The sequence below is a fragment of the Callospermophilus lateralis genome, unplaced genomic scaffold (genome assembly GCF_048772815.1).
Source record: "Callospermophilus lateralis isolate mCalLat2 unplaced genomic scaffold, mCalLat2.hap1 Scaffold_408, whole genome shotgun sequence".
Lineage (NCBI taxonomy): Eukaryota > Metazoa > Chordata > Mammalia > Rodentia > Sciuridae > Callospermophilus > Callospermophilus lateralis.
In genome coordinates this window covers 50,298-122,386 of record NW_027514360.1, presented here as the reverse complement: position 1 = coordinate 122,386, position 72,089 = coordinate 50,298, and the positions used below count along the sequence as shown (strand labels likewise).

The following is a 72,089-nucleotide window of genomic DNA, read 5'->3' as shown; positions in this document are numbered from 1 at the left end:
CACAAAAACAGCTATACAAGTGATTTCTCTTTCCCACAACCACACATAAATATATATAAACAGCCTCAATACCCAGCCAAATAGTTGTAGTAAAACTAATAAGAACTGGAGATAGAGGGCAAAACCAAGAACAGCCAAAACCAAGAACAGCCTCACTAAATGGTAAAGGAAAACTTTTGCCTTTCTCACAGATCAGCTTTTCCCCCAAGTTGACACCCCAGTATGATCAGGAGAAACTGCCCAATTCTCAGTTTTCCTTTTTTGGCATCAGAGAAAGGAGAACGTAGCTCCAATATTCTGGATTTTTAGGGAACTGTTTTCTGTCTATTGTGACACAGAACTGGTGGCATATTTTGATAATTAGTCACACTGAGAAAGGGGAAAAACATTGAACATCAAAGAACCTACAGTGCAGACACCAGGTGGAAGAAAAGTTTATATACTTTTGATAGAATTCCACAGCTTTCTTCCTGGAAAGCTAAGTGTCTGAAGAGAGTGTGTCCACAGAAAGGGTGACAAAGCCCTTAAATACTTAACTGGGCTTGCTGGTGAAGATCTTCCCCTGTGTGCAGCCACCAGGAGAGAGAAGTTTGAAACTAAAATTCTCAACCAAAGGCAAACTAGTTCAAGGAGCACCCCAAGAAAAGCCACAACACAGAGCCATGCTATCCTGTTAAATCTGTGGGGCCTAGAAAATGAGGTTTCTTAGTGTTTCTGTTAAGAAACAAGAATGTCAAAAATTTCAGTTATTAAAGTATTAAGAAATACTAAACAATGAAAAATAAATGACAATAAATTAAATATTAGGAATAAATCTATGAAATATATAATTGAAAATACAAATGATCATTAAATTTGTGGTTCTCAATCTCCCTGACCCCCAGTACTGGGGATGGAACCCGGGGTACTCCACCACTGAGCTGTACACACCATCCTTTTTAAATGACCACTTTTAATTTTGAGACACTAAGTGCCCAGGCTGGCTTCCAACTTAGGGTTCTCTGCTTCCTTCCACCTCTACCATGCTGGGATTAAGGGCATGAGGCACTGTGCCAAGCTTCTCAAACTTAAATAAAGGGAAAAAAATAAGGCAAGTGAAACTTTAATACTAGTGTTGAGAAAGAATAGTAACCACAGTCCAGTAAAGATAATTTAACAAACAGAAAGTTCAGGAGATTGACATGTACATTTTTCCAAATGATTTTACTTGGGAGGCTGAATCAGAGCACAAATTCAGGGCCAGTTGCAACAATTTAGCAAGGACCTAAGCAACATTGAGACTCTGTGTCAGATTAGTATATGAAAAAGTTTGGGATGGATCTTGGTGAAAGACTACCACTGAGTTCAATCTCCTATACCAATGAATAAATTAATCAAAATCACAAAAGAATATGGCAGGTAATTAATAGAAATTCTCTTGAGAACCAAGAAGGAGGACTATTTTTAAAATCAATTTCAAACAAAAATAACTCAGTAACAAATATGAATGGATAAATTATATCAGAAAGGGGACTATAAGCTACCATTAAGTAGGCAAGCACACAGTATAGGTTAATAATTGAGTTCTAGGTAAATTGAAGAATCAGATCATTATATTCTAAGGTGTTTCAATATGTTCTGGACTGCAGAATTTTATCATGGAAGTCTTGTTTTATTAATATAAAAAAACATGAATATAAACTTAATGGCATAAAAGTTGTACAAATGAATGGAAGTGGAAAAATTTAATTAGAACATCTGTAAAGAGAATCTATAAAACAAGAAAAATACATTCCAGATATAGAAATCCATAAGTTAAAGAGATTATTCTCATGTCTAATCAACAGTTTAATGAGGAGTACAGATAAAGGTGCATCTTTGTGAGTACTTCTAATTAAAACAGCACTGAAAGTGAAAAAGAAATGAGCACCACTTCTGCAAATCAGGAGACAGTACCATTTTTAGATGGCAAAACACTTAATTTTTTCAATTAAAATCTTGAACCTGAGGCATTCCAGCTAATTCTGTTTATATACTTAAATAGAAAATAGAAACATTTAAGGAAAGAAAGGAAATAAATGACATATACACAAGAAAGATTAAAAGTTCTTCATTATTAATCTTATAATGTTTCAATTAGAAAACCTGATATATTGTAAAAAAAATCCTCAATATCTTAAAATCACAATGAGATATGAATAAGAGATAAATTTGGAAAATAATAATTTTATTTATGTTAGGAATTGGGACACAATAAATTTCTGTTGCTATTGTCTGAAATCTGTAATAGACAATAAATGAATGGGAATGGACTCATTCCAAATCTGTTTATTACTGGAATAGTGGCAGGGTGATTGCCTACTATGAGTGTGCATGAAAGTCCCTGAGATTGATGCCTAGCAGCTATAAAATAACAGAAAATAATCGAGAAGATGCCTTTATTTACACATATGACCATGCTGTGGATTGTTCTACAGGCATGAATTTGTTGATCTTCATGCAATATCCAACTTTCTGCTAATGTAGCAAATCACTTTAAAGGTACTTTATGTAACTCTCTTGCTGCTTTGTAAGCATATCTCAACTTCTGTCGCACAATATTTTTTATGTGACTATGTAAAATTTTCAAAAATTCAGATTTCTAAATGACATTACTTAAAATTTTTCTCCTATTTTATTTCTGTTTTTGAATTCAATTAATCCATATGACCAATTTGTATATTTGAATAGTACAAAATATCCTGGAATAAGCTAATTTGTGTCTACAAAGAAATATTGTTTTTGAAATATTTATTCTTCTGGTTTTCCCCTTCATTGCTAAACCATGGTCGGTCAATGAAGCAAGCCATCAATTCAAGTTAGGGCAAGCTTTGACTTCCCCTGATGAACAAGCCATGACAAGGCTGGAAAGACAAGTCAAGGTCATGCAAGGCAAGGCCAAGCAAGTCTTAACTTCTCAGCAGTCATGCCACGAAGAAGCAAGGCAAGGCCAGATAAGGCAAGACCAGGCAAGAGTTAGCTTTCCCCTAATAATCAAATCATGGCAAGAAAGTCAAGACCAGACAATACAAGTGTCAAATTAAAAAAAAAAAACAAAAAAACATCAGACTGTGTCTCACAACTGATTCCTCAGCTGGGTCTATCAATGAGATCACCTAATATAACTCATTAATATGGTCTCAGCTACCTTCAGCATGTGGTATTTGGGTAGCCAGACTTTTTTATGATGGCTTGGGGTATCTCAGGATAGAAGGCAGAGGTGTGTCTATTGTCTCATTTGATTTATTCTTGGAAGTCACAAAGCTTCTTTAACACTGATGCAATTGGTCATGGTTCTGCCCATATTCAATACAGAAAACACACTACCTAATTCTTAGTGGGCAGGTAAGAAGTGGTCAAACAGACTGCTCACTCTGCTCAAAGTTGTTTTACCAGGACAAAAAGCCCTGTGACTCCACTCTTCATTACACTTTGATGTCTTCAACTATCACTATAATGTTTAAGTTTCCTGTGTATTCAAAAAGAATGAAGTTATGAATGATCCACTAATGGTCTTAAAATATCTTTGAATAAGATGCAAAATTTGTACTTTATGTATCTGCCAGAATACTTAGTTGCAGGAATTAAACATTTATTGAAGGGCATTAGGTAGCTTACAGATTTTCTAAAGGGGTCTGAGAATCTGGGTTGGAAATTATACGGTTGGGAGAAACCATAAAGTTATACTGCATATTGCTTAGGGAAGTTTCTGATGCCACTGATACTGAGCAGACATTGCCTCTCACCCAGCACAATGTTCCAGAACCTCTGGCCATTGCCATCTCTGAAATCTCATGTCCCATGCCTTTATTCTAGCCAAGGTGGATCTGTGCAGAACCGACTTCTGAATGTTATTTGCATCCCAAGAGGTGTCTTATGCATATGTACTCAAAAAGCTGATGTTAGCCCTTTTTCTTTGTGTGAGATGCAGCCATGGGAAGAGAAACTGTGTCCCATTGTCCCAGATGTGGAACACATATGAAAGCCTAAATATGGTATATGACATATAATTCTGTGATATGTAATGGTTATAAGACTATAAGTACATTAAAATAAATATAATATTGATTAATAGCAATGTGATAATATATAAGTTCTCAATGATAAGTTCAAACCTATTTTAATGCACCTGTATTGATTTCATTGAAATAGTCATAGAATTGAGTTCTTGGGAATTTAATGGGTTAAGCCTGAAAATCTACTCCAGGTCTACAAGGGATGCATAAGGTTTTACTAGACAGAACAGAGCAGTAGGGCATTCATTTAAAAGTCATTACAGAGAAGTAGGAGGCCAAGAGAGGTCAAGAGCAAGTATTGCAGCATATAGTAAAGGCCTTTGCACTGAAATTATGCAGAATATGTGTATAGTGAAGGTCAAGATAGGAGGTTAGTATAGTTTTTTCATTCACTAGAGTACTTTTCGCCCTTTACAAATTGTATTTTCCTTTTAACTATTTGAAGGTAGTGTATGCCATGGCAAATAAACATGCATTACTGATTTTGTTACAAGAAACAATTCCAGGTACTCAAGAGACACTAGCATAAAGGTTCAGATAAACAGGCCTTAGTTCTAAGGAAGTCTTTATAGATTTTTAGTTTCAGTTTTTGTTGCAGGGCCTTACCTTGGAACTACATGGAGGAATGCTTATCTTACTCATTGTTCAACAGGGAAGTCCTAACATAGAACACTATATTCGGGGACAAAGTTCTGTCAGAACACTGCCAAGTGCAATTTCCTTGCTCCTTTGACAAGGAGTTATTCCCCTGTTGGGGCAAGGTCAGCCTACATGTCAGTTTCTGGACTCTTGATGTCTGCATACCCATATGTTGTGAATCACCTCTGGCATATCATGACTGTTATATGTAAATTGGCACATACTCACTGTTAAAGCTATTTTTGCTGTGAAATAAAGCATATGCTCTTCTATGAAACAATCTCTGGAAAGGTTTCTCCATGCCCTCAAGCTCCCACAGTAGATGTTGGAAGGGCAGGCCCTTCAGCATTCTGGTGCTCAAACATTGGATTATCAGGTGATTTTGCTTGAGGGATTCCTGGCCATAAGGAAACTCAAAGCTCAAAACATAAGCAGTCAGGGCAATGAGTAATTTACCTGGTTCACATAAACATACTCATCTACTAATTACAAAACAGGTTTTAAACCTCCAGGGTATAAAAGTGAACTATGAGGAATTAGAGACTTTTTGGCAAAAATTTTTAGCTACAAATCTATGGTTTCCTTTTGAAAGAATATTCAATACCATGTCTGGCAACCAACTGGCTCTGAAAAATGCTCTTCAGCAGGAGTGGCAAATACGTAAACAAGCCTCAAACTTCTTTTATGCTATTTTTGCTAGCTCTTATTGGCTCACTCCTGGGTGGAGAAGAGATTGCCCACTGTTGTTTTGGAGAGACAGCTATCGCAAGAGAAGATCAGAAGGAAAACGGGGGAAGCTAACAAGAAGAAAAGATATTGAGCAAGAGGAGGGTAACACAGATATAGAAGAACATGGGTATATGATGTGAGTTGTTGAGATTTAAGTAGAAATGGAGAAAGAAGAGGAGAAAGAATGTAGAAAGAGCAAGGAGTCTCCTCTTTGGCTATAAGCTCCTATATCCTTCTTTTTCACAGATGTTGCAACAGTGCCATCTAGAAGAGTCAACTCCTTCTGCATACATTAAATCAAGCTGTACCATGTCAGAGATGGCAATGTTAGGCTTAACATAAGGCATGAAAACCAGTTCTATTATTTCTCAATATTATATATTCCAAGCCTTGGAGCCTTTCTTCAAGGTACCAGACCTCATGATTATACATTATATGGATGACATTATTTTAGCCCACCCCTCTGCCCAAGACCTTATTAACACTTAAAGAAATTGATTTAAATAGAGCTCCAGGAAATGTTCAAAAATTAGCCCATTTTCACCTTTTGTGAATCATTTATTAACTCTTGCAGAGATCTTAATACAGGCTCCCAACATTTACATAAAATCTCCCATTACATTAAATGAGTTACAAAAGATTTTAGGAAACAGAAATTGGCTTACATCATTTCAACAGGTTCTTTGAAGGGCTCTACCTCCCCTGTTCCAATGTTTGGAGAATGATCCATACCCTTTGTCTTTAAGAAGATTACCTCCTGAAGCTTATAAAGACTTATAAGAGGTTAATAATCAGCTTGCTGATTTGCATCATAGCCAATGGGATCCTGACAAGAACATTATTACTATAGTTTAGACACCTCACCTATTTCCACTGGTCTTCTTTTCCAGGAATAAAGTAGAATTTAGAATCAGTGCATCTTTCTGCTGCTTTTTCTTCCAAAATTACTCCCAAATTAGTATGTTTTGTCCAATGGTATTACAACTACAAACTAGGACTCTTCAATTATTTGGGCTAAAACCTGATAAATTTGTCTTGCCATTAATTAAACAGGAAGTAAACCTCAATTTAATAATAATATCCTGTTTCAGGATTCAATTATGACTTTTCCATTGGTTAATCATTTACCTCATTGTAAATCTATCCAAGATTTAATTGATAAAACAGTTTATTTTTAAAGATAATTTGTGATGAACAAATTCCTGGAGCTGACCTTATCTTTACTGATGCCAGGTATTCTGGTGGCCTATTAATTCTTGTTTATAATCTTACCAGGGATGAATATATAACCTGAACTTATAAGGAGCTACCTGCCTCACCCTAATTATTAGAGTTACAGGCCACCACTTGGGCCACTAAAGCTAAGCCACAATCTATATGTATCTTTACTGATAGTGTTTATTGTGCCCAACTTATAGCCAGGTTTCTCTGTTCCTTTATTAAAGGAAAAGCAAAATCAGCTTTAGATATACTCCTTTATTCTTCTCAAAGAGTGCTCCAAAAATGTACTAACTCACTGTTCATCACTCATATCAGAGCTTATATGTTGAACCCAGAATGCAAAGCAAAGACCACTGACTTCAATTTTAAACCAAATTAAAGCAAGCTTATATTGTGTTCACAAGAGAGATGATCAGTGAACTGCCTCACCTAAGGTAAGGATCAGAGTACAGTGCCTGGTCTAAGATCAGGGAAGTTTTTATAACATAAAAACTTACAAAGGTAAATGTATTGGCAGCTTACAGCTGACAGCGTCCTGGGAAGCATAATACAAAGGCAGATAGCAGGTTAATGATCTACATGTTTTAACATCTCAATGTAAGGTGTAAACTCAGATTCCACCATCATAATTAACGAGAAGCAGCTGAGATTTTTAGGAAGGGTTGTTATCTGGTCAGGGAGAGCCCAGGCATAAGTAAGTTTAAAGCTTTGGCAGGGGTTCCAAGCAAGTTTAAAACACCAAAGTGTGATCAGGCCAAATAGAAATATTAGTATTTTACTTTAAAACATTAATGAAATTTTCATGACCTTGTGACAAATGGCTGCCAATCTTAAGATGGAATTAGGCTGGATTCATCACATACTGTTTTTCCTGGATTTCTCTCAAAGTTTAATAATTTAACAGATCAAGCTATGTGAAATGCATATGGCACTGATTGGGAATCTGCAAGAGTTACATGCTCAATTCCATCATTCAGTTCACTCCCTCAAGCAGTTGTTTTCTACACTCAGTATTCTACAAACTAAACAGATAGTGAAAACTTGTAAAAGTTATGCTTCTTTTTTTTTGGGGGGGGACCCTTACAACTTCAAGGAGTCATTTTATGGGGTTTAAAGGCATACCCTTGTTTGATAAATTAAGCACAATTGACACATATTCTGGAATACTTACAGCTACTCCTGTTGCTGGAGAAAAAACTAACAATGTCATTCAACATATGCTCAAATGCATTGTGAAAAAATATTTTCCACATAATGTCACAACACAGAATGGTTCAGCTTATACTTTCAAAATGTTTGCTCTATTCTTTGTACAATGGAACAACAAATATTTTCCCGGAATTCCTTATAACTCCCAAGGACAAGCCATAGTTGAGACAGTGCATCAAAATTTTATGGCTCAAATCACAAAAATTAGAGATGGAATCCCTTGCTAACTGATGCAATTCCTCATATGTTAACCAAAATAGGTTTATTTACCTTATTTTTTTTGAAATTTAATGATATTATCCATAACCCAATACAGAAATATTAGCCATTAACAAGCCCCTCAAGTTTCCATAAGTGGTCTGGAAATATCCTCAGAAACAACAATGGCAACCATCAGCCCCTTTACTAACCCTAGTGAAAGCTTTTGCTTGTGTTTTTCCAGAATATGTGGACAAATCTGGATCCCAGCAAGACTTGTGCAACACTTGATGGCTGATTCCCTGGATGCAACAACTGACTCTCAAGATGAGAAAGCATCATCAATGACAATGAACCACAACTTTCAAAAACCTGTGGTCGTGTCAAAGTGTTGGTCAAACAATCTGAACAGATGGGAGAAATTCACATCAAAATGTCTCCCAGGCTTCTATATTCTTAATATGTTCTTTAACTACTTTAATCATTAATAGTACACAGACTATTTCTTTGTGGACCTTCATGGCTCATGCTCCTTTCCTTATAGGTATAGAAAGGGATGGACAATTTCCTCAAATTTTTAGCAATAGTTCTCAACTGTTTGAAGATATTGCTCATCCAATAGGTTTCTCCAAAGTACCCTTGAACTTCTCCATTCCCTTGCCATACAGAGCTCCTTTTGTTGCTGTTCTTGTTGTTGTTGTTTGTTTGTTTAAATTGATTTAAAATAAAAGATGACAGCAGAATGCATTACAATTCTTATTACACATACATACCACAATTTTTCATATCTCTGTTCTTACATATAGTATGGTGAAAACAAAATTGTGTCTTCATACATGTATTTTGGATAATGATGTCTATCACATTCCATCATCCTTGCTAATTCCCTGTCCTCTCCCCTTCCCTCTCACCCGTCAGCCCTATTTAGAATTCATCTGTTCCTCCCATGCTCCCCCTCCCTACCCCACTATGAGTCAGCCTCCTTATATCAGAGAAAACATTCACCATTTGTTTTTTGGGGATTGGCTAAATTCACTTAGCATTATCTTCTCCAATGCCATCCATTTACCTGCCAATGCCATGATTTCATTGACTTTTATTGCTGAGTAAAATTCCATTGTGTATATATGCCACGTTGTTTTTATCCATTCATCCACTGATGGACATCTAGGTTGGCTCCACAGTTTAGCTATTGTGAATTGTGCTGCTATAAACATCAATGTGGCTGTGTCCCTGTAGTATACTGATTTTAAGTCCTTTGGATATAGACCGAGGAGAGGGAGAGGAGGGTAAAATGGTGGTTTCATTCCCACCTTCCCAAGGAATCTCCATACTATTTGCCATATTGGCCGCACCAATTTGCAGTCCTACCAGGAATGGATGAGTGTACCTTTTCCACCCACATTCTCATCAACACTTATTGTTGTTTGTCTCCATAATAGTTGCCATCTGACTAAAGTGAGATGATATCTTAGAGTAGTTTTGATTTGCATTTCTTGAATTGCTAGAGATGATGAGCATTTTTTCATATATTTGTTGATTGATTGTATATCCTCTTCTTATATGTACCTGTTCCAGGCCTTAGCCCATGTGTTGATTGGGTTATTTGATTTTTGGTGCTCAGCATTTTGATTTCTTTATAAACCCTAGAGATTAGTGCTCTATCTGATGTGTGAGGGGTAAAAAGGTGTAGGCTTTCTGTTCACTTCACAGATTATTTCTTTTGCTGAGAAGAAATTTTTTAGTTTGATTTCATCCCATTTATTAATTCTTGGTTTAAATTCTTGAGCTATAAGAAAGTTGTGGACTAATCCCACATGAAGAAGATCAGAACCTACTTTTTCTTTTATTAGACACAGAGTCTCTGGTTTAATTCCTGGGTCCTTGTTACATTTTGAGTTAAGTTTGGCCCATGGTGAGAGATAGCTCTTTATTTTTATTTACTTTTTGCTGATAACAACATAACACAACAAATAAGAACTGCTTTTGAGATTCAAAAAGAATCAATAAAAAATTACATGCTGCTATCTTGGTTCTCCTGCAACAAAATAACCTTCAAGAAGAACAAATCAACACTGGCCTGGTGGTTCCAGGCTCACAGCAGTCCCATTCCACCCTACCCTGGTGGGGCATACACCCAGCAGAGCCTAGCTTCTGGTGCAGGACCACCCCTTCTGCCCAGCAGAGTACTGTGGAAGCCAAATTTCAGCCCAGACCACCCACAGCCACCTGACTGCAAAGAGAGGTCAAGCCCAGTGACCCAGATTCACCTGTCATGTTTCTCATGATAAACACACTAAGGGTAACTCCAGAACAACCAGGCTGCATGAAATAACCACACAAGAGACAGAGATACCTTTTTTTTTTGGGGGGGGGTGTTCCTGTGATGCCTCCTCTGACTTTAAGTGTCTTGAGAGAGAGAGAGAGAGAGAGAGAGAGAGAGAGAGAGAGAGAGAGAGAGTGAGTGCATACTGAACCTTTTTGTTGAGAAGAAGACATTCAAATGAGGCAAGAGATCTGGTTTCAGGGATTGAGACTATCTTTCTGAACTCTGCTGTCAGCAGGTTGGCTGACATCTAAGAAGGCCATACCCAAAACCAGGGCAAGAGAAATGGACACACAAAGGGCATTTCCATGGAACTTCTATCCCTAATAGAGCAAAGGGGTAATATCACAAAAGAACAGGTGAGCATAGCTCAATCCATTGAGTAACATTCCTACCTCTGAAGATGCATCCTCAACCTCCAGGACTGGGGCAATGTCCAGGTCACATCATAATGTAGTGATGGTGAGAACCTCTCTGCTCCAGGGAGGAGAATGTGAAACATTCAAATTGGCTGCCCACATTTACCCACACCAACTTATGCAGGACCCAGATTCAGTATGCAGAAGCATTCATTGAAGGACACCAGTGGAGTCTGGGAGCCCAACATCGAGTCAAGGTACAAACAATATGCACAGGCACTACAAGAATATAGGGAAAAAATGTAATATCTCAGATCCAGACTGCAATAAAGAAAGACACAAACACAACTTGAAAAAAATAATGGAAGAAAGTGTCCCAAACAAACAAGGACGCTATAATAGCAGAACCCATGGGCAGTGAAGTTGATGAAATGTCAGAGAAGTAGTTCAAAATGTTATAATTAAAATGATCTGTAAATTTATAAATTACCTGAAGAAGCAAACACAGGCAGAAATTGATCACTTCAACAATAAGATAAGAGAGAAAATACAGGTAGCACAAGATTACTTTAAGAGAGAGATAGAGACTCTAGAAAAAAAAGTCAGAAATCCTTGAAATGAAGGATACAATAAAGCAAATAAAAATTTCAACAGAGAGCATAACCAATAGACTATATCACTTGGAAGAAAGAATGTCAGACAATGAGGACAAAGTATACAATCTAGAGCATAAATTTGATCACACAGCGAAGATAGTTAGACATCATGAACAGAACATCCAAGAATAATGGGACAGCATCAAACGACCAGATTTAAGAGTTATAGGAATAGAGGAAGGCACAGAGTTTCAAACCAATGGAATGCACAATATCTTCAATGAGACAATATTAGGTAATTTTTCAAGCATGAAGAATGAATTGGAAAACCAAATATGAGAGGCTTCCAGGATACCAAATGTATAAAATTACAACAGATCTACATCAAGTCACATTATAATAAAAATGCCCAGCATACCAAATAAAAATATAATTTTTAAAGTCATAAAAGAGATAAATCAGATCACATATAGGGGGAGTTGAATTCATATCTCAGCAGATTTTCCAACCCAAGCCCTCAAAACTAGGAAACTGTAGATCAACATATACCAAACTCTGAAAGAAAATGAATGCCAATGAAGAATCTTATATCCCCCAAAACTAAGCTTTAAGTTTGATGATGAAATAAAAACCTTCCATGCAAACAAAAGGTAAAAGAATTTACAGTTAGAAAGCCTGTACTACACAACATCCTCAGAAAAATATTCCAAGAAGAGGAAATGAAAAACAATGATGAAAATTATCAGAGGGAGGGATTACACCAAAGAAAAATCTAATCAGAGGAGAAACCAAGTCACATTAAATATCAAAAGTAAACAAAAATGGCTGGAAACACAAATCATGTCTCAATAATAATCCTGAATGTTAATGGCCTAAACTCACTAATCAAAAGACATAGACTAGCAGATTGGATTAAGAAAAAAAGACCAACAATCTGCAGCCTCCAAAAGACTCATCTCATAGAAAAAGATATCCACAGACTGAAGGTGAAGAGTGGGGGGGAAATCGTACCCTTCACATGGACTGTGGAAGCAAGCAGAAGTTTCCATCTTCATATCAAATAAACTAGACTTCAAACTAAAGTCAATCAAAAAGGATAAAGAAGGACACTACCTTCTACTCAAGGGAACTATAGACCAATAATTAAGACTAAACAATTATAAATATATATACCCAAAACAATGAAGCATCTACATTCATCAAACAAACTCTTCTCAAGTTCAAGAGTCAAATAGACCACAACACAATAATTTTGGGTTACTTTGACACACCTCTTTCTTCACTAGACAGACCTTCCAAACAGAAGCCAAGCAAAGAAACTATAGAACTCAATAATATAATAAATAATTTAGACTTAACTGACACATATAGAATAATTTATCCTTCAATGATAGAATATACTTTCATTTCAACAGCACATGGATCCTTCTCTAAAATAGACCATACACTATGCCACAAAGCAATCCTTAGTAAATATAAAAAAGTAGATATACTACCCTGCATTATATCATATCATAATGGAATGAAATTAGAAATCAATGATAAAATTACAAAAAAAAATCCATTCCAACACCTGGAGACTAAATAACACTCTAATAAATGTACAAAGGGTTGCCAAAGACATCAAGGAGATAATTTTTTAAAAAATAGAGGTAAATGAGAATACGGACACAATATATCTAAATTTCTGGGGCACTATGAAAGCAATCCTAAGAGGAAAGTTCATTGCATGGAGTTTAATCCTTAAAAGAAAAAAAAGTCAAGAATTAAATGATTTAACATTACATCTCAAAGCCCTAGGAAAACAAGAGCAAATTAACACCAAGAGCTGCAGAAGGCAGAAACTATTTAAAATTAAAGCTGAAATTAATAAATTTGAAACAAAAGAAATAATTGAAAAAATTGGCAAAACAAAAAATTGGTTGTTTGAAAAAATAAATAAAATTGGCAGACCTTTAGTCATGCTCATGAAAAGAAGAAGAGAGAATACCCAAATCACTAACATATGTGATGAAAATAAAAATATCACAACAGGCATTATTGAAATACAGAAGATAATTAAAAAAATATTTTAAAAACTTCTACTCCAAAAATAGAAAATATTGAAGGCATCAAAAAATTTCTAGAATCATATAATTTGCCCAAACTGAATCAGGATGATATAAACAATTTAAATAGATCAGTTTCAAGTGAAAAAATAGCAGATGCCATCAAAAGTCTACCAACCAAGAAAAGCCCAGGACCAAATGGATACACAGCCAACTTCTAAAAGACCTTTAAATAAGAACTAGTCTCAATACTGTTCGGTTTATTTCAGGAATTAGAAAAAGAGGCAGAACTTTCAAACTCATTCTATGAGGCCAATATCATCCTTATTTCAATGCTAGGCCAAGACGCATTAAAAAAAAGAAAAAAAGAAAAAAAAAAACTTCAGACCAATATCTCTAATGAACATAGATGCAAAAATTCTCAATAAATTCTGGCAAATCAAATAAAAAACAGCTTTTCTGTAATCAATCAATTCCCTGAACCCTGAGTTCAGGTAGTTTCAAAGTTTTATACCCAGCATGTAAGGGGAGAGGCTTACAAATTTACAGTCTACAGAAGTTCACATAAAAGCAGCATTTTCTCTCAGTGTTTTGGGCAAGTTATCCCTTCAAGTAAAACACCTGAACAGTGGAGAGATTCTTTATCTCCCCTTTCTTTCCTCCCCCTGTCATCTGAAACAATAGAGCCCAATTGGTAATTTCTCTTATCTTAAAAATGTAGAAATATCTGTGAAGCCCAGCTCAAGGACAGAGGCTTTGTTTATGAATTTTTACAAACTACTATATTGGATATGTTTGTGAAAAACTAGTAAGGGGGTGTCCAGCACTTGAAGTGCTGGTATATTATTGGCCAGTGGCCAAGTAAACAGGGTGACACAAAAATAGAAAGTTTATCTACACTGAACTCTTTTGCTGGCAGTCCTAAAAATAGCCATGGTAAAGATTTCTGGAGAAGACCAGTTAAGGCTTTTCTGTGGAGAAAGGGGGTGCAACTTCATAATCAAGGTCATAAACTTGTGGTTGTGGGGATGCACCACCTTGTTGGCAATGTGGCTTCTTTGTTTGGCCTTTATATTAAACAGAAATATGAAAATGCCCCTGGGGGCTTGTTAGGGGCTATTGCCACCTCTGAATAAAGAATGACCAATATTCCCAGTGCCTTGCATCTTCTTTCAACTGATGGATTCCTAAATTTTTATTCTTGGGCCTGACTCCTGCCCTCAGTCTGACACTGCAGAAAGGCCCAGTGCTGACTATGCATGAGGCACCTTGGAACATTCAAAGATTAGACTTAGCTCTTGTACTCAGTCCTTAAAAGGAAAGTCTAAAAAGGCATCCTTATGTTAAATGGTGCAGGTAACAGTGATATTGGAATTGGAAAGCTTAAACCTAGTAGATACTAAGCCTTCTGCTTACCAACTGAACAACAAAGGATGGCAAGTGCAACCTGTGATTTTGGGAATAAGGGTGTACCTGGGATTTGCTCATCCTTTACTCACATTCATTTCTTCTTAGTGTTCTTTGTGTGGCACCACTTCACCTTTTTTTTTTGGTGTAGGCCCTCTTGTCAAGTCTGTCTTTGAGTTTCATAATTTCCTCTCTTTCTTTGGAGACAAGAGGTTGTTCTGGCCTTACCTGTAGCATCTGTGCTTATTGCAGGTGCCCTCACCTGGATCAGCTCATGTCTCCTCTTGCCTACAAATTACATCAAGGTGGAAATCATGGACCCATGAGATCCCAACCACAGCTCATTTCCTGTAGAGTCCCCATCTCCTCTAGTGCTCAAGCTTCCAGAAATGCCAAGTAGAAGTTCCCCAAAACTGAAGAATGGAAGCAATGTAAGTATCCGTTGATGAGAAATGGATAAACATGTTGTACATCCACACAATGGGACATAATTCATCCCACATTATGTTAAGTGTAGTCACACAATCACAAAAGGACACTTACTATGTAGTTCTGCTTAGATGATGTATATAGAGACATCAAACTCACAGAAACAGAAAGCAGGGGACTGGATGATGGGCAATGGGTTGGCAATATTTCATGAGTGCAGAGTTTCTGTTATGAAGATGAAGTCTAGCAATAGATGGTGGTGATAGTGAATGAACTGAGCACTTCTGAATTCTATGTGCACTTAAAAATGGTAAATATGGGCTGGGATCATGGCTTAGTAATGCAGCCAATGTTTATAGCAGCTCAATTTACCATGGCTAAGCTGTGGAAGCATCGTATATGCCCTTCAATAGATGAATTGATAATGAAACTTTGGTATATATACACAATGGAATATTACTCAGCCTTAAAAGAGAATAAAATTATGGCATTTGTAGGTAAATGAATGGTCTGGAGAATATTATGCTAAGTGAAGTAAGCCAATTCAAACAACAACAACAACAACAACAACAAAGGCTGAGTGTTCTCTCTGATAACAGAATGCTGATCGATAATAGGGGAGTGGAAAAAATGGAGCAACTTTGATGGGGAAAAGGGAAGGAAGGGATGAAAGGAAGCATGCGGAGAGAAAAGATGGTGGAAAGAGATGGACATCATTAACCTAGGTACATATATGAATTCACATATAGTGTATTGTTACATCAGGTACAACCAGAGAAATGAAAATTTGTACTGAAATTGTATAGAAGAAACCAATATGCTTTCTCCTCTCTAGTCCAGGACTACAGACTTCTGGGTATGTCTCTAGCCATAAATAACTGCTGCTTTAAAGGAGACCTGACTGCATCCATCACAACCCCACTGTCAAGGTGTTCTAGAAGAAAACATGCAGGTGATTCCTATCACTACAGCCTCTCAGAACAAAGGTGTCTCTTTACAGAATGCAGAGTGGCTTCACCCACTCCTACAGAACTAGCCTTTAAAGCCTCCTGGGTCTTCTGGGCCTTGCGCAATGGGCTGTGTGAGAGAAAGCTGATTCTGATACCAGTGGGCAAAGGAGGTGAGAAAAGTGAGTGTCTGGCACCTAGATAGCCTTCATCCTCCATCAAAGAGTAAGTACTATCTCAGGGAGGGAGATCCTGGGAACAAGGGAGAAATGCCTTTCTGGCAACAATTGCTAACACTCAACCCCATAAGTAATAGCCCAAATGTGGTCTACTGGGTAGCCCTAAGGGGACTGCCTTATGTAGGTTCAAGGTCAAGACAGCCTGCTAGGATGGCTGAATCTCCTGCCTGGAGAAACTCCTTCCCAATTTCATGTACTGAAATCAAAGCCCTCAGTGAACTGGAGGCAATAGAGGTGCAAGGAAGTGAAATCCTCCAAAACCCGGGCATTGAGGTGTTTGAGAAATCAACCAAGGAATGTGGAGTGAGGTGAGGGTCAGGATCAGGTCTCAAAGATCCAGATTTGGAGGCCATTCAACTTCTATGCATCTTAGATACTGGAGATACTGACAGAAAGTTGATTAGAATAGCCAAAGAAGAAAGGAATCACCCAAGAATTCAAGTTTTCTCCCCCTTCAGACTTTTCTCCCCACTAGGAAATGGCCTACAAAGTGTTCAGCTGCCAGGCAGGAACTTAGGAACACTTGTGATTGCAGGCAGAGAGTTGCTCACGGCTAACTTTACTTGAAGTTATTTCTTTGTTTCAGAAACTGCTCTTTAGAAAAGGCCTTAAACCAGTCAAAGATACACAGCTGCTCTTCTAAGTGTCCTAGGGTAAACTTTGCTCACTATAACTCACTATAATGCTAAATTCTCTGCCCTAAATGAAGTGCATCTGCCATTTATTTGGTTTTCTTTGGTTTGGTACTGGGAATAGAAGCCAGGGATTCTTTACCACTGAGCTACATTTTATGGTAGAGATATCTCAGAAGAAAAAGAACACGATGCCATCTGTATCATTGTGAGCCCTCCAGAAATCAATCTTGAACATTCTTGCTACTTTGTAGTATAGAAATAGAATGTCCATCAGGAATGTGTATTACCTCATATGAAGAAAAAGACTAGTATGTAAAAGGAAACTAACTAGAATATATAAGAGATCACTTTCTACACTAAATGTTCAGCCTTCAGATAAGAATGCACTGAGGCTAGATGCACACAAATAAACACTGCTTCCTGTTAAATACCCTGGTGTTTCCTGTCTGTGTGAGAATCCCATGCAACATTTAATTTTGTTTTTTCCTTCTCTTATCTTATCCTTCTCTTATCTTATCCTTCTCTTTGCTATATATTTTTAATGACCAGCTTGCTTAGAAGTGTTTATATCCTATGAGAAGTGAAAAGAATATCTGCAAAAAGATTTCAAAGAACTCTTAAATAAATAGTTGTCTACAAAAACTGACATGAAAACCAACTCAACTTCTTTTTAGAAACATTACATATTGTATGCTATTTAAAAATAACTTATCAAAACTGATTTATGCCCATGTTCGCAACTCTTCTCAAATTATTTTTCAAATGTCTAACACAAGAGGTTTTCTATGGAAATAATTCAGATGACTTCTATAGAAAGTGTCAACCTGGCTGAAGATGTAGCTCAGTGGTAGAGAGCTTGCCCAGCATGTACAAGGCTCTGAAGTTTAACCCCCAACACTGAAAGAAAAGGAAAAGGAGAAAGAAGAAAGGAAGGAAGGAAAAAGAGAGGGGAGAGAAGGGGAGAGAAAGGAATGAGTCATTAAAACAAAAGGGCAAGTGGTACAAATATAAATATATGGTGTACTAGCTCTTTGAAAATTTACCGAGCTGTAGAATTTTAGTTACATCTAACTGGGTGATATTATGACTTGTATAGAATGGCACATAATAGGTTCTGCCTTAGCCTGGCCTAAACCAAATCAATTGGTGGATGACCTGGAGAGGATTTCTCTCTGGTTTGATTGAGACAATCTTGAACCTTTCCTGGTTCAGAATTTATAGCATAGTGAAGGGACCAAGACTTCCCTGGCAGGCAGTGTAGTGTGCTAGGCCCCTGAGATACCACAACCAGGGCTGCCCATGCCCATTCCCACAGCTCCTCTCCACCACTCACTGGTTCAAAATGGTCTGCTCCATTGCCTGGTGCAGGTTTTTTTCTGACCAAAGGCCTGAGTGTTCACACCCTGTTTTTTCATGGCTGGGCATGGTATGGTTGTGGAGGGAATAGCCAAAGTAGCCTTAGCATGATGGAGGGGCAAGAGCTGTATCTCAGACATACTTGGGGGTGGTCCTGGAAGAAGTAAGTAGGGTTGTGGTCTACCTTGCCTGAAGACGTGGAAACACACCCTAGTCCTTATGGATGTCCATGGGAATTGGTGTTATGTACAGCTATTAGATTTTTGTTCTCTTATTTTTGTGGAGAAGTTATCAGTCTGTGAGAAGCAGGCATTACCTGAGAAGAGAGAAAAAAAACTTGCTCTAAACTTTTTTGGACTAATTCAAGAAAAATGTCAACTACTTGAAAATGTTAGTTTTGTTCAAAAAGAGTATGAAGGCTTAGAGTCACCTTTAAAGGATGTCATTTTGGTGAAGGAGTAAGGAAAAGCAGAAAACTTGGAGGCAATATATGAAATCCTGGAGAGGTTCATATCTAAACTTGAGGATGAAATACTCTTTCTAGAAAAAAAGCTAAAAGAAGGAAAAACTAAATATCCTCAACAGGATGAATTGATGGTGGGTATATCAAAAAGGATTAAGTCCCTAGAAGATGAATCAAAATCCCTTAAATCACAAATACCTGAAGCTAAAACAACCTTGAGAATATTTCAAATGAATAAAGAAAGAATTACAGTAGCAATAAAAGAGGCTTTGAATGACTTCAGGAAAGTCATAAAAAGCTTTTACAAGAAGTTGAAGTATGGAAAGAAAAAGTGAATGGCCTTACTAAACAGAAAATTACATTTGAACACTCCAAAGTACATGCAGAACAAGTTCTAAGAGACAAAAAAATCTCATTATGTCTCTGACTGAACACTTACTGCCAATAAAAGATTGGGCTCCTGTGCTTGAAAAAGTCCTAAGAGATGATGGTTACTTGGAATTGGAATTGAAAAGTGAATCAGAAATTGGTGCTCACTGAGAATATCAGCCAAAAGGGTCTTGGAAGAAACTGGTTTATGATACTAAGTTAAAGGCCTCTTTAAAAATCTTAGAAAGAGATAAAAATCAAATTTATACTTTATTATCTGAAGTAATTGAAACAAAGGAAGACCTGATAGAACATATTAAAATCTTAAGACAAAACAAGCATCTTTGCAAGCAGAAAATACACAGTTTGAAAGTAAGAATCAGAATCTTCAGCAGAAACTTAAATTTATGATGGAATTATATCAAGAAAATGTAATGAAACTCCAAAGAAAATTAATAGGAGAGGAAAATTACCAGGTAGAGCAATAAGAAAAACTTTACAAAGAGGAAGAAAAGATCAGCTGTACAACTAAACTGCTGGAGACCAAAAGAAAGTGAGCCAAAGATTTTTTTTTTTAAAAGAGAGAGTGAGAGGGGAGGGGAGAGAGAGAGAGAGAGAGAGAGAGAGAGAGAGAGAGAGAGAGAGAGAGAATTTTTAATATTTATTTTTTAGTTATCGATGGATAAAACATCCTTGCTTGTATGTGGTGCTGAGGATCGAACCCGGGTCGCACGCATGCCAAGCGAGCACGCTACTGCTTGAGCCACATCCCCAGCCCCTGAGCCAAAGATCATGAAGAAGAATTGGAGAGAACCATTTGTTTTTTTATCAGGAGCACATTATTTACTATGAGAAAAAAGCTCATGGTAATGAATTGGCAGTTTGGAGTGCTGAAAGATACCTCAATAATTTAAGGAAAAAAATGCTCACACTAGACAAAAATTAACTGAAATAGAGTCACAATTTAAGCTTGTAGAAAAAGATCCTTCTGTGCTTGATGCTTCAAATACAGCCTTTGGCAAAGAGAATTCTCCAAATGGTCCCTCACCATTGGGTCAACCTTCATGTGGAATAAGACCTTCTCATTTGGAAAAAGGGTACATTTATACTCTCATCTTTGGTGCAAGTAGGAGGAGAAAGAGGTTTAAGGGGCCCAGAGAATCCTCTGGACCATCCAACTAGCAATGAAAGAAGAGAATCAAAATGTGATAGGTCAACTTATCCACAGAGAGCACCTCCTGACATAGGGCACCTGGAACATCCATGGGAACAGGCCCATAGGATAATGATCCCTTCACCAGGCCAACCATATTCAGATCCACATCTTCCTCTACAAAGGCAAGATGGATGTAATTCTAAATATGGTAGATTGTCTGGATCAGCAGTACTCAGAAATTTAACTATGCTGTCTTTAGATAAAATGGATGGGCCTACATATTCAGAAATGGAATCTAGTAGAAATGATACCAAAATTGATCAACGTGATTCCAATATACCTGATTCATCTCTCCCTGCTGAAAACCAAACAACTGGCTCTGGCTTTTCTTACCCTTCAATCAGAGGTCCATTGTTTTCTGTGGATCCACGAAGTCCGTTCATGAGAAGAGGACCTTTTCTTCCTCCACGTCCTCCAGGAAACACTTATGGAGCATCTCAAAAATATATACAATACATACTTATATGTACTTTACCTAAATAATTGGGCTGTTATTATAAAAATCAAAATTCCCACAACTAAGAAGAATCCTCTTCTTGATATTTGAGCTGTCATAATTAAAGAAATAGTCTTTTTATATGACTTATGTGGAAAAATATAGTGCAAGGGAATGAAACTAGGTGTTTTATATGGTTACACATCCGTGGATATCCAGCCTGGTGAGGTGTCCATTTGAGGATTCATTTGGGAAGGCTTGGTTGGTGATGGAATGCTGTTCATAAATCCTTGCCTGAATTTTTGGTTGAATGGGTCATTATTGCACTGGTATATTAATATTGGGTCAAAGGACAACATACAACTTTTTTTTTCAACATACAACTTTATGAAGGTCAAAAATATGACAAACGTGGCCTCTTATTGTTAGAGTTTTAAAGTGACAGATTCCTGGAAATAAGAAATGACAATTTCCTTTGGAACATGTGAACCTCTGTTCAAAATATGAATATAATATACATATCCATAGGAAAATTCTGTTATATAAATTACATGATGCACTTTTTCCTGTCCCCTTTCTTCCATGCCTCTAGGGAGAGCATCTTCTGAGGCTGCAGGGCATGCTCCCTGAGAGTAGTGCACTCTGCCCTGAGGAACCTTGAAAGTGGCTCTCTGGTGAGGTCAAGAGGAAGGCAGGAATGGAGAAGTCTGGGCAGGGTAATGGCATAGCATGATAAGGAATATTCCAGGAGATGCTGCCTTCTGTCTGGAGGTCCTAGTAGATAAACAAGTGTTAAAAGAAATTGTGGCATCAAGGAACTTGGGACAGAATCCATGCAAAGCATGCTGTGAAACCTGGCTTCTCCTAGGAACATTTCAGTAAGCAAGTTTCTAACTGTGCCAGAAGAGGTGTGTGGCTGTCTGCATGGGAGACACAGTGCCAAGTGACCCTTCCTTCATCAAGGATAAAATCAGTGCCTTAAGCAACTTAGTGAGACCCTGTCTTTTGTGACTGGCTTCTTTGAGTTGGCATAATATTTTCAAGGTTCATTCATGTCATAGTATGTCATCAGTACTCCATTCCTTTCTATTGCAGAACAACATTCCATTATATGAATATGTCTTATTTATTAAACTATTTTGTTAGTTGACTTAGTCACTTGTACTTTTTGGCTATTTGAATAATGCTGCTGTGAACACTCATATAACTTTGTTTCTCTTGGATGTACATCTAGGAGTGGTATTGCTGGGTCATTTAGTAAGTCTGTGTCTAACATGGGATGAGTTGCCAGACTGTGCTAGAAAGCAGGCACATCCTTTACATTTCTTCACCAGGTCACAGTGTATCCTTGTCCCTGAGAACGTATGCTATTGTCCATGTCATTGATTGTAGCCATCCTTCTACTCATAAAGTGGTCTCTTGTTTTGACTTTGATTTGCAATTCCTTAATGATAAATGATAAATGATGACTGCTTTTCAAACATAATGATCTTTACAGAAGTGCATATTCAAGATTTTGGATACTTTTTTATTGGATTTTCTTTGTTGTTTAGTTTTAACAGTTCTTTCTATATTTGGGATAACAATCACTTCGGAGTTATAATCTATGATTTGCAAATATTTTCTTCCATTCTGTGAGATGTCAATTCATTTTTTAGTGCATTCTTTGTTGCTCAAAAGTTATTATTTTCAATAAATTTAATTTACTTATTACTTCTTTTGTTGCTTAGCTGGTGCCTTAAATAAGTAACCACTTCTAAATGTAAGGCCAAACTAATGTATTCCTATTTTTTTTAGGAGTCTGTAACTTTAATTTTGTATTGAGTTCTGTGAAATATTTTGAAGGTGTATGTGTGTGTGTGTGTGTGTGTATGTATGTGTGTGTGTGTGTGTGTGTGTGCATATGAAGTGATGTAGGCAGTCTGACTCCATTCTTTTCTGTTCTCACATGCCCATTCATTCTTGGCCATGCCTCAGCACATAATAATATTGACCATATACATAAGGGTTTTCTGCAAAATTTCATACATGATTTGCTCTTCAGGATAAGGATCCATGAAAGCCCCTCAGTGACAGGTTTGCTCTTTCCATCCTTCCTGGCTCACTGTACAGTGCCCACCTGAAGCTATAGGTACAGCCTGTGCTTCCAGAGGCTGGGCTGTCTCTGGGCCTCATTCCCTGAGGACTCCACTTTCAGTGAGCCCTCATGCCCATTCCTCTGTGTCCACGTGAATAAATGGTGCTGGGAAAACTGGATGTGCATATGTAGAAGAATGAAACTAGGCCCCTGTCTCTCACCCTGGAGAAAAGTCAAGTCTAAATAAACCAAAACTTGGGAATTAGAATAGAAACCTTGCAACTTCTAGAAGAAAACAGAGGGTTAACACTCCATCATGAAGATGCAGGCACCAACTTCCTCTATTTCCATTGGTTGCATTGGTATCACTCCTTTGGGAGATGAGAGGCACATTCCATTTTCACCCAATGGAGGAGGAAGTCTAGCTCTCTCATTGCAAGCTCATCACTGATAAACTTGGGTGGAATTCAAGCTGCACACTGCATTTCCACTAGAAACACCCTCAACTGAGGGGCCGAAGTGCCTCATTTTAGCTTCACACGTCCCCAGTGGTGCTGTGCAGTGGGATGGTATTGTTATTTCTGAGTGGGGATATATTGTTCCTGCCCCACTAGCTGTGTCTGGCAGCAACTCACTGGAAAGGGAAAAGTGCCTTGTTACCTCCAGACAGGGGGAAAGTCCAGACACCCAGGTGGTCTCTGTTGACACTGGGATTTCAGGGTCTTGTTACCACTAAATAGGATGAAAGCCCTAGTTTCCCTGCTGGTCTTCTATGACTTAGCCATGGACAACACAATTGGGCTACTTCACCATGGAATCATGAGAGCAGAAGTCTAGGCTCCCTGCTCATATTTTTCTGGTAGGGCCACAGTTTACTTTATAGTGACCAGAGTTGAAAAGTTTTGTCTTGTTAAGCCTCCTCTTCCTGTTCTTTGGTGGGATGGAGTGGGCTATAGGGAGTTTTCTTTCTTTATGTCTGTTAGTATTTCCATGCTGCTAGTTTCTCCAGCACGCAATTAAACATACAGAAGGCAAAGAGAAAACCCAGAAACTCACCTCATGCTATTCCTTGGTCTCCCAATCCTTAGCTTGTCTCCCTTATCTTCTGTTTTCTTCTCTTTGTGTTTTTCTACATTCACTTTTCTAACTTTCCAGTATGTTTAAGTAAGAGCAATAAGGAAGTACATCTATTCTATCACTCTCAAGTGGAAGTTGTCTATCTCCTTTTAATGTACTCACTCTTTATAGTTATAAGTGACTAAAATAATTTTAATTATAACTCAAACCTCTAATTTATAAATTAGAGAAAGGGAGAAGTTGTAAATAATAGACCTCAGCAAAAACAAAGGAAGGAAAGAAGGAAGGAAAAGAAGGAAGAAAGTGATTGCAAATGGAATTACAAAGGGGTCTTCCCATTTGGGGATGGAGATTTGAGAGTCTTCATTCAATGGAACAATTGAGCTACTGGTTAAAATGCTATCTTCTGCCTTTGAGAACATGGTCCACAAGCCCTCGGTGGTTAAGCTTGAAGGGCATGATATTTAACCATCAGCATATTAGCATTCTCATTCCCTCTTGCAGCTTTAACAATGGGCCACACATTACAGACATGGGCATGGCTCAAGGTTCTTGTCTGGGCACAGGAGGTGTGTAAATGTCTATAAGTAACTCTGAAAGTCACATTGAGCTGCACCTGGAGTGTGGGCCACCTGGAGTCTTCTGTCACCATGCCCCAAGCCACTGTAGTGGCTTAATTCACCCCGTTACATCAACTTCTAAAATCCATGGCTATCAAGGAAAGTAGACATCCTGAGCTGATGTAATAGAAGTAATTGGGTTGAACAAAGTGATGTAGGGAGCTGGCCCCAACTCTCTGAGACTCTCCCTCACTTCTCACTTTATGCCTCTAGCCACATAAATGGGAAAATGCTTCTTCTCATTTTCCAGCCAGCATAGCCAGAACATGAGACAGTTTTCTGCAACAGATTAGAGCTCAAGTCCTCCTGTCTGTTATGTTTATTCCATGCTCAGTGCACTAGATTAGTTGGAGGTCTGGGTAGTTGGCAGAAATAATGGAATTACAGAGACCCCTGGTGACTTATCCCAGCTGTAACATGTAGCAATCCAAAGGATTTATATAGCAGGGCTCCACAATTTTGTAGGCTCTGAGAACTTGCCAGAATGGGTCACAGCAGCAACAGAAAGGATGTATATTTGGCAATTGAAGGTGCTGGGTATTTTGGGTTCACAAGCTGCTCTTTTTCCTCCCAGAGTTGCTAAGCATAGTGCACTTCTCAGGATCAGGAACACGTTGCTTTACTAGGATATATAAACAAGGGGGTCCAGCAATCTAAGGGCACCTACTATTTACCATTGTATCTGAACAAACAACAACAGTGTGCACCACAGCAGGAGAACCTAGATGCTCAAAGACACACCAATTAACAAAATGGATCCCATTCCTAAGGGACAGGAATCAACAGCTCAAAAGTCCACCACCAGCCGTGTATCCTGGACCATGTGCTGCAAGCCAGATAAACAGCAGGAGATGGTGTACAATTTAGGTGGAAAGAGGAACACAGAGAAAGAGAGAAGGTCAAAGAGAGAGATGGAGAGCTAGGGAAAATGGGAACTGAACACATCACTACAATACTTTATGTGATTATTAATTGATATAATGAGTTATTATGCAATCAGGACAGCTCTATGGCCATAATTTAATTACTTTCTCATGTGTCCTGATGGATATAACACAACTTTCTCTGTCTATTGCTAGTAAAATTAGTACTATCTTTGATTAGTCTGGACCTTGGTTTCTCATTCTATGAAGAATGAGATGTATAACATGTCCTCATGAATTGTGAGTAAAGCCATTTTCATTGGGTTGTGGTTATCTTGGGTCAGATTACAGAAGGTGTCCTTTAGAGAATTCCAGGGTGACTTGACCTGCCCCAGATCTCTGGGGTATGTTTGAGAGCTTTGCTCTGTGAAAGAAAGGGAGCACTGTTGACCATTCTGCTCTGAACCAGGAACCAAAACCCAATTTCAAAGTGCCAGTTCCATGGACAGTGCTGTCAACCCTGCTCTGCTGCCCCATGTCCACCCTCTCAGGGTCCTGGTAACCCCCAGCACCTGCCGCCTCTACACTTCACCTGAGAGCTGCCCACTTACATTGCTCTGTCTGTCTGTCTGGCAGGGCATGTTGGGGATCAAATGCTAGGGGATTGATGAAAGGGAGTCACAGTCCATGGCTTCCAGACTTGTGGACTGTGGGCTCAGCTTCCTCATGTCTGATTTACAGTGGGTCTAAGCCCCAGGTCTGAGATGGTCAGTGGTTTGTCTGCCTCCCTTTCTCTTCTTGTTCCATGAGTCTGCTCTCTGATGGGTCTATCCTTCAACCAGATTAACATGTGCACCCCAGTCCATGCCCTGCTTCTAGGGAGCCCCACTAAGACAGCCACATTCTGAGAACACTGGAGTTCTAGATTCAGTGTGGCCAGGAGGTGATGATTGCTGAACACGACTCTAAGGAAGACAAGAGAAAAGGGACACTGGAGGAGGAGAGTCAGAGAAATCACAAATTTGTGCTCTTTAAAGAAAATTTAAATTATTGGGTTCATAAATGTTTGCAGCTTTGTCAAAGTCAGGACTTGGTGTTTATTTATCCTCAGCCCAACTCTCCCATATTCTCAGAGAACTCAGACTAAGCTCAGTCTCCTACTTCCCAGCAGTCTACTTGATACATATTCTTGGGTGTTGACCATGTAGTAGGCTTTTTTCAAATGCTGGGTATATGTTGGAGGTATGACAGTCTTTCCCTGTGGGTCTTGTGTCAGTGTGAGGAGTTTAAAGTTTTAAGTTTATCTCTTTTTAAAGCTATAAAAGAGAATCATTGGCTGGAATTCTGTAGAAATTCTGGAGCTTGAATCTAGGTCCTTAGATCAGGTCAGTAGGACATACTATCATCTCCCTGCGTTGGTGAGTCCATGAAACCTCCAAGACAAGCTTCCCTACAATATTACACATTTCAGAGTGAGACATCCTGGGCCACCCACCCACTGGTTCTGGCATCTTTGCTCATGCAGTGAATGACTTTGTGCAGATGATGTGTTTGTGTGTCCTCCCTTGTTTCCCCTCCTGACTTGTGTTCCCAAAGCTGTCATTTGTTCTCACTCCTGAGTTGTCAGTGATGCACTTTTCATTCATTTGTATGTCCTGACCATCACTTTTGGGAAACCCACTAGATCCCACATAGAAGAAATATCCCTGGGTTGAAAAGGGATGTTCTGCAACTATCACCATACATTTGTGTGCCCAGCCACTCACCCACACCAACATGGGGCTCAGGGTCTGCATCCATTGTTTTCTATACTTTCCATGTCCATCTTGTGAATAGATTGTCCCTATTAGACAAAGAGCAAGAGCTTATGGATCTTAATAAATTACCAGTGGTAACAAACCAGAAAGAGGTAGCACTGAGAGGGGCATCAGCAGCCATCCAATACCCAAACCTGTGCTTTTCTCTGCTTTCCTAGAACATGCACTCTGCACACCCTTTTCTTTCGTACTATTGTGTTTCTTATGAAAGCTCACATTGCAAAGTCAGTTTCAACTGAAAAATGAATTTAAAATGGAGCTATTTACCCCACAGTAACATGCATAATAGCTTAAATACTAAGAATTCAGAACTTCAAACTGCCCCAGAAATAGCCAAGTGAACAAGGAAGTAGATAAACAAACAACATAACAAAGGATCCAGAGTCCTGGCTGTGGGTTCAGATGGATCTGGGCTTGAACCCAGCTCTGCCCCTTGCTGGTTGTGTAACCAACAGCTTCTTACTTAACATCTGCAAGCCTCACTTTCCCCAGAGGATCAGGGGAGCATGGAGGCCTTGATGTTGTGGGGCCAAGGAGGACTCTGATATGATGTGAGTCACAGAGTGAGTGGTGGGTGACAAAGGATTAATAAGACAGAGCTACTCCCAGAATTGTTGTGCCAAAATCAAGGAATCCAGAGAGTTAAACCAAACTCCACCATGAGCCAAAGACCTCCCTTCAACAGATTCTGAAAGGTCTAAGAATAGATGCAGAGCAACCAGTGGCCCCAGGGTTCCCAGAGGTAAAGGACAAAGTGGAAGCACTCAGGGAAGGTAATAATGAAGCACCACAGGACCACAGGTGGCAGCAGAGAAGTCAGGGGGGCTTGGGCCCTTGTCCTCAGAGGCTAGTGGGCCATCATTGAGCTGCAGTCACCAGTGTGCACTACCCAGAGGGGTTCCTGATGGTGGCACTGGAGCACAAAGGGATGCTACTTTTTTCCTCCAGGGGTGAATCCAAACACAGAGCACATCCTGGACTCCCTTCCATGGTCACAGTGGCCCTGAAATGCGCTCCAGCAGGACTAAGTCTGGTTAGTCTCTGTGAGCTTCTGAGTCTGGGGGTGACCATGATAGACCCTCCCTCCCATACTTGTGAGGTTTCTAGAAATAAAGACTGTACCACACTTAGCCCAGCTCTGGCCCAGGTGATTGCTCCATCAGGCTAGCCATCACAGCTAGTTCTGCTATAAATACTACAAAAAGCACATTCAGTGCTTTGCGAATTTGCAAAATAGGGCATTAATTAAATCAAAGCCACACATAAAAAGTAAATATTTTGCAGGCATTAGATGATGTTTAAGAAGAATTTGGACTAATATGTTAAATATTTATGTTTATAGTTGGGTGAAAAAACAGAATACAAAATTGTACATAAAATATATTCAAGAGAAAATATAAGAATGTACAGAAAAAAAGAGAAAAAAAACTAGTCTCACATATTCATAAGCTTCACTTTTATTTGGATATTTTCCTTTATTTTGCTGTATGTTGTTTTCTTCACTTTGGGTAAAGTTCCTATGATTAGTATCATTTTATATTGATGAAGGTAATTTATATTTTGAAAAGGAAAAAAATAGTGTAGTTTCTAGCCATATCTACATGATGAAGAGTACAGATCACATGGGGGAGGGCATTGTGGCCTTTTAGAATTTTCCCAAGAGTGTGAGAAAGTCATTAGTGCAAAGGGGCCATATGCACAACCCTAGCCTCAGGCTGAAGAATAAGCATTTCAGGTGCAAGCCCAATGTCACCCCAAGGTCACTCTGAAGAACCAAGGACAAGATATCTACATAAATGTACCTTGATAACACCATTATAAAAATAAGAGGGCTTTAGATAGAAGCCATTGCAAAAATCATTTGCAGGAAGCATTTTTAAACAGAAAAAGAAAATGAGTATTATGCATCTACTGACAAATATATATAAAGAATTACCCCTCATCCTCTTCGGCACTGAAGAGGCCTGACTGATATCTTGGCTCCAATCAGCAAGATTAATGGAGAAAGAGCAGAGGACAGAGTCCCAGCCCTCAGTTTAGAGAAGCAAACTAGGAGTGTCTCTTGCCCCTTAGCAGAAACAGAGGCCACAAGTCCACAGACCACAGTAGTAATTTCAATTTGAGTTACAAACAAGGAGATCCCTGTAAACCTGTAGGAAACACCTTCCTTCAGGGAATGGAGAAGCAATGTTGATCACACATACATGAAAACCCAGACCAGTTGGATTTGTGACTACTTAATGCTGGAGGTTACACTTCTGAGCAAAGAATGAGATCATGTTCACCAAGAGTAGATGTATTGGCAGTGCTATCTCAGATAAACAAGGCCATCCCTGGGATAGAGGAAAGACACATGGGTGGTGGAAACATTAAAATGGGAAATTATTTAATCCACCTGGCCCACCCTGCTGACCTCCACATGCTTTCACTGTTGAAAAGCAATTTACCTGCCTGCCTTAGTCCACAGACTGTGTCCCATTCCTCAGCAAACTACCTGTTATCTGCAGAATAAATGTAGGCTCTGAAATGCTAATATGGAGAATACTAGTTACCCTGAAAGGCAGCAACTTTTGGGACCCTTATACCACTCAGATCCTGGAACTCGGGAAGATAAGGATAATTTCCTGTTATAGCAGTGGAGACTTGAAAATCGAATGTCATCCTGCTGTCAGTCAAAAGTCAAGAGCTAAACCTGAGTAAGACCCTCTGCAAATTTCCCTGGCCCCCAGTAAAGATAGAGGGCAGGAGAAGCATGATGTCCCTCTTCTCTTGGAGGGGACTCATTGTCCCCCTTGAGAGTGTCCCTTTTTTCCTTTTCCTGTTCCATCTAATGAACTCTTGAGTTTTACTCTGAGAAACATATCTGCAATCTTTCTGACTTGATAATGAGAATCAGGGTTTGAAGGGGGGCCATCATGCTGCTTCTGTCTCCCAGAAGGCCCTGTAATCTCTGGAGCTGGAAGGCAAGCTCTGGCTGATGCTGTGGAACAGGAGAATCAGAGCTGTTGGTTTCAAGCTCCTGGGTGTGGCAGGTGAGTGCAGTGCTGGGGATTGGACTTGTACCAGGAATGCAGCCATATGACTTGGAAAAGACCACCCAGTTTCACAAACAGAAAATCTGAACCTTAATATAGTCATTTAATAATGGTACAGCATTCAAAATCAGGTTATAATCAAGGTCATCTAAATCTAAAGCTCTTAAAAGACATGTTTAGACCTTTTGTGAAATATGGCTTTTATGTCAAAATCTAATAATAACCATTCTGCATGGGCTGGCCCAATTAGAAGCTACATTTCAAAAATTAGTTCTCTGTGTTTGAACTGATAGAGCTGAGCAGACTTATCAGGGAGATCTAGTCCCTTTTCTTACAGTCTAAGTTTTGTGGGGTGAAGTTGTAGTAGGCCCATGTTCCCCCTCTGCCCACAGGGCCAGCAGGAGGGGAAGCTCCCAGACACTTGCCAGCCGTGGGAGCTTCCCAGTCCCTGGACATTGTAGCAGGAGTCCTCCACACTGCCATATGTAGAGCACAAGAGACCAACCTGAAAGACCCCACAGGATTCTGGGAGCTATGTTATTAACCAACCTCCAGAATCAAGATGGGAAAACTGCACTACAGGTAATGGTGCCTTCTATCAATCACTACTAAACCCTCCATTGGCACGAGGAACTGGGCTCAAAGCTTTTTTTCCCAACACAGGTCTTAGGAAAATCCCACTCAGCAGTGAGGAATAACACTGGTATTATTTCCACATCCCAGGAAAAAAAAATCTATGTTTATTCACTATATTTCTGTTATCTTTAAGCTTTGTCTATATTGTCACTTAATACAGTATTTTATTTAGCACAAGCAATGAACTTGGCTATTGTTTTGTTGTTTTTGCCATTTAGTGCAGGCTAATTAGTTAGCACTGTGTAACAACCACCAAGATTCCAGGAAGCTTGTTACCTGGACTGGTTTGAGGACTGGCAAATCCAGCCATAAAGAAAACACCATCAAGCAAAATGCAGGACAGTGAAGGATGCAGCCTCTTGTTTGTGAGAGACCCAATGCCACATGGTGAGGAACCGATGCTCATCGGCCCTGAATTCCACAGTGGACTTTCAGAAGACCCATCTTTAGCCAGCATGTTTAATAGCAGTGCAGGTAAAAGGGTTGTCCAGGGTCAATGGCTCCAGTGTGATTGACAAGGAGGTAGGAACCTGGCAGCAGGAGGGTGGGAATATGCACAACATTCCTGAACAAGTAGCAAAAAAGTCATGCATTTTATCCCCACCCACCCACCCCACCTCAGTCTGCTCTCTCTCTCTCTCTCTCTCTCTCTCTCTCTCTCTCTCTATCTATCTATCTATCTATCTCTCTCTCCTTGTTTGCTCATACCCAACAGCCCTTGGCAAACATACCTTCTCCATGAAGGAAGATTTATCCACAGGTGAGGCACTCCATTCACTCCTCACCCTGTGCCCACCACTGGGCATTACATTTACTGCTCATCTAATTCTCCCAACAAAACCACAGATCAAGGAATTCCATTATGCTGGGTGTCTTAGCTTCCTGAGGCCTCTAATATAAGAATTCCCTGCCTTCCAAGCAGACAAAATGCACATGTTCAAATCAAAGATTTGGAAGACTTCACACAATTCACACCTACTTCTCTGGCTGGTGTGTCAATATCCTGGGGTACCACTCAGCCTCATGCCCTGCTGTCTGCCCCCCATCAAAACCACTTTTCATCACCAGTCACACTCCTGGTCATCTCCACAGGCAAATAGACACACGCACACAAAGGGGGCCTCTATCATAGAAGCAGATGAGCTTGCTAATAAAGGAGATGAAAACTGGAGCCACAATGAGCGACTTATCATAAATGAGTACAAATTACATTGCTGCCACTCAGCTGGTTTAGATAGTTGCTGCAAAGCCACATCATGGGGTCCTGCTGGCACACGACAAGCTGGTCAGCACTCTGTTGGTGACCCTGGGTGCCTCTATTCCTGAAGCCAGCCACACTCAGTCCTGACTCAGGGCCCCCTCTTGGCATCTGCCTGGCTGGGCTCCCAGGCAACTTTACTCATCAGAGGAAAGTGTGCCCATGCCGTCCCAGGGGAGCCTGCCCTGCCCCTACTGTCTCAGGCAGCCCTGTCACCCACCACATCTCTCCATCTCATTACTCCATCTATTACCTTCACCGTACTTCATCTCACTGTCACCAAGGGCCACTCACATCACTGCACGGGGCACAGGTGTCATTCTCCCCAGGTACACACAGACACATCCTCTGTACCATGTCTGGAGACAGAACTCGTAACCTGCCCCTGCTGTAAGGAGGTGGTATGCCCAGCACTCAGCCCTGAATCTAGCTCCCTGTCCTGGCAGAGCTGACCCAGAGCCGGGACAGGACCAGAAAGAGGGCTGGATTTCACTGGATGCAGAGATGTGCCTGTGGCCACTAATTTATCTGGAGGTCCTGTGACACTGGTGTGATAGCACCTGGTACACCATCTCTCCTCCTGGGCTCCTCTGCACCTGCAGGATCTAGGCTGGTGCTGCAGCAAAAGCAGCCACCTTCAGCCACCTTGGGTGGATATGACTGACCACAGGACCCGAGATGCCGAGTCTCCTGGGAACCCAGGGCCTCTGTTGCCAGGGATCGATCCTGGTCTGATAAACAAGGTCACAGATGCTTTGTAGCAGTCTTACACGTGTAAGATGATCCCAGCCCCAAAAGCTTGGTTGTTCTGGCCTTGACTCACTGTTTGAGGCCAGGTTGAGATGAGCACTGCCCCACTCTACACGAGCCTCCACCCAGCACAGATGCTAATGCATGAATTAATAAACTTTGCACTGATCACACTGATTAATCCCCAGCATATGATCATTACATGAATATCAGGGGCTGAGTTTCCCCTTCAGGGAATACAAGAGTCTCTTCAACCCGAGTGCACATTGGCACTCTGTTTGTGCCCAATGATGAAACCACTTGGGATTTCCCTTGTGTGTTTTCTTCATGGAAGCAGCATCTCCGAGGTTTGTGGGCCTGACAGGAGCTTTATTTAATCAGGCACACCTGCAGCCACAGAAAGATTCAAACCTCATTCTGAGAATGTCCCACCCAACTTAATAGGAGACATTAACCAAGGACAGACAGTGGAAATCACATTACCTGAAAAGCCAGAGATAAAAGGCTGTGTGTGTGTGTGTGTGTGTGTGTGTGTGTTTGTGTGTGTGTGTGTGTGTATGATGGCCTTACTAGGCATCATCTGTGGTAATTATTAAATATCTCTGCAGAAAAAACAGCTAATTAGTATCTGTGAGTATCTGTAACACACTTCATTCAGAAGTTTGCAATTATTTTAAGGGCAAAATTTAAGGTTTTCTATAGAAAACTCACTACTTTAGGAGCTAACACCACCCTCTTTCACAGAGCAGAAAACTGAGGCACAGAGGGCTGGGGGCTGCTGACACCCCATTCTAGTGAGGGCCAGCACTCGGGGCTCAGACCCGATCTCTGGCTGTGGAGCTGAGCTCATCCTGAGCTCTGCTCAGGGTCCTGATTGTTGTCTAGTTCCCAGGTGACTGGGGGAGTCAACTTTATTCTGGACATCGTGGTGCTCCTACATTAAGTAAGACAACTTGTGGGCATCCAGATCAGTCTATAAGGGTGAAGCTGTGCATTCCCAGAGGCCAGCCATTGGCTCACGTCTCCCTGTCTCTGCCCATACCTGCCACTCCAGCTGTCTGTGCGTCTCTCTCTCCACAGAGATGTGCCTGTCAGAGCATCTGTAACACACTCCATCTGTAACTCACTGCCAAGTCAGAGGTGCCTCCTCCACTGCCCCTCCACCATCACCCTGTGCAGGCAACTCCTCATCCTGATGTCCTTCCACCTGCAGTGCCCTTTTCCATAGGGCCAGCAGATTCCACCATGCCTGTGCACCCACTGGCTCGAAGCTACACTGGCACAGTGGATGACCGCACAGTGGATGGCATGCCTTGTGTCCTGTCTGCACCTTCTGCAAGTGAAGTTTTATCTTCTCAACCAACCTGCAGATTCTCCAGAGGGCCATTAGTGGATTTTCCAAGATTGCTTTCCTGATATCCAACACACCTGCCCCAGAGCTGTGTACATGGTGAAGCCACAGAGTGTGGGTCAGACATGCTCATTATGGCTGTCACTCCTGGGTGCCCCACCAACCTGGACACATTATTTGTTCCTGTGCTAGTATAGATCTGTTGTCCCCCATGCTGCTCCTAATTTCAGTTCTTTAGGTTGTCCCCAAGGCTGGTCTGTTAGACTTAACAATGAAACCGGGGGAGTAACTCGCTTCTCAGCTACAGGTTGAGAGTGTGGGGCAAGACAGAGTCGCAGGTACCCACTGGGCTCTTTAAGCTTTGTATACAGGAAAGGGGCTCCCTGAACACCCCTAACCATGTGCCAACTTCAAGCTGCATGGCAGGGTGGGGAATGTTTAGCTCCAGGAGGCCAAAAGTTGGGAAAGGGAACAGAGTGTTGTTTCAATGAAAATTAAGACATTTTAAAATCAATTCAATACTCAGAAAAACAAATGTGAGATTAAAGCTTTGAACTGCCCTAGGCCCTGAAACTGGAAGCATGCAGTCTCCATTACCCAGCTGTGAAGGCAGCCAGGCACCCTCTCAAGCATTCTCTCTGCCCCCACACTTAGGATCCACTTCCCATCAGCAGATGAGATTGATGGGCCCAGCAGCCCTATCACAGAGATCAAAGGTTGGGAGCCATGTATATCAAACCCCTTTCTTCCTCTCTGAGCTCTCCACAGCTTTGTGAGGAACAGGATCCTCATCTTTCACAGTACTGTGCTTGTGATGTAGTAAATAATAAGCAGGTCTCAGGGAAAAAAAAAATGGAAGTAGGTGTTAAATTCCAAATCCCCAAAACCCAGTTATTTAACATATCTAACAAACTGTGTCTATGGAAAGATTTGAAGGAGACATGAGCTTTTAATGAAGATGATGTTCATCATAAAATTATTCATTTCCTGAAAATAGAAAAGACAAGAATCCATCATAGAAAGGAGTTTTGTTCAATTTGGAACTTTTTAAAGAAAAAAATCACCCAAGAAAAACTCACAAATTATAAATTCATGGTCATAGCAACTTATTTGTCCCAAACGGAAACTTGTCTGAGTATCTTCCAACAGGTGGATGGTTAAACAGATGGTAATATTTTCATACCATGTAATGCACCTGGAAATTAAAAAGACCTGGAATGTTGATGCATACAGCTTGGAATCTCCAAGAAATTATATGGAGTAAAATCTCCATACACAAGTAACCATATATTTATTTTGTGATATATATATATATATATATATATATATATATATAATGTTTCTTTACTTAAATTAGACAATGAATGGCTGAGAGAAACTGGGGAAGGCAAGAACAATGGGGATGGTCGAAGATGGGTGGTAAACAGACAAACGACACACATGGAGCTTGACATGGCACCAGGAGCCTACCTGGATGAGAACACTGTGACACACACACACATATATACACACAGAGAAAATTATTCCTGGCTAGCCCTAAAAAACAACAACAAACAGACCCAAATCAGAGAGGATTCTGTAAAATATCTGACTAGTATTCCTCAGAACTGTCAGAATCAGGAGTTCAATAATGGATATAGCTTGATAGAAAACTTGAGAGTCAGTCCCAGGTAAGAAGTGTGTCAAGAGACAGGTCAAACACATGCAGTGTGGTTTCCTGAGCCTCTGGACAGAAAAGGGACCTTGGATAAAGCCAAGGAAGTCTGAGCAAAGTATGGACAACAGTAAGTACTACACATCTATCTTGTGGTGGTGTAGAATAAGTCTTAATATTATAGTAAAACATTAGTCAAGTTTTGCATTTGATGATTTCTCTGAATTTAATTCAATACAGTCCTTAAATATTAGCAATAATTCATTAGTGAGAACAATGTACCATAGAAATAGTAGCTGTGGATAAAAGGAGATGAAGTCTGGGGTCCAGGAAAATTCTGAATCACCTGAGCAACTTTTCGGTAAATTCAAAACTACTGTAAAAAAAATAAACACATTTTTAAGATCAATCATTTTTTAGTTCACTATGAACTAAAACATTTCTCCATCCAGGGGTCATGACAAGGGGCAGGAGCAAACAGTGTTCTCACAAAGCTCCCCGAACACCCTGAACAGAGTACCTGAAAGATTTGCAGTTTCTTCCATGGAGATGAAAGTTGGTTCCTTTAGCAAATGAGCATCACCCAGGAAGGTTTCCAGTGATGCCACTAAGCAGCACTGTGAATTTGGGTTTCAGGACAGTTGGGATCAGCTCTTCAAAAATGGCATGTGGAAGGTGCTTGGGGGTTCTTGTGTGAGCCCTAAGTTAGCAATGAGGAGCTGTAGGCTAAAGCCTTCCCTCACAGAGTCTGTGTGCTCTATTTAGCTGACATTGACCTCAACAGCCGTCCTCTGGCACTGTGTAACTTTTGCTGGGGAAGGAAATGCTCTTTTCCTTCCATTCCTAGTGACTCAGGACCTGGAAAGTGCGGAAAGACAAACAAAGGGAAGACAGAAAGGTGGTGTCAGCCCAGCTGGCTTCACTCAAAGAGGAGGAGAAAGTCACAGGGTATAATTTTAAATTACCACCACAACAAATCCCAAACATGTCAGGCCCTTGGTAAATGAGCATCCTTGGAGGATGCAGGTAACCACATTTAGATGGAGTGAGAAAGCCGTCTGAAATTTTCTGAAAACACAGAATGAAATGTAATTCATTTCTCAAGTCCTGCTCACTTCCTTGATATATTTGCTTGTTTCATCCACAATAAAATAGGACAGTTTTTAACATGCCATGAATTTTCTTTGGGAATCTATCAGCCCATGGTGAATATCTAAAATGCTATGAGTAGGAAATAGGCATAAGAACCAACTACATGTAATACTGACCTATTGATCTCTAAAACCTTTCTTCTAAAAATGTTTCTAAAACATTTCTTCATGTTTGTTCTCATATTTATCAGCCAAGGGTCAATTTATTGTGGACAAATGCAGAATCTCATGTTTGTGCTGTTAATATCCCCAAATAGGACAGCTATACTCTCTATTGTTGAAATAAATTGATGAGTCATGTTGCCACTTTCACTTCTCTGTGTCCATTTCCAAGACAAATATATTGAATCAATTAAATTAAGGAATTATCAGGGATTAGGCCAGGGCTTAACGTTCAAAGAGAAAAGAGAATGTAAATTAAACCATACCCTATTTCTTGTTTTCAGAGAATTTTTATTGTAGTTTGAAATAGAGATTACCTCCAAATAATTATATTTGATTTAACACTCTCTTTTGTTGAATGCAAACACATGTACCCAAAACAATAAGTACTATGCATCTATCCTATGGTGGTGTAGTATAAGTCTTAACATTATAATAAAATATTAGTCAAGTTTTACATTTTATGATTTCTCTTAATTTAATTCAATGCAGTCCTGAAATATCAACAATAATATTATCAATAAAGAAAATCAATAAAGATTACTAAACAAACCAGCAAGGTAATAGGTAACAGAGCACATTCATTCTGGTCAGAGACTGGACCTAGGTAAACACTCATCACGGTGTCCTGTGGAATGTGACAGAAATCACAGAAATATTTTCTCTTGCATTCTCTGCTGTCTGACACTATTTGCTCCTGGTTTTGACCCTCAGGAATACCTGGGTAATTAACTGCCCTGTGATTTTAAAATACAAATACTTTTTCTCTGCTGGTTGCTTCTATCCTGGATCTCCTTTGAGTTTCATATGATGCAGTGATTGAAAGCAATAGTTTCAGGTGTGATTTCCAGTGAAATGTAATTTCTCTGGAGCAGGATGCTGACTTCATATTAGCAGGACAGCATTTTGGAGAGCTGCAATTTAAGAAATGTCAAAATACCTAGGAAGAAGTGAACACCATCCTCCTGGGCTGTGGGGCAGGAGCAGTGGTACAGAGCACCTCAGAGCCATAGCTTAATAGCTCAGCTTAATCCCTAAAGCCACACCACACAACACAAACCTCCCAGGATTTCTGAAAAGTAATATTTTTAAATGGATGGGTTCAAAGTCCTAATTAATGTTGGTTGCAAAAATAAAATAAAAATTACTTTATCTTTTAGCACAGAAATTACAATTATATTAACTCCTACTGTCTTAATTTGCTAATGACAATAGCTATGTCTATTCTTGTTTGATTTAATTGATGGATGATTAATTGTTTCATGCAAGTCTCAGGAGACCTGTTTTTTTTTGCATAGCTAATCGTTCCTAATTGGATGTGAGGCACTGTGAATTTCACCTTGTTAACTCGTAGAACTTTGTGTATTGTAAAAATACTCAAGCTTTGTTACTGGATTCAATTAAGTTGCTTAGATGCAGTTGGATCCCTGTATTTTGGGTTGCTCTTTGTGGTTTTATTTTTGGTACCAGGAATTGAACCCAGGGGCATGTAGCCACTGAGCCGCATCCTCAGCACTTTTATATATATGTATATATCTTACAGACAGGGTCTCACTGAGTTGCTTAGGGCCTTGATAACTTGCTGAGACCAGATTTGAACCCTAGATCCTACTGCCTCAGCCTCCAGAGCTGCTGGGATTCCAGGTGTGTGCCACTCTGCCTGGCTGCAATTGGACCCTTTGAAATGATGCTTTTAAGATTTGTTAGGCTGCACAGGAACAGCACTCAGATTAGAATTCATTATTCCCTGCTGACAAGGAGCGGCATTTCTGAGGATCTTGCCTGGTGCCCCACGCCTCTCACGGTAGCAGATGCGGATGACAGAAGCAGGCACTATTACCAGTCTGTGTGTGCACCTAGCTGTCCTGCTTCATGCTTTGTGGGGTTCTTCTCCAGGTCTGGGTAGTTTTCTCACAGTGTGAATTAATGGATACTCAGCTGAACACTGAGTATCCTTGACCAACCCTGGAGCTCTGTCGGCACAGCTCTCTCTGACTGATCCTTGGACCCCCACACTTCCATTGCTCTGATCTTTTTCACTCTCAGCTCTGTCTCCCCAATGCAGGCATCCACCAGGCCCCTGCTAGACTCTACAGTTGGGAATCTTCAGGTAGTGAGCCAGAGTGGGAGTAGGGCTACCCTCATTATCCTACCTTTTCATCCTTTGTTGATTTTGTGAGTATGTGTGTGTGTGTGTGTCTTACAAGTGGTCATTTTATATATTTTCATTTACTTCAGGATGTTTTTGTCATTATTATTGTTTCAGGAAGGAGGCTAAAACTGACCTCTGTAACTCCATCTTTTTATAAAAGCAAGACATTTACTATATATGTTTTTTGAGAATCCCCTCGTGTGTTGCAGAGATTTTCACTTCCAAAGAACTTCAAATGCAACACTCCCACAGAAGCCTCATTGAAAACATGCACCAAAATGAAACTCAATCACTCAATTGTACATTGTAAATTCAACCACCAAGATGGAAGTGTGATTAGAAACTCATTATGGACTTCACCAAATTAGCAAATATTGTTAACAAGTACTAGCATGTAGTAGTCTATTTTTGATGCAAGTATGAGACTTTACTCTTTCAGTTATAGATGGACATAATACCTTTATTTTATTTATTTTTTTAATGTGGTGCTGAGGATCAAACTCAATGCCTCAAATGTGCTAGGCAAGCATTCTACCACTGAGCCACAACTCCAGCCCCTCAGAAAGTATTCTTGATGGAAACTCTCATGGATAACTTCTTCATATGGAAGTGCCATCTGCCTCAAAACACAAGCAAAGTATCCCTACACCAGAGCCCTTGGTACCAACAAATGCAATAATTAACATTATCAATAGTGTGTATAAAAATAGGCCAGTCATCATTGCTATGAGCTTTCAAAGCCCTTGAGGAACCTTAAAAAATGGCTTATACAGACATTTTCCCACTCACATATGGCAAAACTGGGGTCTGAAGGGGTTACCCAAGTTGTCCGTGGTCACTCAAATGTCCAGTAGCAGTGGTGGGATTTGAATGCAGATCTTTCTGGCTGCAAAGTCCACATGAGTAATCTCTCCTGCATTCCACCCCCTGCATAAAGCAAGCCTGTTAGTCTATAAAAGTGCACTTCATTCAGATTCTCTCTTAACACAAGTGTTATTCTTTGCAAATGGATGAAATAACTCCTACCTGTTTCTTTGTTGCTCTTCAAACTGCCAATGAAAATCTGTGCTAAGGATGTATAAAAAAAGCCATAGCACGATGCCAAAATTAATATTTGCTATAGATTATGCAGCATAAACACCATATAGCCTATTAGGATAAAATGTGAGCTGGCATAATCCTCATACTATGGAAAAAATATTATGGCAAAGTAGACTCCATAAATGTTTACAATGGCAACACTCAGAGCAGTGTCCATTCTATCTCAATAGCATATTAGTCAAGGTTCTCCAGAGAAACAGAACCAAGAGGAGATAAATAAGAAGATAGGTAAGGTATTTATTATGGGAATTGGCTCACATGGTGGCTAAGAAGTCCCACAGGATGCCATCTACAAGCTACATAACCAAGGAGGCCTGTGGTGTAATTCAGTCTGAGTCCAAAATTCTGAGAACAGGGTTGGAGCTGGGCAGATTCTAGGGGCAGATGAAAGGGTCACCCATGTTAGTCCTGGAGTTCAAAGATCCAAAAACTAGGAGCTCCAATGTACAAGGGCAGGATACTATGCACATCCCAGCTCAAGAAGGCGGGTGGACAGAGAGAAATGGAGAAAGGAAGAGAATTTACCCTTCTGTCTCCTTTTCACTGTATTGGGGAAATCAATAAAGCAAAAACATTTTTATGTGGCCTATGGTCAAATGCTGGTCTCATCAGATACCCACCAGGGAGAGTGTTACACCAGCCATTTGAGTATCACTGAACCTAAGCACACACAATTAGTATTGCAACCATAGTCTCTACATTCTTTCAGCTCACGCCCATCAACACCAAAGTGTGTGGCCCTTTTCCATCATATTAGAAATGCCAAGGGAAATAAGCTGGAGATTAAAGAGGAAGGAAAAGAATATTAACTTTAGATCCTTAGGAACTTTAATCCACCATACACTAGTAAGTGGGAGTAGATAATCCCTACCTCTTGTATTCAAATTTTACGCTCTAAAGAAAAAAAAATCTTAAGTGTATTTTTCAAGAAAGAACTTGCTATTCACTCTTGTTATTCTCAAGATAGTATCTTGGCTCACTGCAGGCCTGGGAAGCCTCTCACCTCTTCATAGACTTCTCAGGAGACATTTCTCTGTGGTGCCCCTCCACCATCCCTGTACAGTACCTATTAAGTGTTCTAGGGCTGGCCTGCCTTTCACAATGCAAGTATTGCTCCCTGACCCAGACACACCACTTCAGCACCTCTCTAAGTCCATAGCAGCTGCTGTAGAGTAGGATTGACCATGAAAGATAGGGCCACAGTCATGTGAAATTGATGGGCATACATAATAAAGTTCAATGTGGAATTCATCAATATGAAGGAATTGAGAAAATAGTTGAAGTAATGGGTCTGTTTCTTCAACAAATCAACAAATATTAGATCCACAAATGTTTATTTGGCACATAATGCATCCTGGTGCTATTCTGGGAACTGTGGACTCAGTGGTGACTGGAAGCAGCAGGTGCTCGCTCTCAGGGTCTCACAACCAGCAGCTACTGCTGGAAGATAGGGAACTTCTCAGGGACTGGGACAGGTCACAGGAAAGAGTGCACTATGACCATAGTGAGCTCATATAAAGTCCTCTGCCTTCTCTGCTCTGTACTCCTTTCCCCAGCCCAACAACACACAAACACACACCTGAACACTAATACACTATAGCTTCCACAAACAGCTCACACATGATTCAAAGGATATAAAGATTATACAGGATCCACTGATGTTTCAGGTAGCTCTGTTTATGAGAAAGGTCATCATAAGTCAGTGTGAACCTCCCTTTCTGGATTGATCCCATTCTCTAAAATTTCTTATTCTTTTTAATATTCAATGGCCCTGTTCTTCATCTTCAAAATGTAAAACTACAGGCAGTTTTTTTGTAATGTCTCTGTTGCCTGGAAGATTTTGGTAGGTTGACAGGAGGGGGAAAGCAGATGCATATTGAAGACTTATTCAATCATCCACAAGCACTGGTTGAGAGGCCACCATGTGCCTGGGTATCCACTGTCCTGGGGGGCACAGGGGCTCCTCTGGAGGTTTCCTAGGAGATTAGACTGCACTAGAAGTATTCAACAGTGACATCCTGCACCCATGGGAGCATATACTGACATGTCTTTAACACAGAAGGTAAGTGTAAACAAGTGAAAATAAAAGTGGATTATTTCCATTTCTACTGTATTAGAGAGAGGTGTTGCCACAAGAATGACATTGAAGTCTAGGATTTACTTACAATGGCACTACCTGGTAAGTATTTGAGAGTACTACTAGTGCTCTCTCATGGATCCCCACCCCCATGCTGAACATTGCATGTATTATTTTCTTTAATCCTCCCTGAGCTGGTGCAGTGGCTACTGAAACCATCACCTTTCCACAGGCAAAGACAGGAGCAGGTTCAGAGATGAAGTGCCCTGAGATCAGTCCCTGCCCTCAGCCCCAGGCACAGGCATCCTCCCACATCCCAAGACACTGGAGACAAGGCCTTGGGTTCCTCAATATTCTTGATTAACAATGGGAAATACACATAATTGACTGTTTTTGCTGGAAACAAAGAGGAAAGAAGGCCTCTTTGTGTGCATCTTCACCCTCTTTAGATTTATTCCTATTATGTTTGAGGAAAGCCAGCCAGATTCATGGTAGGTTGTGACCCAGGAAGCCCTGGCCCCACTCTTCTCATGGGATTTTTCCCTGACTCAACAAAAGAACATTCCAGATACCTCTATTGCTGACTCTTTGACCAGTCAAGGGCTTAGCTTTTCTTAGAACAAATAGCCATTCACCATTCTATTTCTATCCATGCAGCAAAACAGGTTGGAGGCCAAAGGAGGGAGAATCATCCACAGCTGTAGGGATACATTTTCTCTTTGGTGTTCTGGGGCTTGAATTTCACAATGGAAAAAAGGTGATTCAGTCTTAATCAGCACCAGGAGCAGAGGGATTGCCTGTCTCTCTCCCTGGCTCCCACGGATGGCATGATCTTTTGCAGAGAAATCCAAAGTGGCTGAAATGTTCATGCATCTTTCATTCAAATTGCTCTGCAGAGAGAGGACAGACCAGCTGAACTTTGGGAAGAAAATTTCAAAGTGCAATTAGATGCTTGGCACTTCCCCCACCCCCTGCCACCACCTTCTGATGACAGAGGTGGGAAATGGGGGTTTCCTGCTCATTCATCTTGCACCAGCCCTGCTGTGCCAGTCAGAAGGTCCAGCCTGAAGCACCTGGTCCAGGTGGTTTCTCTGAGATTCCAAAATAAGGAAAGTGACTCAGAAAAAAAGGGGAGGAAAACCCAAAACTCACAAGCAATGCTGATGCTAGACCCTTTTCTTTGCAGACAATGGACAAGGGCCCCAGAAATGTGCTCACAGTGGAGTTGGCTGTTTAAAGCCATATCCAGTAACAATGAGCTTCTCAAGGGTTCCAGAAACAAACATTAACAATACAATCTATCTACCACTCCAATGAATTTTAGCCTAAAAAACAAGAAGTAAATGACTTCATTTCAAAAGACTTCTGTGGGGTGCAATAAAACAGAATAATCTGCCATTTGTAGCCCTTGTTTCTGGATAAAGCAGATTCATCCCCAGGCTTGCCTAGCCAAACAACAACAAACCTACTCTCTGTACCTGTCCCTTTCAGAAGGAACAATCCATCCAGATAAGTCCCTGAATGCCAGGATGAAAATGAGGATATTCCTAAGGAAGAAATGTGACCAACTAATGACTTTTCCTTCATCTACCAGCCAAAAATTGTGGTTTTCAAAGCACCTCTTAATTTTACTTAATTTTACCTGCTGAGGAATGCCAGTAGGTAAACTGTACTGTGTTTAACTTAAATACTAGTGAAGTTAGCATCACTTTTGTCCTCCACAATGTGGATATAAAATAGTAGAAAACAAACTGAAGATTATTTTTTCAAGTAGATGAAGTGGGGAAGAATTCCTGCTGCATAAACCCATAGAATCATCTTGTTTCAATCCATAAAGCTCTTTCATTGCCAAGGCCAATACTTTCTTAAATAATAGCATACTTTTTAATGTTTTGCCCAAATAAAAGCAGTATATATTTACAGTAGAGGAAGGGGAAATAGAAAAATTATTTTCAGTCACCCTACCACCAACTGTGGCAAATGATTTTTTCCTGTTTATTTATTTATATATTTATTTATTTGTATTAATTCACTATCCATGAGAGCAGAATGGATTTGGATTCATAGTACACAAATGGAGCACAATTTTCTATTTCTCTGTTTGTACACAAAGTAGAGTCACACAATTCATGTCTTCATTCATGTACCTAGGGTAAGGATTCCATTTCATTCCACCATTTTTTCTACCCCATGTCCTGTCCTCAATTTTCCCTATCCATAGTTCCTCCATTTCTCTCATGCCTCCCTCCATTATGGATAAGCATCCCCTTATCAGAGAAAACATTTAGCCTTTGGTTTTGGGGGTTGGTTTACTTCACTTATCATGATTTTCTCCAACTCCGTCCATTTACCTGCAAATGCCATGATTTTTTTACCTTTTAATGCTGAGTAATATTCCATCATGTATATATACCACAATTTCTTTATCCATTTATCTTTTGAAAGACATCTAGGTTGGTTCCACAATTTAGCTATTGTGAATTGTGCTGCTATAAATAATGATGTGGCTATGTCCCCATAGTATGCTGTTTTTAAGTCCTTTGGGTATAGACTGAGGAGTACGATAACTGGATCAAATAATGGTTCCATTCCAAGTTTTCTAAGGAGTGTCCATACTGATTTCCAGAGTGGTTGCACCAATTTGCAATTTCAATAGCAATGTAAGGGTGTGCATTTTCCCCTACATTCTCGCCAACATTTATTGTTGCTTTTATTCTTAATAGCTGTCATTCTGACAAGAGTGAAATGAAATCTTAGAGTAGTTTTGATTCTCATTTCTCTAATTGCTAGAAATGAAAACTTTTTCATATATTTATGCTATAAACATTGATGTAGCTGTAGCACTATAGTATAGTTATTGTATTTCATGATTATATTTCTTATTCTTTGAAGTGTCTGTTCACTTCTTTAGCCCATTTATTGATTGGGTTATTTGTTTTTTGAGTGTTTAGCTTTATGAGCTCTTTATATATTCTGGAGATTAGTGCTCTGATGTGCATGGTAAAAATGTGGGTAACCATTTCTAAGAAAGATTTATTGATCGATTAATGTGTTTTTATTAGTGCATAATTCACTCTATTTCCCCAGGACTTTTTCTTCCCTCCCCTCCTTCTTCTCCAGACCTCCTTCCTCTAACCTACTGGTCTTCCTTCTCTTTACTCATTGTTTCTAATTGTGAACTATAGCTATACATAAAAGTAGAATTTATTGTGATATATCTGCTCATGAACATAGCATAATCAGACAGTCTCATTCTGCAGTTCCTCCTCTTTCCCATTCCTCCTTTCTTCCAATTCCCTCCATTTTCGCTCCATTGTTCTCCCTTCTATTTTCATGAGATCTTTTTTATATTAATTCATTTTTGTCTTTAGCTTTTGCATATAAGATAAATCACTCAATCCTTGATTTTCTGGGTCTGGCTTGAAAATGTTAAGAAAATGTTCTCCAGTTTCATGCATTTCCGATCAAATGACACAATTTCATTCTTCTTTATGGCTGAGTAAAACTCTGTTGTGTATATCTACCGCATTTTCTTTATCCATTCATCTGTTGACAAATATCTGGGCTAGTTCCATCACTTGGCTATTGTGAATTGCACTGCTATAAACATTGGTGTAGCTGTATCACTACAGTATAGTGATTTTAGTTCTTTAGATTAATAAGGAGGAGTGGGATAGCTGGGTCATATGGTGGTTCCATTCCTAGATCATTGAGCAATCTCCATATTGCTTTCCAGAGAGGTTATTAATTTGCAGTCCCAGCCACAATGGATGAGTGCACCTTTATTCCTACATCCTCTCCAACACTTAATTCTGTTTGTATTCTCAATGCTGGCAATCTAAGTAGAGTGAGATGAAATCTCAATGCAATTTTGATTTGATTGTCCTTGATTGCAAAGGACATTGAATATTTTCTTTGTGTATCTATAGGCCATTTGCATTTCTTCTTTTGAGAAATGTCTGTTTATCTCATTTGCCTACTTATTCATTGGGTTCCTTGTTTTTTCCCCTCTGGTGTTAAGTTTGAGTTCTTTATATAGTCTGGATATTAATCCCCTGTCAGAGGAGCAGGTGGCAGAGATCTCCCATTCTGTAGGCTCTCTCTTCACATTTTTGTTTGCTTTGATGTGCAGAAGCTCTTTAATTTGATGCTGTCCTGCTTATTTATTATTGTTTTTTTCTCTTGAGTTTTAGGAGTCTTATGAAGGAAGCCAGTGTCTGCCTCAAGATGTTGGAGTGTTGAGTTTCTAGAAGTTGTAAAGTTTCCAGCCTAATTCCCTGGTCTTTGATGCAATCTGAATTGACTTTTGGGCAGGGTGAGAGATAAAGAACTAGTTTCTTTCTTCTACAAATGGATACTCAGTTTTTCCAGCACCATTTGTTAAAAGGCTATTTTTCCCCATCCAGTGTATGTTTTTGGCATTTTTGTCAATGATAAGAAGACTCCGTATGGGTTTGCCTCTGTGTCTTCTCTGCTATTCCATGTGTCTTTTGTCTGTTTTGATGCCCAGTATGCAGGCCTTGTTTCTGTAGCTCTGTAATAAAATTTGAGATCAGGTATTGTGATGTTATCAGCATGGATATTATTGTTCAAGACTGCATATTTCAATGTATGTTGTTCTAGCTTCTCTCTTTCTCTCCCTCACCCTATCACTGAATGCAAATGCTGATGAAGGTGCTAAGAACCTGGATCATTCAAACATGGCAACTTCAAATGGTACAACCACTCTGGAAAAATGTTAGGTAGTCCCTTTAAAAACAAAAAATAAACTTATCATACAACATAGCCATTGAATTCTTGGGCATTAATTCCATATAAATGCAAGCTGATTTATCTGAAAAACCTTGTCCATTAATGTTGGCAGCTTTAGTCCTAATGGCCCTAAACTGAAAACTACCCACACAAATTTTATTGGGTGAATAGTTAAACTGTTTTGTAGGCACAGGCTAGAATACTAGTCAGTCATAAAAAGAAATAAATTCTTAACACATTCAACAGTTATTTAACTATCAAAAAAATTATCCTGAGTAGAAAAGCCAATCTTCAGATGTTCCAGACTGCATATGATACAGCATTTGTGAGGTAACATTGCAAAGATATGGAAAGGTAATAAAGATGAAGATGGCAACTATAGCTGGAAGACGTCATGAATGGAGAGAGGAAGAGAGGGTGAGGAGATTTGGGCTAGGTACAGTTTCCTGCCTGGACTGTGCCTGTGGCTACTCCAAAGAACACATATGATAAGTGTGCAGACACCTGCAAACACACAGAGACACACATGGGGCATGGCACAACATGCATATAAGATGCACAGTGTCATTTTCCTGATTTTGATGCTCTCTTGAGTTATGCAAGGTCTACTTATCAGGATAAATGGACTGAAGAATTATGGACCCCCTCCATGCTTCTTTGCAATTTTTAATGCACCTATAATGACTTTAAAATATATTTTAAAAAGAAAGTACCCTTGCTCTGGTAAGACACAGCACCTGCTTTTAGGAATCACTTTTTCTAAAACCATCATGCTGCTCAAGTAGAACCTTAAGGTCAAGGTAAGAATGTGGTGTTTGAAGGGCCATCTCTATATTACTCAGAAACATGAATGTGGCTGTAGATTTTTAAGGCACACTGTGCAGCATGCCTTAATATTAGCTCTGCAACTGTCATTTTCCCATGTAACTACACACATTTCTGTGTTATTCCTTAAAGTACTCTCTGTTTTCCCCTATACTGGTACACTGACTTCTCTCCTACCCTGTCACTAGACATTCAGCTGTCTCATCTGCATTCCTGTCCATACTACTGGGATAAGCCTCCTTTGGGATATGAAGATTGATGACTTTTCTAATTATTGTTCAGGATAATTCCCTAGAAGCAGAATTTCTGGCTCAAAACTTTGCCCAATGCATATAATTTCTGGTGGATATTTACCATTTTCCTCGCCGGTGGCTGTAGGGTTTCCTCTCCAGGAGCATTTATTGGTCAGCTCCTCCTCTTGGCCCAGAACAGCCCCAACAGAAGTTTCCCTCCCCAGGTGCCTCCTGCTTGTAGCTGAACAGCAACTGAAAATCCACAGGCTGAAATCCCCAAATCAGGATGAACTTAGAGAAGGAGCCTCTCTGGCCCCTGTGGGCACTCACCAGAAGTGGGCCTCACCCCCAGCTGAAGCCTGGAGACCTGGTGTTAATGGTGGGTGATGAGGCCCCTGGGACACCCTGAGCCAGACAGAACACAGGAGCAAATTCTCCATGTTTCAACCAGCAGGGGCCTTTCTTCCTGAAGTTCACTGTAATACAACGTTGGTGAGTGGTTACAAGATGATCATCTATCCCCAGAGCAAAATCCATATTTTAAGGAAGAATATGAGAAAATAAATTTAAACTACTATTTTTGATATCACTGAATTCTCAAAAAAGAAAACAGAAAAGTGAATAGTAAACTAACTTGAAGGCTACCATGGGCTCAGGACCAGGCAGAGATAAACATGATTGAACTGGGATTCGATCCTTTGTGTTCCAGCAGGGACCACTGAAATGAAAGAAGGGGTCATTAGCTCCTGAAGATTGGGTTTCAATCCATCTGTTTGTCCTCAGCTGAAACCCTGGTTACAAACAAAAGATTAACTGCACAAACAATGGGAAAATCAATAAAGTTTAGCATATTGTGGGAGCAGGGGTTTAATCTACAGTCAAGGTCATGGCTTTCCTGAGCTTGGCTTGCTGGACTCAGCCTGAGGAGTCCACACCCTGCCTCTCCCTCCTGTGGCTCAGATTGCAGGTCACACTCAAGGTCCGTTTCCTTCTAAAGAACTTTGAGGATCAAAGGCTCTTACCCTTGATCAGGCCAGAATTCTGCTGTCTTCATTTAGTTTTAGAAACTAAAAACTAAAAACTAAACTTTATTTAGTTTTTAGAAAAAAAATAAAAAGAAAATGACAAACAAGACACTTAGTCTTACCAGATGTATTCCTAAGAAGCTTCTGCTTTGCCTTCCTCCTCTCCCGGCGGCAGCGGCGGTGGCGGCGGCGGGTAGCGGGGCACGGGAATCCGGCGGGCGGCGCAGCTACAGCGGGGAACCCGTGGGCCGCTGGGGCCGCTCGAGTGGGCGGACGCCGAATTCGGGGCCGAGGCCCCGCGCGGCGGAGGCCGAGGGGGCACCGGGGCTTGGGGCCCGCAGCTGCGAGGCGGGCGGGCGGCTGGCCGAGCGGGAGCCGTATGCTTGCATGGATCCGGGTGCTGCGCTGCAGAAGCGGGCGGGGTGGGGGGGGCGCGGCGGCGGCGGCGGTGGCGGCCTGGGCGCGGACTTCGCGGTGCTGACCAGCGGCCAAGCGCGTCGGAGGAAACAGGCCCCCAGGCCGGCGGACTTCAAGCTGCAGGTCATCATCATCGGCTCCCACGGGGTGGGAAAGACCAGCCTGATGGAGCGTTTCACCGACGACACCTTCTGCGAGGCCTGCAAGTCCACCGTGGGTGTTGACTTTAAAATCAAAACTGTAGAACTAAGAGGAAAGAAAATTCTATTGCAAATCTGGTTACCCTCAGTTCTGACTGTCTGTCCACCATCTGTGTGTGTTTGCTTTCATCTTCGTTAATCGCTGCTTCATCTGTGGCATCGCCGGTCATCTAACGCTTGAATGTTAGTGCCATGTCTCCATCCTTCATCCATGTCCCTGTCTGGGGCACTGCTGGAGCTGAGCCAGCACTGGTCGCCTTCCAAGTATCTGAGGGACACAGCAGGTCAGGAGAGATTCAACAGCATTACCTCAGCTTATTACAGAAGTGCCAAGGGGATCATATTAGTATATGATATCACTAAGAAGGAGACGTTTGATGATTTGCCAAAATGGATGAAGATGATTGATAAGTATGCTTCAGAAGATGCTGAACTTCTCTTAGTTGGAAATAAGATGGACTGTGAATCGGACAGAGAAATCACCAGACAGCAGATAACTGGGATGCGGTTCTGTGAAGCAAGTGCCAAGGACAACTTCAATGTGGACGAGATATTTCTGAAACTTGTTGACAATATTCTGAAAAAGATGCCTCTGGATATTTTAAGGAATGAGTTGTCCAATGGCATTCTCTCATTACAACCAGAACCTGAAATCCCGCCAGAATTGCCTCCACCAAGACCGCATGTCCGATGTTGTTGATTTGCTACTTTGAAACAAGGTGGAAATGATTCCTGAAAAGGGGAAAAAACATTCTATTCTGCACTACAATCATTTTGACAATTTCCTTTCGCACTTTGTAATCCAAGTCAGAGCTATACACTAACTTGTAAATATGCAAATATGCAATCCTGGGTAAGTTTGGGTTATAAATTACATATTTCCCTCCAAATTATATTTCATTCATAGCCCCAGTGTCTAGTGTACATACACTGGGAAACATAGTACTTCTAATATGAAGAATGGGAGAGAAGAAAAGTATAATGTTTCTTAAATAATATAATTGTCCTTGTTAATTATACTATGAGGACAGAAGATATTCTGATAAGAAGAGAGAATGTGGTGCTTTGCTTACTGTTTTAAAGAAAATTTGTAAAACTAAAGACTTATGTGGAAAAAAAAAAAAGCTACGTTAAGTGCTTTTTTCTTTATTTACAAGACGTTTCCCCAGCTGTAGCATCTTTGGAGTGTTTCTGCCACAAAGCAAAGCTCCACTCATAGCTGTTGAAGGTTATTTATTAGTGTTCTCTAATGATAGGATATTCCTAGCTAGAGGGTTGGATTTGACTTGGTCCTGAGGCCACAGAATCTCTCATGGTTTCCTGATAGATGTATCCTATGCTTTTAAGAAAGACAAAAATTCAATAAAGAAGTGTTTTGAAACTATAGAAAAAAAGATTTTAAAACAACGCTGCTGTCCTAAACAAATCCTGTTTAAAGGAATTTTAAAGAGATTCATTTTATTATATCAAAGAACATACATGTATTAGGCTAAACATCCTGTATCTTTGTGATGATAAAACTTTTCCCCTTTATGGTGAAGCCTATTCCTATTAAGCATAGACTGTGTTCAATATTTGTTTTTTTTTTTGTTGTTGTTGTTTGTTTGTTTTTTGTTTTTTTTTTTCTTTGTCTGATAATGAATTTGTGAACTCTATCTTTGGTATATCTTTTATTAAACTGCACTGTTGTGTTTAGTCAAGGTAAATAAGTAAGTATGTATTTGAATAACTTGGCGTGTCCTGAGTATTGTGGTATGAGAAGCATTGTGGTCTTTCTACACTAATGAAGTGCAAATAAAATTTTGTATTTATGTAAAAAAAAAGAAGCTTCTGCTTTGAGGATGATTTATAAAGGTACTTTTTCCAAAAGTTGATTTGGCAGAATTATCCCAGGCAAAGCGGGTGTGCCTCACCTGCTGGGCCATTGTCTGCTGGGCCATTGTCTGCCTTGAGCTTGATGCACTCTGTTCAGGGTCTCCTGGTTTCAGCTGCCTTATGACCTCTACTGCCTGGGAATTTGTGCTCCTCACAGCTCCTCCTGCATATTTATTTCCTATTTTGCATTTTTGATTGCCTTGATCAACATGCTACATTTCAATGCCTGGCTTACTCTACAAGTACATCATTCTAATTTTTAATGTAAAGGGGATGCTTATTTTCTGAATTGGTTTCTGTCTGAATTAATACAGTAGTAATCTAGGGGGATAAGAAAAGGTACTTTGCTCTGTGGGGTGAGGGAAACCTGTGATGGATATCTATGGGCATCTTCTGCCACTCACACATTAGACTTGAGGGATGTGGTTCCATCTATACATGCCAAGTTGTTTGGATGCATAAGAACTGCCATTGTGGAAATTCCTCACCTGCTGACATCTACAGCATGTATCAAGGCTTGAGGGCCTTTTCTCTTCTCCTTAGATGCCTAATGCTCACCTTTCCAGTGATTCAGTTATGCCTCTCATGCTCTAGACCATAGGCAAATCATCTCTAGCTGCCATATAGATTCTGGTCAATTGATTTATCTGCACAGGGTAAATTCTGAATCTTTATAGTTTCCATGTACATGTTATATGTGACCAATCATGCATGCTCTCTGCTTTAGTGGAAAACCACAGGGGAATCTTCCAGAACTATAGGCAGAGGGAAGCACCCCCAGAGCTGGTTGGATGCAGTCTCTGCTCTCAGCATCAGTGTTACATAGCAGGAACAGGTCTTTTTTGTTGTTTGGTTAATAAGACCTAGAGTTATGGCTTCTTAACACATTTTCAGCCAAAATGGATTCATTTTGTCCTTTGTTCATTCATTCAATTCATATGTATGATGCCTATGTGGGTCCAAACACTGTCTGTGGCCATCAGTTTGCAGAAATTAATGATAAAGGCCCAAGCCAGCCCTTAGGGAACTTAGAATCAAGAGGAATGTATGAGTGTTTCGTAGGTGCTATAACAAATTAATGGAAGTGCAATGGCTTACAACATGGATTTATTATTTAGCTCTGGGAGTCAGCATTGAAACAGATCAGGGTGTAGACAGGCTATTTCCCTCTGGAGTGAGAATTAACTCCCTTGCTTTGTGCAGGTTTTGGGTGTAGCTTCATCCCTTGGCTGATGGGCAAATCAGTCAACCTCTTTCTGGGTTATCCCAGTGTTCTCTCACCTGATCTCTCTTGACAGGAGTCTCTCTGTGGTTATGTTCCTACCTGTAAACTCTGGGGCCATCTCTTCCATCTCACAGCCCTTCACTTGCTATCACCTGTGAGCTCCCACATTGTCACAGGTTATGGGGGACAGAAGATGGACAACTCTAAGACAGCTACAAAGTGGAAGTGTGTAGCCACAGGGAAGAGCACAGAATCTGATGATCTATGGCCATGGGAAGTGCAGGGAATGAGGGGATCCAGGGGCCCTGAATCCACATGAAGGCTTATGTCAAACACCCCTTACAACATGGGTTTTGGTTTAGCTGATGCTCTAAGCCCATTTACTTCCTAGCCTTCAGTTTAATCTGACTTTTCCTGTTAATGTAATCTATTCCTCACCACTTTTGTTGAATTTATGATGCATTTTTATACTGGGTATGAATATGTAAAAGTACTGATAAACTTCATTAGGGAATTTTTAATGGCAATGATGTGATTCTTTCTGGCTAGGGACATGATGCCTCCCCATCTTCAATTGATGATGTTAATAATATCTTGACACAGTAAATCAAAGAAAACTCCTGTAAACAGCAAATATAAAGCTTAAATAAAAAATTGCCCTTTTGGTTTGTATATGGAAGGGGCCAGGGGTTTCCCTCAAGGCAAGGGAAGGTCATGGGGAAGTGGGGAGCCTCTCCATGGTACAGTGGATAAAACCCAGCCTCTGAGGCTGCATGTTTGGGGCCTCAAGGTTACTCCTTTCATTCTACCTAGCTCTATATTGATGCACCTGCATGGGCTTCCACCAGAAGCTGAAGTATCATGAAGGAATAGTACTGACAGGGGCCACATCCAAGGCACAGGTATACATATGGTAACCATCCCAGAGGTGGCAGCAAGGTTGGGAAAGTTAGGGATGCAGGCCTTGGTCTCCCAGTTTTAATTTGCCCCTTACATGCTGTGAGAACCTGGGAAAGTTACTTAACCTCTCTGTGCTTATTTACTCAGAGCTACTGAGAGAACAAGGGTACTAACTATGTCAACCTCATGCACTGTTCTCCTGAGACATTATTTAGTCCCTGGAACAGAGTGGGTGCTGCAAAATGGAGAATATTAATTCTCACTGGCAGAGTAATTTAAAGGATATTTTTGAATGTACTCACCAGAAATTTTAAAAAGTAGGGGGGGATGACATGGGAGGCAGCGTATCCAAGAGGCTAATGGTGAGATTTTACTCTCTGAGCACCTCTGAATGACAAAGAAGTTCAGAGCCTGGAAAGGGAGGCAGTGCTGCAGGTAGTCACACATGAGCCCAGCTCTGTAGCTGGAGGTCCTGGATTTTAATTTGCCTCCACCTGCAAAAATTACTTGTGACCTGCAAGTTGTTCCACCCTCTGTGTCTAAGTGACCTCTGAGAGGGGGATGAGAGCAACACACACAGGGATGCACGAAGGTCTCTTCATGTCTGCACGGGTCTCTAGATGTCTGCAAGATATGAATTACACATATTTCATTTGTATGGGAGTACACTACATTCATGTTACATGGGAAATACATCTAAGTTTTTTAGTGTGTGTGTGTGTGTGTGCGCTGTACAAGTATGTCTGGAACATTGTATCTATTTTCTATGATGTATCTATTACTGTTATCATTTTCCAACTTTTGGAAGAAGCAAAATTCAGTGAGTTCAGGGAGTCGTCTGTGGCCAGGTTGAATACTTTGCAAACTAACCCCTGGAGATCATGGGTCCTCCCAGTGGGAGCTCTGGCTCTGCCTGCATGCAACCCCAGGAATTTAGAAAGTCACTGAAAACTCTTGCATGTCCCTCCCTTGGGACATAAACCTATGCAATGGGCACAGTCAGAGATTTCCTGATGGAGCTTTAAGCCAGAGCCTGTGACTCCAAGGGGCCACACAAATCTGTTTTGGGATCTGGCAGCTATATTCAGAGGCTGCACCAGAGGTGGTATCATCCATGACACCAGGCGCCCTATCCAAGTTAGCACCCATATCTGCCTCCCGCTAACTGCAAGGGCTTGGAGGCCAGTGGCTCTGCTTCTGCCTCAGTTCTCTCCCCTGTAAGTGGCATAATAACTGAGCCTCCTACTTAGAGCCCCAGGGTGATGGAGGGGTACCCTGGGAGGAAGGCAATCAGGCAGTTTTTGGACTAGAACAAGCATGAGACCATGCTTTTATAGACCGGAAAGACCCGGCAGGAACCAAGGGAGACTGGAAGGGCACTGTGGGCTTGTTACTCACTCTGCACAATGTTTTGCAAGAGAGTTTGAGCCCTGAAGCTCTTTATCTTGTCTACAAATGACAGTGGGTTCTTCAAGCCACATCCTGGGGCTCCAGCACCAGGTCCTCCCTCCTCCACAGGTCCAGCTGGCTTTCGCTGCATGCAACCCCAGGAATCTAGAAAGTCACTGAAAACATCTATACACCTGAACTTGTCTAGAACCCAGATTATGTCAACACAGTTTGTACACAGCAAAAAAAATTAAAAATATATATATAAACACCAACACCTCCTTACCACATAGAAAAGCACTGGTGGAAAAAATTAGAGATGACTTGAACTGGTCCCTCCAAAATAAAACAAAGTACATTGTCTAAATTTCTCTCCAATAATCAGAAAATTTCCAAGTGAAAAAAAAGGACCTCTGAATTTCCTGTCTTGATACATTAATATATATATGCAGTAGAAACACAGCAGAGATAAAATGTTGCTATGTGTTTTTCAGGAGCTGCATTGATCTCATGTGAAGATCTCACCACCTCCAGTAGATCATTTCCAGGAACATTTGTGAGATCAGAAAACAAGTGGGTTGGGCAGTGGATAAGAGTAGTGCACTCACTTTAATTGTAGCACTTTCAGGCTAGTGATGAAATAAGAACCAGTCTCCTCACTCAGGGCTGATGTATGTGTCTAGAAGCCTTTGGTGTCACTCTTTAAGGATAGTAGCCTATTACAGTGTGTGATGGCTATCCTATTTCAAGTCTCATTCACTATGGTATTAAAAGCCAACAGTGTTACAGTGAAATCCAGCCCTATCAGAAGACTGTGCTGTAGCAAGGGTGGCCACAGCTTTGGGAACAAAGAGTCTTGCTATCTTCAAACATGAAGACTGGATGCAGTGGCTCACACTTGTAATCCCAGTGGCTCAGAAGGCTGAGACAGGAGGATCTCAAGCTTAAAGCCAGCCTCAGCAACAGAGAGGTGTTAAGCAACTCAGTGATACCCTGTCTCTAAAAACTACAAAATAGGCCTGGGCATGTGGCTCAGTGGCCATGTGTCCCTGAGTTGAACCCCCTATACGAAATAAATAAATACATAAAGAGTTTATATCTTTGCCATACTGAAACACTGAAACATGACTGCCATCCTGGCCTTGACCTTCACCTGCTGGACACCCAAGCATGGGAGCCAATTCTGCTGGCATCAGAAGACTGCATGAGCCCTACTCCCTGAGGGGTGGGCAACTTGCAGCTCAGGTCCCAGGGATCTGGCATTTGCACCATCCTGTCCACTTCATAATCTGGAAATCAGAGGAGTCCCAGCCATCCAGGCAAGGTTCTGAAGATGCTAGGTCAGGGCTCCCCAGGAGACCCCATTGCTATTTCAGGGAGTGATCAAGAGGATGCCAGTGGCCTCCACTTCAGTTTGGGAGGGAGTACGTCCCCTCTGGCCTCCGAGAAATGGATATCAGTCACCACCTGGCTGGGACAAGCTGTAGTGCTCCCACTGTGTGGCTGGGAAAAATGAGGGCAGAGAGGTTTTGTGCCATTCCCAAGTCAGCACAGTTTTAGAGGGTGACATTCTGCCAGGTCTCTTCACTTCCAACCAAGGCTTTATCCACCAACCACAGAAATAATGAGGAGTAATTACTGGATAGAACTAACAGCAATAATGAGGCTGACTGATATTGATTATAAATGTCCCCACAACGGCCCTGTGGCAGATGCATGCCAGGCTTACCTGACTGCTATTGGATCCCATGTGGTACAGCACAAGACAGGAGAAGCCCTTCAGATCCCTTGCAGGGGATAAGAAGAGACATTCTCAGTCACATGCATCACAACTAGCCAAAGTAAAATGAGCAAAATTAAACTGATCATTGTGTTAATCTAATTCAAGTTCCATACCCAAGGCAGCACGCTAATTAAATGCATTTGGTGAAAAGCACAGAATTGGCCACTGAAGAAAGTAAGCTCTGAATTATGGAAGTAAAATGAGTGACAGGAAAAGGTTGAGCCTGAAAGATATAGAATCATGCCATTGTGAAGCCTTGATTGGTCACTCAAATGCCCTGAGCAAGCCTTTCCTCTCCATGGCAAAACAAAACAAAAAAAGGCTTCACATGCGGGGCCATGATGAGTGCATGATCTGCAAGTGACTGTCAGATGTTGGTGGGATCAATCCTGGGACACAGAGAGGCTCAGGTCTATGGGCTTACCCTGGGCACCCCTGATGTGGTGGAGGGAAGGATCTCTAATTTATGGAAATGCCCAACCTCTCCCAGGCTCTTCAACATCCCTTGGTTCCCAGAAACTGAATGCCAGGACACCTTCTATTTGTTGTGACAATTAGAAGTGTCCCCACACATTTACAAGTACTCCCTGGGATGCAGAGCCCTCTGTATTTGAGACTTACTGAGGTCTGTGTAGCATTCTGTGATAAACAGTCCTCCTGGGTGGCAGGAGGACACACAGGTGAGGGAAGACACTGGTGCAGGTGATCCATGGTGCTCCTGGAATGAAAAATGGCTGTCAGGTGCCAAGTAAGTTCCAGCTTTTTCTCCATCTAATGGTGGGTGGTCCCCATCTGGACAGAGCTTGGAGCACTCCCCAAAATAAAAGCTCATGCTCTCTGTAATGGCCCCACTCCCTCCCTCAGTCTATGAAAACTAACATTTTTATATAGTATGGGGAAGGGAGACTAAAATGACCCCAGATGCCACATCTTCTGGAATGTTCTATCTTGTTCTTTGACTAAGTAAAGCATTTGATATTTCAGTTGAGAGTTTGCTGTCTTGGTTTTCTGGATCCACAATGACTGACACCTTCAAACATTGTGCAGATTTGAGAGAGAAGTTCCCCAAGCTGCTCCCAGGAGAGGAAGGAGTGGGCAGAAGCCCCTCTGTGAACTCTGCTATTCCATCTTTCCAAGTCTTTCCTGTGTCCTAGGTTTTTAGGCCTTGAACATGAGGAAGTTAAGTAGATAAAATATCAGATAGAGCAGGATTTCTGCAGATATTTGAAATTATTGAGTAAAGACTGCCAACAGAATTTTCTAAGTAAATGCAGAAAGATGTATGGCCTTCTTGCCAAGGCTGAGAAATGTTACCATGCTCTGCAAGGGACAATGTGGAGGCCAGTACTAGAGGGTAGAGGAATAGAGAGGGAGAGGTCAAAGCTTGCCAACAGAAAGAAATGATAAATTTTGAGGAGATGGATATGCTGAAAACCCTGATCTGACCATTATAAACTGGGCATATGGTATAGGTACATGAGCCTCACAGTATATGCAATTATTGTGGGTCAATTAAAAATGAAAACATGTTGAAGGAAAGATTGTCTCTTATGATAATGACATTTTCCACCCTGAAAAAATTCTAATATATACAATTGAATGTTATTCAACCTAAGAAAGAAAGAAATCCCTCCATAGGCAACACCATGAATGTATCTAGAGGTCACTATGCTGATAAGCCAGTAACAGAGGGGGCTAATACTGTCCTCTCACATGGGACATCTCAAGTGGTCAGGTTCCTAGATAAGTAAGGTATAACCAATGGTGCCAGTGGCCTCCACTTCAGTTTGGGAGGGAGAATGTCTCCTCTGGCCTGCCAGAAACAGATGTCAGTCACCACCTGACAGGGACAGCCTGCAGTGCTCCCACTGTGTGGCTGAGAAAATGAGGGTGGAGAGGCTTTGTGCCATTCCCAAATCAACAGGACTGGGGTGGGGTGGACAGACAGTTGCTGTCCAGCAGGTGTAAAGTTTCAGTTACACAAGATGAGCAAGCTGGGGACAAGTTTGACACTATGACTGCAGTTAGTAATATGTGTGGTGCCCTTAAAGTGGTGTTAGATGGGTAGATCAGGGGTGAAGTCATCTCACTACAATGAAAGAATAAGCTAATGAGCAAAGGTGCTTGTGTGAGATTTACCTTTCCAATTGGAATGCTTGGGATTTGGGTCTGTGAAGAAATTAAATGACTGCTAGATGAGAGCTTTGATTTACTTTAAGTTTTACTCTAAACTGAAAGAGCAATAGTGAATAGTAGTGAGTAAAAACAGGCTAAAATTTATAACAGTTGTCATCTGAGGTCACAAAGTCATTGCAGGAAATATATCACACACAATTTATATCCATACACAATGCTTAGCCATGTGACATTGTTATCACACAGGAAAAATGAAAGGTCAGCAATCAATAGGGCCCTTCTAGTAAGAGGCATTGAATCAGCCACACAGATCTCAACTAAGATCCTCATTAATCCATCTGCTGTAGACCATCTCCAAGTCAGATCCCAGCCCTCTTCATCTTCAGATGCCCACCTGGTACCTGCTTTGGTGCAAGAGATGGGCCTCCAGATCCTCTGAGCTGCCAGCTAACCCAGGTAATCCCTCCCATCCAATAACCTCATTTCCTCCATTAAGAAACATCTTAGGCTCTAGGGGATTTGTCCACGGGGTTAATTTAGAAGACTGCTTAGGTATTTTATTGGACAGCAAGTCCCGGCAATTCCTGTAGGTAAGCCTTGAGCTCACATCATTCCACAGCGAACACAGCCAGCTGCAGGGCTTGACACTGAGCCTCTTTCAAAATTATGCATATTATGCAGGCTGCATTTGAACTATTTATGTAGGTGACAAGGTACACCTAGAAGAACACCTCTAATGAAATACTAGCAGGAGATTGTAACATGAAATGCCAGGCAGGTTTAACACCAGAATAGATGTAGGGTTGCAGTCTCTCTCTCTCTCTCTCTCTCTCTCTCTCTCTCTCTCTCTCTCTCTCTCTCTCTCTCCCTCCCTCTCTCCCTGTCTCCCTCTCCCTATCTCTCTCTTTCCCTCCCCCTCTTTTCTCCCTCCCTCCACCCCCCCTTGACCTACACATAAAGGCCAAGGGCTCATGTTTTTATCACCAAAAATCTTCAAAAGCTACCACATTAAAGTTAACAAGACCTGCACAGATCTGAAGAAGTTTATTTCACTTCTGTCCCCCTCTGAAGCCCTGTCCATTTCCTTGCATCTGTCAGCCACCCATGATAGACTTTTACTGTTGGGATCCTGTTGTGCTTCAGGGGCTCCTCTGTACTGTCCTCACAAAGGCTCAGGCTGGTGCTATGTCCTATGTGGGAAGGTTGGTCATATGCCCATCTGCCCAGGGCAGTCTTGACCTATCAATTCAACAGGGACACCATGAAAGTGTCCCTGTTGAAAAGTAAGCTACCTGGTTGCCCTGAGTCTGCCCACACCTGGTCACAGGGACACAAAGCTGCCTTATCTTCTATACACAACGGGCATTTTGGACCTGGCTCATAGAGGACCCCATCAGCTCTGCCACCAGGGGAGGCAGCCAGGCCCCTCTGAGACCTGCACACTTCCTGAGTGAGTTCATGCCATCATGCAGGGACTGGTGATGAGCAGCTTGGTGGGGACCTCTTAGGATAAGACTTATGCTTTAAAATGCCACCCACATTTCCTCTAGAGAGAAGGGATGAGTGGCAGGAGACGCACAGGAGTGAGCAGGGAGTACAGGAAGCTCGGAGATGAGGTGGGTGGGCAGGCTTTATCCAAGTCTCCTGGTTTCATAGATCATCTCACCTGCCCTTCAGAAGCCATCACAGCAGGCCCCGATATAGGTGGAGCCTCAATGAATCCAAGTGTGCCAGCTGACATAGTGGAGTGTGACATCTGGTCTCCACAGAAAGGATTCCAGGACACCCTTCCTGTTCTCCAGACTCTCACTCACAGCCAGTGAGTCTATTTTCTCAGAAACAAAGAAAGAAACCTGCCAGCTCATCCCCACACTCATGACTTGCATGAAAACATGTGTGAAAAGACTTTAATAGAATTGTGAAACACCCTGGTCCCATCCAACATCCATTGGCTAGAAAGGGAGCCTACTTGAAACTGAAATCCAAAGACATGTTTTACTATCATTATCCTCTTTACATAAGCCAGTAAATGAAGATTCAGAATTCATGTGATTCTATGAAGAAAATATATAGAGTAGTCTCAAGCTAGGGCATGGTGGCAATATTATTAAATAAGATATGGACATAAGCCCCGAATATTCAGGAAACTCACTATCATAGTCATTTGGGTGGCCAGGACAAAGTTTGGTAGACTATGTGTCTTAAAAAACAAAAGACATTAGTTTATCTCTCATAATCCTGGAGGCTGAAGGTCTGAGGTCAGGTGCCAGCATGGTTGGGGTCTGATGAGGGCCCTCTTCTGAGTCCCCACACTGTAGGAAGAAGGTGAGAGAGTTCTCTGAGGACCCTTTCAGAAGGGTACCCATCCCACTTCTGTGGTTCTGGCACCTCCACAAAGGCTCCATCCCTGGGGTGGGGCCTTCAACATGGAAACCCAGGGTTGCAAACATCCAGCCCTCTGCACTCACAGAGTCTTGGGACCTCCCTACACACAGGCCTTTGTTTCCTCCTAGTCCCAAGTCAGATCCCAAGGTAAACTCATTGGTCTGAGCAGGTCTCATTAGTCAATTTTCCAGCTTGCTGGAGAAATGGGAGAAATGGGAGCTGGAAACTGCGCAGGGCCCATAGGCAAAGGAAGGAAACTCATCCAGGAAGGGAAGCCAACCTGAGTGGAGGGCAGTGACCACACCCTGACTTGTCATTCCTTCCCACCGCCCTGGCAGCCCCATCTGGGAAGCCCAGGGCTGGGGAAGTGCAGAGAGAGAAGCCAAAGGTCAGAGTTAATGCTCCTGTGTATACAAGTCTCACAGCCTGGACCAACAGGGTGTTTTAATTTTGGCAGGACCTGGTAAGGCTTTGTTTCAGCAATCATGGGGTGGCAAGTACTAAGCTAGTAAAGTTGCAGCACATAGGAGACGGCAGGGCACCCCCTGAGTGCATTCTGACTGCATTCCCCAGATGTTCTCATGGAGTCCATTCCACGTGTTTTTTCCTCATACTTCCTCCTTTCAGAAGGGCTTTCTATCTGAGTGAGAGCTGATTCGGCTCCATGGAGGAAATAGAGTCTCTGCTGACTCACACCCTTATTTTACAGTGCAAAGTGGTGCCCAAATGCTCTCACTTATTATTTTTGATTTTTTTCCTTTGAATACAAATCTTCTCCTGGAGGCTGAACATGGGGAACCCTTTCCTGGAGATTTGTGGGTTGCATGGGAATGCCAGCTGTGCACTCCTTGCAACTCTTCCCCAGCTCCAATATCCAGCTCCCTTTAGTGTTTTCTTAAAGCATCTGGCTTGGAAGCCATGTGGGGCTGGAGGAAAGCCCCTGAATGTCCTTTCTGTCTGTCATTAGCTGTTGAGGGCTTCCCCCAGTGCATGTCCTAGGAGGGGTCAGAAAACCGCTGGGGAGGCAGGAACTCTTCAGGAGGAGCCAGGGCTCAAAGGCTTCTGCCCACCCTCTTTGTCAAATCTGGTTTTGATGCTGCCCTGAAAACTGCCATCACTGAGGTGTTGATGGAATCCTGTGCCATGTCTCAGGACGTCTCAGATGCAAGGGCCAGAAACAAAGGAACAGCTCAGAACCTAAAGGAATCCTTGGGCACCTGTGTCTCAAGGGAATCCACTTGAAACAAGCCCCTAAGACAGAAATCATCTATGTCACATGGCTCTGCTAACCACCCTCTCCCAAGGGCTCTGAAAAAGAGGTTAACACTTGTTGGCTCTCAACTTGATTTTCAGCCCAGGAGATCATTTTTTCCTCAAATCTTGAATTTCCATTAGAATGAAGTATTTCTGTGGTTTGTGGCTCATCCCTGTGTTTGCTAGACATCCCATGTGTAATCCAGGTGATTCTGGGCCATTGGTCTCAGTGAGAAGCACCCACAGGTGACCAGGCCTCAGGCCCTGCCAGAGAGCACTGTTTTAATGCACATGTGGATTTTAACAAGCGCGTTCCCTGGGCATGTGTGGAGAGCAAGGCCCGCTCTGAGCACTGTGCATTGCTGGCCCTACTGGTCTGAGAATCAAACACAGTGTTCTTCCTTTCAGCAATGGATGAGTCCACTGCAACCCTGAAAAGCTGTTGCTTGGCTCCTGTGTGGCTGCTACCTTCCACCCCTGATGTCAAGTGTCCTACTAGTGAGGCAAGCCTCCTACCCTTACAAGGATCCTGCAGTGCCTTGGGCCTATCCAGACCCTTGATACAATAACTCCATCTCGAGATCTTCATTGGCATCTTGAAGTCACCTGCCATACAATATAATGCACTTGCAGGTTACAGAATTTAGAACCACCTGGATAATCATTATGTGCCCACCACACCCACCCAATAGGAATCTCAGGCAGTGTCAGAAGACCCCCCCTTTTTACACATTTGGTAATTTTTTAAAATGTATATTAGTATTTGAAAATTGTTTTCCTAGTCAATATATGGAATCCTGGACTCTGACCCAGCTTGGGTTCTGGGGTATTGCCTTCGGGTCCCTTGACATTTTTTCTGAGCCCAGATCTCAATTACAGTCATTAAATCCATCATACATAAACTAAAAACTCTGAGCTTCAAAAGGGAAGGGTCTCTCCCCAGTGGCCAGGGGTCTCAGGGTAGGGGCCTTGGAGAGCCCCTTGGCAGTGTTGGCCTGCATAAAAAATTCTGCCCTGAGACAAGTTCTTGGCTACAATGAATACTCCAAGAAGAACTACCCACTTGACTCACACAAAAAAAGGAAAAAGTGTTAATTCCTGCTTGAGCAAGTCTGTTCCAAATCCTTTTCAATTAAATTAAATACCTGTTTCCTGTCAGCATCAATGGCAAGCCCAGCACTGCCCACCTAGATTTCTACAGAACTGAGAAAGTTCCAGTCACCAAGTCCCTTATGAAAGAGTAGGTTGTCTTGGGATTTAAACACATACACATACACACACACACACACACACACACTCACACACACACAATTATAGATATGCATAAACACATATGCATATCTATTTATTTCTCTAAGTATGTCTTTAAATGCATTGGCTTTGTTTGGGCATTGTTGCTCACCAATATTTAAATATAAAACAAACACAAAGAAATGTGAGGAATCCTATGTGATTTACAGGTGTTTTCACAGCCAAAAAGGAGGAAGAGATGGAAATGTCAGCGTCCATGGGGCTCCATGTGCTGTCTGTAGGAGGAAAGACAATGACATTCTAATCGGATGGAAAACCCCAGCCCTCTCTAGTTACAGCCTGCCCAGGTTTCATTTACGTCATGGATACTGTGGGAGTAGTTTGCATCTAAATTAAAATTGAACATCAAAGCAATTGGATGAGGTTCGCATTTGTATGGAGAGAAAAATATGACAGACAGGTTAGTAATTACCAGGGAGCTCTGTACCAGGGATGGAAGAGCAGAAAAAGAAATGATAATGATAATAAAATAGGTGAGGGCACCCTTGGCCAGAAGGAGGAAACTCCAGCTGGAGGCCAGAAGCTTACCACACAACACTTGCTATTCTGTGCCACATTTGTGAGCATGGGTACTATGGATGTGTGTGTTATAATGTAGTGTGGTTTTTACATTATTTTGTGAAATACATTTGTAAATGTTATATATATATATATATATATATATATATATATATATATATATATATATATATATATTAATATGAACAATATTATTATAGTATAAAGGGAGCTAGGGATGTGCCTCTGTGACTGAGCACTTGCCTATCATGTGCAAGGTCCTGGGTTCAGTCCCAGCACCAAGAAGAAACAACAACAAAAAAACACCTCATTTCTCTAAAAAGGGTCTGATTTTGACCTCATCAGCTGCACGACTCTGGTGTGGGCCCCCTGTGATGCTTGCTTTGATCTGCAAAATCTCTATGGAGTCATTAATAAATGACTGTATCCTCACCACCATTGTGACAGGTCAGGGCATGATGTAAGGCAGAGAACTGACTCAGTTTTAAGACTCTGTTTTCTGTGTATTAAACTAAATTTGGCCTGAGGATGCTTTCACACTCAAGTCTTTAAAGAAAAACTGCAACCTGACTTGGCAGGACAACCAGCTGAAGCTTCCCTAGAGCTTTACTCTTCAAACACTGGCATCTCACCCAATTGCAACAGCAGGAGCTGGTGTGTTCCAGGAGCTGCTGGTCAGAATGAGAAAGAGCATTAGCAGCCTGACCACCCTTGCTCAAATAAACTCTGCTAAATATAGCTTACCTAAATATTTCTTCTAGTAGTTACTTCTCTAGAATAAAAGGTGCAAACATGGGGGGAAGTTGTCTGAGTGACTTCAGAACCATTTGGCCATGAGGCAAGGCTCAGCATCAGATTCATATTCCTTCCAGATGGGCAGCCTGGAGTCAGGGTACCTGGCTTTTTTTCAGAGGGCTCAGATTCTGTTCACCTGCAAGCCATGATCACACCTGCAGAGTGTGGAGAGGACACACCCAATGGCAGCAATGCTCCTGGGAAGGAGGGTCAGCCATGTCTGTCCTTTTTAGCCAGCACAGCCTTTCCCTTCCACTTGACTTAAAGTGGGGAATCACAGGCGTGGACATCTGGCATGATACCAGTGACTGTCTCCTCCTCCTGAGTCCCTGAAATTAGATTGTTCAGTTTCTCTGATATGAGGACAGCCAAAGACAGTATTTATGGCTTATCTGGAAAGCTGCTTCAGCAAGAATAATGATTATGCCCTCACCGTGTCCACCAGGACAGCCTCATATGTGGACACTGAGGAGGTGGCTGTCTGAAATTGATGTCTGTTTTTGTTGTTGATGTTGTTGATTTTTTGTCAATGAAAGATGCTTCCCTCCATCTATCAAAGCTGGATCCTTCACAATTCATCAGATGAATTTCTATAAGCTACATTGTGTGCATGCCCATGTACAATGCCACACAATCTTGAAAAAGCAAGTAGTAGGACCATATATGACCATGTGCAGCCCTTACACTTCCCTCAAGGTTGATGCTAAGTACCTATGGATCTCTTGAATTTTCTTGATCCTCAACTCCCTTGGTAAGTGATGGCTGGGATAATTGTCCAGGAGCCCAGTATCTGGGAGATAGAAAAGAATCCCAGGTTCCAGATGATCCTGGGAGGAGCTTGTTGCCTGTGCCATGTTCTACACATGCTTGTGGAGTTCTGCTGCAGAAAACTCCAGCTGCTGTATCTGCATTCCTGACTGTGTCTCCATATTTAACAGACTCATGGCCCTCCTCATTTCTGCCTCAGGCTGCCCTGTCCAGGAAAAGACTATGCACACTCCACTGGCCCCTGTTTTATGTCAGAGATGACCATGGCTGCTCCCCATCCACAGGCTCCCCAGAGATGCAGGCTCATCTCCTTGAAGGTCTACTGTCTTCTAATGCTCTCAAGGATGGTGGCCTCTTTTAGAACCTTCATTCCAACAGTTCTGCCACTTGCAGGTACCAGAGAACCCACACAAACCAGATTCATCCAAACTCAGCTCAATATAATTAGATGCAAAAAAATATATATCTGCAATTCAGGGGCCCAAGTGAGCCATTGACATCATCTGTGTCTCTGCCCTTGGCAAATATAGCTCCCACCATGGCCCAGGCCTTTATCATCTCTACCTTCCCATCTATAAAGTCAAAATATAAAACATTTTTCTAATAATTTCTTCAAGAGACTTGGAATTCATTCAGTTTTCACCAATTTGTATCCACACCTCTGTGGCCCTAGAGTTGGTTCTACTGTTGTCCCAAGAGGGTTCAGTTGGCTGAGCCACCAAAGCCAGAGGTGAAGGCACAGGCCCACACCCAGCACATGAGTGCCTTGCTAGGGGATGCACTTCCAGAAGTGTTCACCATCTCGATCAGGATATTGTGTGCCTGGGTGTAGATCATGGGGTACATGGGTGTAGGTTGAGTGGGAAAACAGTCATCAACAAAAATACAAACAAACAAACAATAAACACCCTTGGTAAAAATCCTTGACTGTGACCAGACTTCCCTCCTGCCCTTCCTCCCTAATAAATACAGGGGAAGCTCTTGGGGGAGGAACAGTTACTTACACAGCCTTTGCAGGCAGAGGAGGGCCTCAGGGCTGTAGGAATGAGAATGTGGGCCAGGAGAGGAGAACAAAGTTCCCCTGATGTGGGCATGTGCCCCCTGTTGGAGAGCACCCAACTGGGCTTGGCACAGGTGAGAGCTGAGAACGGGCAGCAGGGAAGGAATGGCTTGGGTCCTCTCAACTTCCCAGGGGAAAACTGGGTCAGCTGGACTCCTGGCTGGGCCACCCCTCACTTCAGTGTCCTCATCCATTCCTGTCTACATGCTGTATGTCCCCACCAACTACATGTACCTTGACCACAGAAGACCAGGCAGAACTTGTTCTTCTGGCCAGGGTTCCTCCACCTCCAGCGACAGCCATCCCTGGCTGTCAAGTCCTTCTTTGGTCCCAGGCAGAACCCTCTGCTAGGTTATCTATGACCTGTGGAGGCCCCAGCAAACAACCAGCATCCAGAGGCCAAGCTGCAGGGCCCCTAAATGCTGACCTCCAATCTCACCCCTTCCAACCTGTCTTGAGAAACTGAGCAGGTCTTTGGTGACCTTTCCTGAAGACAGCAGCAAATGCCCAGGCCACTGTTTTTGTCCTGGGGGAGGAAGGCAAGCAATGACTTGGTCAGTACATGGTCCACCCAGCAGAGGCCAGGAAGAGCACTGGCCAGAGATTTTCTACTTGAGTGAAAGAAAATGATCAAACTCATGACAAGCTCAGCCTGATTCCCAAAGTCCACAGGCCTCACAGGCCACCTTCCGCAGAAGCCAGCTCTTTGAATGTGTTCTATGCTGTAAGTTCAGCAGCAGGACTTAACATCTGGCTAGGCCCCTCTCTTTATGTGAGGCTAGAAGAGGCCATCTCAAAGAACAACCAGAAAGAGGGGCCTGAGCTTTCTTTTGGAACATGGTATAGGTTCACCTTTAAAGATGAATGTCAAAACCAGAAGACAAGTTCAAAGCCCTCAGACATCAAGTGCTTAAACAAAAATGCTTAAATTCCTCTTCAGAAGAGGAAAGAGCAACTTAGCAAAGCTAATGCATAATATGGATGAAAATGCTCATAACCAGGGAAGGTCTGACAATATTCTGCTCTCCTGAGAAGCTGAAGGGTGGAAGGAAAGAGAAAGGGACATGAATGAACAGCAAAACCATCCTTGGTGTCTCCAACAAAGGCACAGTCCAAGTCCCAAATGATAAAGGTGAGTTTATTTAATCCTCTGATGGAAACAAGCAGAAAATAGCATGTGTCACACTGTCCTTCCAGAGGGTGGGATGGTGACTGGAAAATAGGTACAGAGCAAGTTGCAATGTAGAGAGACCCAACCAATGATGTAAGGCATTTTGTATTCACTGATTGCTGCTGCTAACCTGCCCACTTCTGTAAATGCCCCATAATAAGAAGGAAAGAAGATGCACAAGAAAACATCTGAAGAGAAACACATCATCAAAGCAATGTGAGATCAAATTAAAATTTTCAAATTGAGCCCACATTTATGCCATCAGAAAATGTACAATAAGAAAATGAAATTTGAAAACTTCAGCAGAATTCAAAATACCATCTGAAATCCAATAGGAAAATGTAAAAAATAAAAATAAAAAAAAACTTCAAAGAGATTCTAGAGGAAGACTTTACCACTTATAGAATCAAAAGACATTTTCTAAAGTACATAAAAACATCAGCTGGACCCCTAAGTACTTCTAGGTGACCAAAGGCTGGCCAAAGTACTGAAGATAAATTTAAATGATCCACTTATTCCGACACTGTCAGATGATCCCCTATGAAGAAGAAGCTTCAGAAAAGTTGCAGAGATCAATGTCCCCTGAGAGAAAGGGCAGGCACTTAAGGAGAGGAGATGAGAAGGACCGTCACTCATCAGCTAAATGAGGTTTTGCATCTGAGCTTTTTGCAGGTGCTAGGACTGGGCTCCCCTGGAGAACCAGGGCCTCAGATTCACCAGAAAACACCTCCTTTCTGGAGAATTCTTGGGGATATCTAATTTTGTATTTTTTTTATATTTGTTGATGGAAAAGGAAAAGCAAAACATTGTAATGAGAACTTAACACATTAAGAATCAAACCTCCCATCTTCTCTTTCACAGTCTTTGAAAGGACAAGAAAGAGTAAGAGAGGGATTGAGAGACAAGAAAGGAGAGATGAAACAAGAGAGAGATGGAGGTGGGAGAGGAGAGAGAAAGGGGAAGAGAAAGGGGAAAAAGAAGGGAGGGAACAAGGCAGTGAGGAGGGGGGCAGGCAGGCCAAGCAAAGCAAAGAAACAGGCTGGCAGCAAACCATGAGATTATAGCAATTTGAGGGACACTGTCTTGATTATGGCTCAACCCAAAAGCTGGTAGCTGCCTCCTCCTAACATCCAGAGAGTTACCAGAAGCTGCATGGTACAACTGAAGAATCTGGGACCAACTTCCATTGGAGAACTTGGTGCTTGCTAACCAAAGAAAGGAAGAAGAGTTGCAAGTGTCTTAAATTCAACTTAGTCTCTGAAAGAAATGGAATTTATTGGATCCTAAAGGGAAAAATTCAAATATTGGTTTCAGGTATAACTTGCTGTAGGCATCCAATCTAAGTCCATATAAGTCCTTGTTTCTGTGTTGGATTTATAAATTTACAGGTGGACTTTGCATATGTCATGGGAAATTTGTTCACCCAGCTTCTCCAGTCATACCATGCAGCAGGTGGGTAATATCTGCTCAGACCTCACAGTGCGCACACTCAAAAGAAACACTATTTTCCAGTGGTTCCAAGCAAAATCCTGGGATAGCTTTCAATGACTTGTGTTTGGTCACATACCCATCAGGAAAAGGATACTTGGTTATCAAGGTCAATATGATGGTGTGGATTGACATCAATGTGAACCCCAAAACTACAGATAATAAAATAGAGGTTTCCTCAAAGAAAAAGTGAGGAGAAGGTAGAATAAATGCTAAGCAAACAAAAACTCTAGGCGATGAGTGTAAAGGTCATTGAAAAACAGCATCCAGTGTTCTGGCTCATATTTAAACTACAGTCACTGCTTAAATAAGCATTGTCATGTTTTAGATATAAGGTGTCCCCTAAAAGTTTCTGTGTTAATGCAAGAAATAAAATAATTAAATTCTGAGAGTTGTAAACTAATCAGTGGATTAAAGTCATTTGAGGGATTAATAATTTGAATGAACTAACTGGGTTGTAACTGTAGACAGGTACCATGGGACCACAGAAATTGAGTCACTGGGGGCATGCCCCTGGAGATTGTATCTCTTCTCTTTCCCTTTCTCTCTTTCCTGGCTGCCATGAACTTATCAGTTTTCCTCTGCCCAACCCTCTGCCATGATGCTCCATCCACCTGGGGCCTGGAGCAATGCAGCCACTCAACTGTGGACTGAACCTCTTTAAAAGAAAATGCAAGATTAAAAATTTCTCCTCTGAGTTGTTCTGGTCAGGGATTTTGGTCAAAGAAATCAAAGCTTAACTAACATAGAAATTGATACAAGAAATGGGTTTGCTGTGGTGACTAACCTGACCATGTGGTTCAGAAGCCTTTGGAGTTGTTTTGTGGGAGTAGTTGGAGAGCCAGGAGCTAAAGACTGGGGGAGTCTGAGGCTGTTGTCTGCAGAGCTTGATGGGCAATTCTGGTGGGAGTTCAGAATACCCAGACAACAGAGTTTTCTCAGGATGCAGGTCCATGTCCCATCCTTCTGCATACTCGGTGGGAAACAGTGACCTTGACCATGGCCATCAGTAAATATCTTCAGAAGGGCCCAGCTACTGCACACTTCCACAGGGGAGAGCAACTCAATAAAAAGGAAGCACCTTGGCCCCAGGAGACAAGAGATGAGCCAAGTGTTTTAGTTAGTTTTCTGATGCTTAGAGTTTCAGAGGTCTTAGTTCAGAGAAGGTTGGCTCCATTCCTTAAGGATCAAGGTGAGGATAAAAATCATGGCAGGAGAGGGTAGCAAAGGGAAGAAGACACATCATGGTAACCAGGAAGTAGAGAGAGAGAGACTTCACTTGCCAGATACAAATATATATCCAAAGTCACACCCTAATGCTCACCTCCCCCAGCCACACACCCCCACTTCAGTTGCCACTCAATTAATTCCTATCAGGGGATTAATTCACTGATTGGGTTAAGACTCTTACAACCAAGTCATTTCCCCCTTGAACCATCTTGCATTTTCTCACACGTGAGCTAATGGGGGGCACTTCATATCCAAACCATATCACCAAGGATGCAGGAGGGCAATGCACTGGTGATGGCCTCTGATGGCTTTGACTTCTGGTCAGGGCTACCAGCTTGCCATCCATATTTTGGCATGATGGTAGGAACAAACTTGTCTGCATCACTGAGTGTACCCTGTGCTCACATGTCCCTGGGCCCTACCAGCCTTCCATGCCTAACCTCCCTCTTCTCTTTGTTTGTCATAAAACTTGTCCCCTTCCACAGTGCATCTCCTTCTTTTCTGCCTTAGGTCTTACAGAAATTTTCTCCCTGGCCTGGGAACCTCCACTTATGCTCTTTGCATGTCTGGTTTCTCCCTGTCATTCAGGTCTCTGTTCAAAACTCATGTTCATAGCTGTCTTTCCTAAAAACCTGTCTGCAGTGGCACCCTGGCTGTAGTCCCTGAAACCGCTCAGTTATGCCTTCTTCACAGAACACACAAGCAGGGCAT

The 72,089-nt window shown here is 41.5% G+C and overlaps 2 pseudogenes; both read left to right on the top strand.

The window, feature by feature from the left end:
- The first annotated feature begins 16,531 nt into the window (after positions 1 to 16,531).
- Positions 16,532 to 20,903, top strand: LOC143386552 (melanoma inhibitory activity protein 2-like; annotated as a pseudogene).
- Positions 20,904 to 31,379: 10,476 nt separating this feature from the next.
- Positions 31,380 to 51,134, top strand: LOC143386553 (ras-related protein Rab-12-like; annotated as a pseudogene).
- The last annotated feature ends 20,955 nt before the right edge of the window (positions 51,135 to 72,089 follow it).